Genomic DNA, 71,878 nt, shown 5'->3' on the forward strand with positions numbered 1-71,878 from the left:
GAAGGAACCAAAAGACTGCAGCTACAGCATGGTGGCCATGATTGGATTAACTGTCTGCCATGGCAAAACATGTAGCTGCCACTGGTAACGTGCATATGAGAACAGAAAGAGTTTCGGATAATTAGCAGCACTTGGGACACCTTCAATGTTGACAGTGGCAAGATGAGTCAGGGACTCATAGGTAGCAGATAGTTGAAGCCAAAGCTGGAGGCAGATGCACAAATGGGACTTCAACTACCCTAACAAGCTGGACATCTCATGGACATTGCATGGCTATCTCTCTCTGGTTAGGTTTAACTTAGTCCCAAGAGTTCCCGTCACTAATCTTCTTTGCTATGATACAATGGACTAAGAGCTACTGTCCCAGTTGGATCTTCAACGCCTGTGAGTGTGTGGGCATCTTAGGTCCTTGGGTCAAGCACAGCTGAGCCAAGAAAAGTCTACGACTCTGAAAAATCCTGCATCATTAGTACAGTGGCAAATCAAAGCTAAAGGGTTTGGACTTTATTCTCCTATTAGGGGGCAGGAGAAAAAGTCCATCTGATTAACATGGTGGAAGTGTGCAGAAATCCAAGTCTATGTCATGATTTCAGCCTTGTAGCTTAAACTAGTACAAGAACAGTGGTGAATGCAAGAGGCAATGGAAAGCCCCAGAATGCTTGGAGTTTGATTAATAGAGCTGGTGGAGTGGGAATAGCTGTCAGGAATTTTTTTTCTCATTGCCAAATGATACAATTGAAATAGAAAAGGCAAATTCTGAAAATAGCTTCATGAATAAAGTGCTGAATTTATCCTCCAACTGTTTGCATTTGGGAGGATCCTGAGTCAGGCAGGCAGGCACAGACGTTGTAACAGCTGATTCTTTCTCTTGCCCATAAGTAAGTAGGTTGTATGTTGAGACTGACAGTCTCTAAAAGCAATGTACCAATGGGCTAGGGGATTGTTTATCTGGCAAAGTGCTGGTCTTGCAAGCATGAAGACTTGAGCTTAATCACCAGAACTCACACTGAAGACCAGGTGTGGGTGCTGGGTAGATGACTCGGTAGATAAAGTACCTATTGCATAAACAAATATGAGGATCCAAGTTAAGATGCTCAGGGCCTATGTCAAAATCTGAGTGCCATGGCATGTATCTGTAACCCCAGTACTACAAGGGCAGAGGAAGGCAGATACCTGGAACTCACTGACTAGCCCATGTAGCTAATCGCTGAGTTCCATGTTCAATGAGAGATCCTGCCTCAAAATATAACATGGAGAGCAATAGAAGAAGACACCAAACATAAACCTCTGGTCTGTGTATAACACACACACACACACACACACACACACAGAGAGAGAGAGAGAGAGAGAGAGAGAGAGAGAGAGAGAGAGAGAGAGAGAGAGAAGACAGAGCACCACATGTGGTGATGTGCTTTATAGACAATAGAGAAAAGCAGATCTCTAGGGGCTTGCTGGCCAGACAGCCTAGCCTAGTAGCCTATTTGCTGACTATTTTCAGACCAGTAAGAAACCATGTCTCAAAAAAAAAAAAAAAAATGTGAACAGATCCTGAGGATCTACAAGCATGCACACACAAACTGGCATCAGGAGTTTGAACCTTTTTTACTGGTACTATGAGGGTTGGGTGTAGGCAAATTTCTAAGTGGTCTTATTAAATAAAAAACATGGAGCCAAATATAGGGGTGAAAGCCTTAAAGATCAGGTAAATAGGAATCGCCACCGCTAACCTTACCTCACCGCACCACAGTTTCCAAAGTGAGTTACTTCCTGTCTACCCACGCCTTATTGCCTTGCTGTTCTGCCCTCTCATTGGCTCTTAGCCCAGCTACCTCACTTCCTTGTCAGTGCCTGTCTGTACAGACCTCCAGGTCTCTATGGTTGGTACTGGGATTAAAGGCCTGTGTCACCATGGTTGGCTCTTCCCTAGTGTGACCTTGAACACACAGACCCTGCCTGCCAAGTGATCGGATTAAGGGCGTGTCCTCCCACTGCCTGACTTTTGTGTTTTCTTAAAATGGCTTGCTATGTCCTCTGATCTCCAGGCAAACTTTATTAACATACAAATAAAATATCACACAGTGGGGAGTGTGGAGAATGATGACATTAGTGAAGGCAGTGGACAGTGATTCCTGCAACTCCAAAGGCTCATGATTTGTTGAGTGCAGGCTGTTCCTGTGAAGGCCCAGACTTGACTTAACAGGCTCCATCTTAGGGAAAGGGCCACCACCTCAGACCACCTGCTGTACTCAGTTCCAGGAAGGACCTCAGGAATGTGCCATGACAACTGGAACGGATACAGAGCAGTATGCTCCTGCAGACATCCTGTCTGCAGTTTATGGCCCTTAAAGATATCTAGATAATGCTGCTGAGCAGTCCAGATGATCCTGTTCAATGGTTTGTGGTTTCCACCAAAAGTCTTACCCAGTGGTTTCAAATGTGGTTTTGCACCCAAAGTCTAGACCAATAGTTTCAAAAAATCACCTTGCCCCATATCCCATCTACTCAATCCCAAGTTGCCAATTCCCAGATTGTGGTTTTTCCCTATAAAAACTCTCTACACCTGGGCTCGTAGCCTCTGCCACTTTTCCTTCCATCTGCCGTGCAGTGGCTCAGCTTGAACCTGAATAAAAGGACTCTGATGTGCTTGCATCGGAAATAGGCTCCTTGGTGGTCTCTGGGGGTTTTGAGAAACTGGTACAATACTCCCTACCCTTCTCTGCAGGAAGAATGTGTTGCTTCTTATGTGTGCATGAGATAGCAGGAATAAAATGGGTCATATTTGCCCTCATTAAAGATACTTCTCATGATGATTGTAAGAAATAGGCACTTTTCAAAGAAGAAGAACCTAAAAGAAAATAACACATTTTGTAAGAGTTATTTACTATTTGTAAATGAGAAAGAAGAGATTGGTGCATCATTATGCATGCTAGGTAAGAAAGGATCTTGCAGGAAAGTAATCCTGAACAAGGAAACATGGTGGGGAGGGTGAAAGTGCCACTTGCCCCTCTCCTGACTACCAACTGCAATGGACTCTTCTCCTAGAGCTTTATTAAAAAGGTTGAGGGGGACTGGAGAGATGGCTCAGTGGTTAGGAACACTGACTGTTCTTCCAGAGGTCTCGGGTTCAATTCCCAGCATCCACATGGCAATTCATGGCTGTCTGTAACTCTAGTTCCAGGGGGACCCAACCCCTTCACTCAGACATACATTCAGGCAAAACAGCAATGTATACACATTTTTTTTAAAGTTTGAGGGTTCTTCATGAACTACAGCTAGGCCACCAAGTCTGTGTTCTCTCATACTTGTGTGCATGTCTGAGATAGCATCGAGATTTTCATGCTTTGAGCAAATACCTTTCTTACTATATATCACCTTCTTCAGGAGAGGAAGTAGGACTGAACATTTTGTAGTCTCTTATTCTTTGCACCTTTACCAGTTATGGGTCTCTGTGTTGACAATCATCTACTGCAAACAAAAGCTTCTCTGATAAGGGCTGGAAGACTCCTTAATCTACGGGTATAAGTGTAAGTCACTAGGAGTTTAGTTTAATACATTGTCCACTAAGCAGAATAATAGTACTAAATTCTCTCCTAGCAGAATAATAGTTGTAGGTTTCCTACTACAGCCTGTGACCTCTAGTGATGGTGCCGTGTGTGAGTTACATTTTGTGTAGTAGATCTTAACCCAATCAGAAAGTGGTTGGTTATTTCTGTGACATTCATGCCTCTGATGCACAATGGGCATGTCCTGCCTGGTCAGTCATTGTTGTAGTTCACAGAGTTCACATCTGGGCATGACTTTTGATTAATTTTTCTCCTCTGGTAGGTTGCATAGTGCCTTCCAGCTCTATGAAATCTAGTCAGAAGGGATGTAGCTCTTCAGATCAGTACTAGTGGAATGTTCAGCCTTAAACAGACATATATACTGTGCCCCCTCCTCTAAAGGATCAGAGATCACCGTGGAAGAGAGGTCACATAGACTGTAAGTCAGACCAGTTGATAATTACATGGTTATGTCTTTTGGACACAGCAGGGCAGCTCCCCATATGAACTCACGGCAGCTGTGACACCATGCACAAGACCTGTGCAAGTCTAAACCAGACCAATTCCTAGCATGGAGAGAGAAGCTGGGCACAGACTTCTACCCCAGCTGAGGAGCTAGTGGCAACTGGAAAAGAAGGGCCAGCTTTCTCTAAGAGCAACCCCCCCCCCCACACACACACCATGAGTTTACCATGCTCCAGGAGAAGGCCACACCGCCAAGAATATCTGGAAGCACATGGTGGCCTTGGTGGGGGTGACAGAGGAGAAAGCTGAGTAGAGAGGGAAGGAAAAGGGCTCTGGGAAGCACTGCGGGAGAGAAGGTGACTATGATCACAACACATTGCATGAAGTTCTCAAAGAACCAATAAAATCTTCAGAAAAGCAATGACCAAGAGGACAAAAGGAAAGGAATTAGTTGATGCGGCTGCTGGCCTTGCCTTCTAGCACAGAGCTTTTTACTCAATAAACACTAGTTGTGTGAATATTTTATAATATATCCAGTAAACGTGGCACCTAAAACTTAACCCATACACAGGCCACTTATCTATGATGGCCAATTATGTAATGAATCTTAACTTCCATCACAGACTACATTTCTGTGGCCAAGTTTAACTGCTTCCCACCGAGGGACAAGAAGTTTATGCATATGAAGAAAATGAAGAACTAAACTGCCTCTGAGATCATGTTTTTGATTAGACTTAATCACGATATGGTAAGAGCACCCTGCAACAGAGGCTGCGGGACTCTGAGGCAGTTTCCTGATGCAGTGCTCAGACTCACCCCTTTAACAGAGACTGACTGAGTATTCACTGAGGATAGGGGACTAACTTTGGGAATACAATGGGGGGACAAAACAGACAGACGTGCTCATGAAGCTTGTTTTCATAATGTGAAAGGTAGACAGTAAGCAACTAGTTCTGTTGTCATATCAGGAGGAGCTGGGTGTTCAAGGAAAGTCACTCTGGGAAAGAGGAAAGAGTCAGCATTAAGAAGAGGGGCCAAAGGGCCTTACTAAATCTAGACTTTTTCTCCAGTGAGTACTCTGAACAGCTTTCAGTGGAACTGAATGTAGTGGCAGTCTAAATGCAGTTCCTAAACGAGTAGGGAATACAGGCATGGAGCCCGACGACAAGACAATGTGAAAAGGTTGGTACGGTAGAAGAAAACCTTGAGCTGGGCCTTGAACACTGAGAGTTTCCTGTTAGCAGAAGACAGAAGGAAAATGCACATTTTGGGTGAGGGTCACCTGGTTTCAGGATACGGCTGAACAGGTCTTTGGGACCTGTCCCTGAGATGAGGAATATGGAGCGGGCCATAGCACAAGAGAATGGTCTACAAAGCAAGGTGGAACTGGGTCTTTGCATTTTTTTTTCCATGTGTAAAACAAAGGGCCTGTTAGGGTTTGGATCCAAAATGTCTTCCAAGGGCCATGTGCTAAAGGTTAATAATTTGGTTATCAGCCTGTGGTGCTACGGGGAGATGGGACAGTTTGTTAGAGAAATGGGTTTTGTTGGAGGAAGCAAGACAGAGCACCCAGCCTTTGAATGGGATATTAGAACCTTACCACCTCCACCTCACTCCCACTGCACCCCACCCCACTCTACCCCACCCTCACCCCTGCTTCTTAGCTCTTCTGAGTTGAGAATCTGTTCACCCTCTGTCCCAGGCCCAGGAGCAATGGAGCCAACTGACCATGAATTGCCATCTCTGAAACCACAGGCCCCCCCAATAAGTCTTTGCTCCTTTAAGTTGATATTCTTGGTTATTTTCTGATAACCACAGCTATTCTATAAAGATAAATTATTTTGTCTTTCAAGGCAATTAGAATGAAACTGTGATGATGATGGCCTTTTGTGTGGGGGAATAAACAGGTATAGACACTTTCACAGTATAGTTCACCCGCACAGAGCACATATAGCTAAAATAATACAATTTACTGGGGAGGCTGGGGCATGGCTCAGTCTGTAAAATGCTTGCCTGGGTTTTAGTTTGGTCTCTAAAACCCATGTTAAAAACAAACAAACAAAAAAACCAAAACAGCCTGGTGATGGGGATGCTGAATGTGTTGGTCTGACTGATGGATAAATAAAATGCTGATTGGCCAGTAGCCAGGCAGGAAGTATAGTATAGGCGGGATAATCAGAGAAGAGAATTCTGGGAACAGGAAGGCTAAGTCAGGAGTCACCAGCCAGAGACAGAGGAAGCATGATGTGACAGTACCGGTAAGCCACAAGCCACATGGCAACTTACAGATTGATAGAAATGGGTTAATTTAGGATATAAGAACTGGAGAGCAAGAAGCTGGAGCCATTAGGCCAAACAGTTTAAATAATATAAGCGTCTGAGTGTTTATTTGGTTCTGAGTGGCTGCAGGCCTGGGCAGGATTGGAGATAACTCCAGCAATAGCCTGGTGTGGCAGTGCATAGTAGTAAGCCTAGTGCCGGGGAGAAGGAGCAAGTAGATATCTCCAGGTTTGCTGGCCAGCCAGCTTACTTCACTGGTGTACTATAATGTAGCATGAGAGTATGTTTGAAGAAAGAGATGGGCAACATCCAAGGAACAATACCCAAAAACTGTTCCCTGGCCTCTGTATACACACTTATACATGTGTATATGCATACATGCAAGTGTATCCATACAGGGATAGGGATACACACACACACACACACACACACACACACACACACTCACACACACATTCTTACACTCACACTAATTATTGTCAAACTGAAATGCTTTTGAGAATAAAAGGTGGCTATTCCTAACAATAGCTCTGAAGTGGGAGCATTTTTGACAAATGGAGAGGTAGTCACCCCTATATCTAATTTTTTTTTAAAGTTGAAAACCAACACACACACACACACACACACACACACACACACACACACACACAAGCTTAATTTAAAAGTTATATCTGTTGGAGCTGGAGAGATGGTTCAGTGGTGAAGAGCACTTGCTGATCTTGTAAAAGATCTGGGTTGCATTCCTAGCACCCACATCAGGCAGCTCACAGCTGCCTACAACTTCAGGTCTAGGGTATCAGACACCCTCTTCTGGATTCCAGGAGCACCAGGTACCCTCAGGGTGCACAGACATACATGCAGGCAAAATACCTATAAACATAAAATTAATTATTCACCTGAAATTCACATTTAGGAAGGAAGTGAGTAAGGAATTAAAGCCCCAAAGGCAACAGAGTATAGATTAAAACATTTAACTTTATGACCTAACAGCCTGGATTGAAACCCCAACACTGACCCCTACTTAGTTAGCAGCTAACCTTTGGCATGCTTAGATATCATGTCCACACTTTTAGTTTTAAATTGCTTAACTATTCACCTAAAAATCAAGCCAGAGATGTAATTTTATTTCTGAGACTTTTTTTTTCCATTTTATGTGTATGTGTGTGGACCTGAGTAAATTTATGTGCACCACAGAATTTTTCAGTTCAAGTGTGTGTTATGTAATATTTGTGGCAAGATTTACCCTCTTTCTTAGTTGCCAAAATAACCTACACCTTGTATTCATATGACTGTGTGTGTGCACCTCTGTATCTTGGGTACACCCCTGTAGCATCTGAAGTGTCCTACCTGGTTGTGCAGCTCATGAGCTGTGCTCTCAGCAGATCCCATCATCTGCAAGCAGGGTCAACAGCTCCTCTCTTCCCAGGTATGCTGCTGCAGAAGCCCAATCATCCTTGTCTTCCATCCACCTGTGAACACCTTCTTGGATACTCATGACTGTTACGGACCTTCAGAACTGTCCTAGGAAGATTTCAAAGCAGATCTATTAACTCTAGTTGGGCTAGAATAGGGACTCCAGTGAGGTGTGGTTTTGTTTGTCCATGTTTTCGAGGAGAGAGGAAGAAAGAGAGAGAGAGAGAGAGAGAGAGAGAGAGAGAGAGAGAGAGAGAGAGATCGCTCCTGTTGTGGAACTCTGGTGCTCACAAACTCCAATAGTCCTAGAGATTTCTAAGAGAAACTGTAGAGTTATCATTAACTAAAATTATCTAAAAAAAAAAAAAAAAAGAAGAAGAAGAAAGAAGCACCCTTGAGGAATCTTCCTCATTTGCTTCACTTCTGATGTGATAAAATGCTGGTCAAAAGTAACATGGGGAGGAAAGGGTTTCTTTCAGCTTCCAGGCTATTGCTCACTTTATTTTATTTTTGTCCATTTTTCCATTGAGGAAAATGAGGCATAAACACAAGGCTCAACCTGAAGGTGGGGAATTAGAGCAAAGTCCACTGAAGAATGCTGCGTACAGGCTTGTTCACTTGCCTTCATGTTTTTGGTTGTGAGCCTAGTCTTTAACAGCAGAGCCATTTCTCCAGCCTCAGTTTCCTTTCTTACACAACCCAGGACTGACTACCTGCCCAGTGGCAGTCCTGCCCACAATGGGCTAGGCCCTCCTGCATCAATTGCTAACCAAGAAAATGCCTCACAGACAATGACCACAGACCAGTCTGTTGGAGGCAATTCTTAATTGAGGTTTCCTCTTCCCAGATGACCTTAGGTTGTGTGAATTTGACAAAAACTAACCATCACAGTAGTATTTTGTTTTATCGTTAAGTTGCAGTTCCCTGCTGATTCCCCTCATGGTCTGCTCATCTAAGAACACATTTCAGTTCCTTACCACCCAAAAAGTAAGCAAGCAGTTGGGGTATCATCTTATGAAATCTGGGTTTCAATTCCAGCTCTACTTGCAATCCTGAAGGGCTTCATTTTTATTTCATTTACAATTCTAGAATAATGCTATCTGTCAAATAAACTTCTCAAGAAGTGAAAAGTGGTAAGAAAAGCATACCATATACTGTGGTTTGAAGGTGAAATGCCCCTTATAGGCTTATATGTGTGGGCACATGTTTCTAGCTGGGGCCAGAGCTCAGGTGGTGCCTAGCTAGAGGAAGTGGGCAACTGCGGAGATGTTGTTCGAATCTTAGATGGTCTTTTAATAAAAAAACCCAGAGCCAGATACCAGGGTGAGAGCTGAAAGATCAGAGAAGCAAAGCAGCCAGCCACTAGTTCTTACCTCTATGAAATCCCCAGCCTTAAGAGAGTGAGTTCCTGTTTCTGAATGCCTTACATACCTTTCTCTGCCCAGACATCACTTCCTGGAATTAAAGGCATGTGTACTTCCCAAGCAAAGGCATGAGATCTCAAGTGCTGGGATTAAAAGTGTGTGCCACCACTGTCTATCCTCTATGTCTAATCTAGTGGCTGGCTCTGTCCTCTGATGCTCATGTGAGTTTATTAGGGTACACAGTATATCACCACAGGAGGACTTTGAGTTTCTTAGCATAATCCTACTTCCTGTCTCCTCTTGACTTCCTCATTAGGGTATATTCTCCTGTCACATGCGTCGTCTGACAAAACAGTCTAAACCCTTAAACTAGAAAACAAAATGAACCCTTTCTCTCTTAAGTTGACTCTTGTCAGGGATTTATGGTCAAAGCAACCAAAAAAGTAATGGATACATTATGTTATACATGCTATTAAAGATTGACAAGTTCAAAGCCGGGCAGCAGTGGTGCATGCCTTTAGTCCCAGCACTTGGGAGGCAGACACAGGCGGATCTCTGTGAGTTTGAGGCCAGCCTGGTCTACAGAGCAAGATCCAGGACAGACACCAAAACTACACATACAAACCTTGTCTTGAAAAACCAAAAAAAAGGTTGGGGATTTAGCTCAGTGGTAGAGTGCTTGCCTAGCAAGCACAAGGCCCTGGGTTTGGTCCTCAGCTCTGGAAAAAAAAAAACTGACAAGTTCAAAATAGATATTATAATTCAATGTATTTCATTTATTCCCGCCTCTTTGTCTATACAGTCAGTTGAATAGTGACCCCTCTCCCCCACCAAAAAAAGGTATGTGCATCTGAGACCCTATTTGTAAGCTCTCCAAGTTCCTTGAGATTTAGGCTGGGTCTTCAATACAATGAGAAATATATTTACAGAGAAATAAGGAGATTTGGGTCACAACACCATTGGAGGAATGGTGGCCCCATGAGCACAGGGACACAGACTGGAGGTAGGTTGGTACAAGCTAGGAAACACCGGGTGCCACCAAAGCTGGAAGGGACAGAAACAGTTCTTCTCTAAGTTGTAGAGAGCGGCCCTGGTGACACATTGTTCTTGGACTGCTGGCCTCTGGAAATGTGACAGAATAAAATCTGTTGTTTTGAGCCACTGCCATGGCTAAAAACAGTGACTAGGGTCCAAATTTGAGCCATCAGCAAATTAAAGCAGCTCAACGTTCAAGACACGTCTAGCCTACACACCTTCAGCCCTCGGTCTAAGCCACCACTGTCCCTCTGGGGAACATCTTTTCACCTCTCCATGTGCTGTAGGCACATGGAGATCAGGGTGTGGTTTAATACTGAAATAATATCTGTCCTTTTTTTAAATGTCAAAACATTTTATGTACAACTGCAGGAGAAATGATACAGAGATAGCTTGAACATAAAAACAGGTTATAATTTGAAAGTCCAGGGTTATTTTAAACAGTAAAATATTTTCTCGTAACCAGTGCTCTTAACCACTGAGCCATCTCTCTAGCCACCAAAATAAATTTAAAAATTTAAAGAAAATAAAAAATGTAAAAGGCTCCCTTTTGTTTCATCTGTTTGCTTTCTAGCCCCTTATTTCTTTTCCTCCTTCTCCCCAGTTTGTTTTATTATTATTATTATTATTATTATTATTATTATTGTTGTTGTTGTTGTTGTTTTTAATGGCTGGGCAGTGGTGGCGCACGCCTTTAATCTCAGCACTTGGGAGGCAGAGGCAGGTGGATCTCTGTGAGTTCGAGGCCAGCCTGGGCTACCAAGTGAGTTCCAGGAAAAGCGCAAAGCTACACAGAGAAACCCTGTCTCGAAAAACAAAACAAAACAAAAAAACCCAACCAACCAAACAAACAAAAACAAAGCAAACAAAACAACAACAAAAACAGGTTATAAGCTCTCTGTAGGTGCTTTTTCCCCCTTCCATCAACATGCCTACCTTAGAAGTTCCTGAAGAGAGGCTGAAAAAATTTAAGTACCGCGGCAAAGATGTGTCTGCGAGGCGACAAGTGAGGATTGCTGCCAACCTGCATCTCCGAAAGGCAGAGAAGAAATATCAAGCAGTTCTCCAATGACTTGTTTTCTCAAGTATCAGCGGAAGACGCCGGCTACACTCTGGAAGACATAATCGAAGGTGTTAATAGCTCGGATCCAGTCCTGTGTTTCTTGGCCACCCAGGCTGCCAGGAAATTACTCTCTCAGGAGAGGAACCCTCCTCTAAAACTGATTATTGAGGCAGGGCTCATTCCCAAGCTGGTAGAGTTCCCGAAGATGGCACCTCTCCCCAACTTGCAGTTCGAGGCAGCGTGGACACTCACCAACATTGCGTCAGGAACTACCCAGCAGACCCGAGCTGTTGTGACGGCTGGTGCCATCCAGCCCGATTGAACTCTCTTCATCCCCGCTTCTGACCGTGTGTGAGCAGGCAGTGTGGGCCCTTGGTAATATAGCCGGTGATGGCCCAGAATTCAGAGACAATATAGTTTCCAACAACGCCATCCCAAGACTGATCAATCTTAATTTGACAAACATACCAAGCAAGTTTCTTCGGAACATCACCTGCACTTTGTCTAATCTGTGCCGAAACCCCGTACCCCTGTGAGCAGGCTGTGATGCAGATCTGCCCGCTCACTTTCAGCTCCTGCAGCATCATGATAATGAGATCCTCTCAGACACCTGTTGGGCCCTGTCCTACCTCACTGAGGGCCACAATGAGTGCATCCATCGTGTGGTGGCCATGGGGGTCCTGCCCAGGCTCGTAGAGCTCATGACCAGCTCAGAACTCATTATCTTGACCCCTTCTCTTTGCACTGTGGGCAACACTGTCACAGGAACAAACCAGCAGACCCAGATGGCTATCCATGCTGGCATGCTGAAGGTATGGGGCCAGCTTCTGAGACACCCAAAGTCCTCTATCCAGAAAGAAGCTGCCTGGGCCATGAGCAATGTGGCCGATGGACAAAACACCACATCCAGCAGCTGATTGTGTATAACCTGCTGCCTCCCTTGGTAGCCCTACTAAAGAATGTAGAATTCAGAGTGCAGAAAGAAGCCGCGTAGACTGTGGCTAACTTCACAACAGGGGCCTTCCGGAGCTCGTTGACCAGGCTTTTCAACTCAAGAGTTTTGGGGCTGCTGCTGAATCTGGTCACCGCTCCAGACATGAAGATCGTTACCATCATCCTGGACATTATTTCTTTCTTCTTGCAGGAGGCCGATAGGCTGCATGAGAAGGAAAAGATGTATCTCCTGATGGAAGAAGTTGGTGGTATTGAAAAACTTGAGTCCTTACAGCTCCACCAGAATTGTCATGTTAGCCAGAGTGCTCTGAACATCATTGAGAAACACTTTGGTGAGGAAGAAGATGGTGACATCTTTCCCAGTCCTGGGTTGAGAGTGTGAATACGTGAAGCATTTAAAAGAGAGATCTCTAACAGCTTTGCCATGACCAAGCAACATAGGGCTGACGTCGTCTTTGAGAAGCACCACCCCTAACTTTGTTCATCACATGTAAAGTTTTTAAAACTTAATAAAATGTTCAACACTTTTCACTTCTTAAAAAAAACAAAAACAACAACAAAAACGGGTTATAATTCAAAAATCCAAGGTTATTTGAAACCGGAAAATATTTTCACTGTAGAAAATAGTAAAAATGATAACATTTCCCAATAAGCCCTTTTAAGCCAAATGATAACTGAATTATTCATATAAATATTGAATAGATTCTGGGGTACAGAAGAAACCTATCTTCATCTGTTAAGAGAGCTATATTTTACTTAAGTTGTGTGAGATTCCTATTCATCTTCCCTTTCACTGTTTGAATTAGAATTGTATTACATGAAACATAGAATACACAAATTCATAGAGACGTTCATTAGACATTCTCTCTCAAGATGGAGAAGAAAGGAATATAAAGCAATGATTTTCTAAGTGCAGAATCTCTGTTTTGTGTGATGGAAAAGCCCCACAAATGAACAGTAGTATCAGACATATATCATGAATGTAATAAATCAGTACAATTAATGTAATTAATGAATATCATAAAATAATTATTGAATGAATACTGCAAATGTAATCAATGAATACCACAAATGTAATTAATATCATGAGTGTAAAAAATAAATAAAAAACAACAACAAAAAAAACCCAAAACTGAAATAAAACCTTGTCAGTTCTCTACCCATGTCCATCCACATGCTTCCCATTTTATTCAGAGTTGAACCCACACCATAGGCTTTGCCATGGCCTAAGGCTGGTTTGGTCCGGCCTTCCTGCTCTCAAGTGTCCTGTTTCTTGCTGGTCTCTGCCTTCCTCTGTGACAAAGCCCACCCCCTGCCCCAACTCCCTGCATGCTCTTCCTTCTGTCTGGATAACCACAGCCTGCTTTGGGATAAGTTTCTCATCAAATTTCATTTCTTACACTAAGTCTTGCACTTCCATCCTACACCTCTAAGTGGCAAGCCTAAAGTATGGTCCATGTCACATTACTCTTGCGTTGTCTTGTTGATTTTTCTAGCTCATGGGCTTTTTTCCTATTTAAAGGAAAGCTATGAACGAAGATCTTGCCTGCCTTGTTTGTTGCAGCATAACAAGGCTCAGCACACTGCAGCCATTAATTACTATTTGCTAAATGAATGAAGAAATCAACATACCTTACAACTACTAAGGGTGTGAGCCAAAGGGATGGAGACTGTGTCTGCTTTCAGCCCCACCCCAAACAAAGCTGTTTAAAAGAGTAACCCAGCCACCTACACACATTCTGAGAGGATAAGGTAACAAAGGGAACAACCCACTGTAACTGCAGACATACCTACCGTCAGGGAACTGCTAAATACTATTAGTTTTCAGCGAAGAACTGCAGAGTGTTTAAAGCTGCCAAGTTCAAGGGATGCATCAATTTCAAATCTATGAATGGATGGAAATCTCCAGCTAAAACAAAATCTATAATTCTTCATTTTGTTGAACCCTAGACAGCTTTAAAAGTCCTTTCATTCATCTTGTTTTATTATACTTTGTTATCTACCTGAGTTAGTGCTGGGCAATATTATTCCCAGTTTATAGATGGAAATAAGGTGACTAGGTAGTTCGACGAACAAGGGGATGCTGCAGAGGAAGGAGTCTTTAGATTCAAATTAAGGTTTCTGATTGTGAAATTCTTTCTCCCCCGCCCCGTTTACATTTCATTCATTGGTTCCTTTAATATACGTCGCTGGTTATTGTACAATAATTGTTTCAGGTGCCTATAAAATAAGGCAGTTGCTCCAGAACTCTAGGTCAGTCCTTCTTTCCTTCCTTCCTTCCCCTTCCTTCCTTCCTTCCTTCCTTCTCCCTTCCTTCCTTCCTTCCTTCCTTCCTTCCTTCCTTCCTTCCTTCCTTCCTTCCTTCCTTCCTTCCTTCCTTCCTTCCTTCCTTCCTTCTTTTCTCTCCCTCCCTTTTTTTCTTTTTTAAATAAAACATCGTGCATTACTTAAGAAGCATATCGGCAAGTAACTTGCCGCCCTCCCAGTGCCCAGTACCTCTCCGGGGAGGGAACCTGTGCTACGTGGAAAGCTTTGATCCTTGCATCTCCGGGAGGCGGGACGGAACGCCCGTGGGCGGCGGTGCACCGCGGCCAGTTCTGGGTGGGTGTGGGGCGGCGCGGAGGAGGCGGGCCGAGGGGCGTGGCGGGGCGTGGCGGCGACGTGGCAGCGGGGCGGCGCGGAGGCCATCTTGGCGCGGGACGCGCGCTCCTCCGGTCTTCCTCGTCCTCGCTGAGCCGGATCCCTGCGCCGGGCACCCCGACCCCGACCCCGACCCCGACCCCGACCCCGACCCCGCGTGTGCAGCTTCCGCAGAGGCGCTCGCTCGGACCCAGGTGAGCGCCGGCCTGGCGGTGACTCGCACGGCGGCGACGGGACTGGGGCGAGCCCCGGGTGGGCGGGCCGGCCGGCGGGCTGGCGGCGGAGTGTAGGGGCTCCGGCCGGCGGGGACACTCCGTCGGGAGAGCGGGGTCCGTCCCCGCGTCGCTCGGGCCCCGACCCCGGCTCCCCGGGCCTGCACCTTCCCCCGCGTGCGCGGGTGTCCAAGCCCGCGGACCTTCGCCCGGCCCAGCCCGGCCTGCAGACGTGGCACAGGCTGCCCGGACTGCCCAGGCCACCCGCCACGGTGGGACGCCGTGCCTCCTCCTGGGATCCCCCCGAGTGCCCAGCGCCGCCCTGCAGGGCTCTTCCACCCGGACCCACTTCAGCCGGATTTGCAGGCTTGCTTATTTCCTAAACGGCAGGATCTCACGTCCAAGAGTTTTTTTTTTTTGTCACAGTAGTTGATTTGAGAGGTAGCTTTGAATCGTCCGCGATCCTGACACTTTTTGGGCACTCCCGGTGCTGTATGAGCTCTGTTGGGATCACCGAGTGTGCAGGGAAGTTTATTTTGGGCTCTGCACAGAGAGTGGCAGACCGCTGACCTCTGTTTTGTGGTATTCGAGGCAGACGTAAGGCGTCGATAAGATCAACAGGAATGGCTTCTGATGCTCTGAATTGATCGGAAGTCCACTATCCCGTTTTTCTTAAAAGTAGCCATCTATTGCAGACCTGAGTAGGTGCAAACCGATTCGAAGAGCTGTTTGATGAGGACTAATCTTCTAAGCTATTTCCATCTCTTTTTCCTGTAATGTTGATGCATTCGGACTACTTTTGTTCCTCAAAAGCTCTGTCAACAGATGCTTCTCTGTTGTTTATCCTACTAGGCTGCTTCTTTTATTCCTTTTTCTTTCTTTTTTTTTTTTTTTTTGAGGGTGTGTTCATGTCTGGGAAGTTTATTTCAGTGTTGTGTTTAAGCTATTCCTCAAACAGTAAAGCTTTTAAGGACTGAAAGAAATTGATTATGTGTCTCAGGTGAGTTCTTTTGCCCATGCACTTGCTGAGAGATGAGGTTATCTTCAAATAGGACCTAGCCATGGCAAGGATTGGACGGCTTCTGCCTCAAGAATATGAATGACAAATTAAGAGATGAAGGAACCTGGGTAGAAAGTGATGTAATCTGTGGAGGGGCCTTTCTCCCTGGTCATCTGTCTTTGTCCAGGTAGGGAATAGGCCTATATTTAGCCTCTGGACTGCCTTGTCTTGCCTCTCTTCACAGCCAGGCTTAGGTGGGGTACATACTTGTCTTTCCCTACTTCCCAGTTTGGTCCTAGCCATCCCCTAGTCCCCCCTCTTTGGAAACCTGCTCGGAGATGATCTGTAATTTAGCAAACCCATGGAACCACTCACAGCATCCCCTCTGGCTTCTCTGCCGTCTTTAGCGCTCTCATCCATCCCTACCTTGAAGTGCTGGCCACTTCTGAGTGCCAGCGTGTCCTCGTTTCTCCCTGCCATTCTGCTGGTCTTATTTTCTGCAGGTTAGTTGGCCACACAACTGAAAGAAGGTTTGGCGCTAAGCAGTAGTCCCTTTATCTTGGTGTCCTCTTCTTAGGAGAGAGAGAGAGAGCGCACAGAGCAGGGTGTCAGCAACTGTTGGTCCATCGATGCTGACACTTGCGGTTTGTGGTGTGTGAACTCCAGAGCCAGCTAGTGTCCCTTCTCAGGTGTTCCCAGGAACTTGCTCCTGCTGAGTTAGAGGGAAGCACTCTGATTTCCCCCAAAAGACACCATCAAACTCCTTGGCCTCTTACAGAGCTCTCGGTCCTCTTCCTGTTGGCACCATGGTCTGTCTGACCAAGTGTGTAACTCGTGCCAACCCCTCTTATCCTTTATGGGCACTTCTTAAGTCTGTCTCCTTTCTCACCTCCATCATCGCCTTAGTTTAGGCTTCAGAGTCGCAGCCTGGCACTGTGGATGTTTGGGGACATAAGATTCTTGTGGGTTGTGAGATGTACATCATGGGAATTTGAGCCACTACCTGATACATACCAGCAGTGCCCTGTGACAACCAGAAGTTGTCATGGAAACCCTAGGGGATATGAAGTTACGGTTATCCCCAGTTAGGGTATTGGCAGACCTTGTTTGAACTACTTCTGTTCCTGGATGCGGTCTATGCCTAATGGTCCAGTGTTCATATTTCAGCCAAAGGAACCATTTTTATTTCTCCCCTTATGGTATTTATTGGTGGTTGAATTCAGGGCCCTTGCATTTGCTAGGCAAGCGTTTCACCACTGAGTTAGGACCCCAACCCAAAGGAGTCTTCAAAACACAAATAGCAATTGTAACTGGGGTCAGCCCACGTCTTCAGTGGGTAGTGGGTGGACTGACAGCCTCTGCGCGGTGGAAATGCCATTTATCAAGAATGTAAGTAGATCAACCTTGATGAATTTCAGGCATTTTTCTGTGTGTGTTTGTGTGGGGAAAGCCAAATACGAAGAGGTTACTTGGGGTATGGTTTTATTTATTTTACCTTTGTGAAGTGAGAAAAGTGAGAGACCCAGGGAGCGTTTTGTTGCCAGTTTTATGTTTGGAGGGAAGCCGTGACAAGAATACAGGGAGGGTGTTTGGGGTGATGGTGTGCTTGTGGGTCCTAACTGTGGTGACGATGGCTGTCTCTGCACGTGGTTCAGCTTCACAGAACTGTCCACACCTCCTATACTCAGAAATAACTAAAACCAGCCAAAGTCCAGGAAGCTCTCCAGAGCGTTAGCCGTGCGGTTCCATAGTCGGTTTTCTGCCTTCGGTATTTGCGAATTTCTATGAGGGGCCGTGACTGAGATCAGCTTGCATGACGTACTCTGCTCTGTTTGCATCTTACGGCTTTAAAATCTCAGAAGAGTTAGGCTGAAAAGACAGATGCCTCCTCCAGCTCGAGTGCCTTTCTCTTCTTAAAAGGGCCAGCTCCTTACCTCTTGCAGGAAGGCTGTGCATCTGGGCCCCTGGCTGCCCCTCTTCTGTCACTTGGTTTTCATGACTGTGTCTTACTCCCTCTGCCGTGCGTAGTGTTTATACCTGCAGTATGCCCACTTTTCTTCTGGAAGCTTCCCCTTTCCCCCTTTCCCGATTTAAATTCTTTCCTTCCTTGACTTATGGAAACTGGGTTTATCCTTCAGAACTGAGCTCATCCTAGATTTGGGAACCTTCCCCCGACCTTTCGGTCAGAATCCTTTCTTCTGCCCAGCATGACTATGTTCTCAGCCTTAGCATATAGATTCCAGCCTTGCTGCGTGTTGCTGTTACTGTGTTGAATTGTACCGGCATCCTTGGATATTGGCACTGTTAATTTGGTTGTGTCCTGTACAAGTCTCTAGGTTGACCGGATTTTGCTTAGCTCAATTTAGTGCTTGGCAAACACTTTGCCTTCGCTGAACATTTGTAAAATGAGTCAAAACATCAAGAGCCACTTTGCATGTTTTTAGAGCTGGTTCTGTACTGTCTGAGTTTCTTTTCCGGTTGCTGTATAAAACATTCCAGCAAACAACAGAAGCCACTTCAGAGAGAAGGGCTTATCCGTTTCATAGTTCAAGGGCATAGCCCACCATGGCAGAGACTTCCAGCCAGGGCTTGAAGGTCACGTGGCATCCAGAATCAGGAAGCAGAGATTGATGAACGGATGCATGCTGCTGTTTGGTAGCCATGGTCACACCAGTTTGAAAGTTTCTGTAACTATAGTAACCAGTGCTCCAGATTTGCTTTTCTGCTGTGCCCCCTCCCACCCCTTCAGGCCCTTGACTGGCTGGTCAGAGGGGTAGTTATGACCATCCTTTAGTCCACAGTCTCACTCACCAGTCTTTGATTATTCTTGGCAGTGGATGCTTTTGACCCCCACCTGTGAACTGTTTTCCCAACCTAGAGACCTCCCTTCCATGGGTTTTTCTCAGATTAAATCTGTTCTGTTCTAGATGTAACCCCCCCCCCCATGTTCCCCACCCCACATTTTTTACTCTGGCCGGGCCCCAAGCAGTTCTTACAGGGACCTTATCCATTGACTTCCCACCAGCCAATGGCCGATTCAGCCTTGGGTGAGTGTTTTTAGATTTTTCCAGTTGGAGATGCCTCCTTTCTGACCCTCAGTCAGATGGACCCCTCAGAAACTCCAGGTCAGTGGAGAGCTTTCCCTCAGATCATATTGAAGAGATGTCCCAGTCCTCTTGAAGGTTCTTCATTATTAAGTAGGACCCCTCAAGGAAAGGGGTGCTTCTCCTTTGAAGCCTGCTCATTGTTTGGGAAGATGTCCTTTCATGGTCCCTAGGACCATGGTCTAACACTCCTCTAAATTGCCTAGAGCAGTGGCTCTCAACCTGGGGCTCAAACAACCCTCCCTCTTCCAGAGGTCTCCTAAGACCATTGGAAATATCAGATATTTACATTATGAATCACAGTAGTAGCAAAATTACAGTTATGAATTTGGAACGAAATAATTTTATGGTTGGGGGTCATCACAATATGAGGAACTGTATTTCCTCAGAAAGAGTTGCAGTATTAGGCAGGTTGAGAACCACTGGCCTAGAGGGTCTCCTGTCTCCTAAAAGTGACTCTCCCCTTTGGTTAGAAAGATGTCTGAGTGGTTAAGAGTACTTACTGCTCTTCCAGAGGACCTAGGTTCGATTCCCAACACCCACATCATGGCTAACAACTGACTGTAACTCCATTTCCTGGGGACCTGACATCCTTTTCTGGCTTATGTGAGTACCAGCCACGCACATGGTATACAGGATGTGAGCAAAACATTTTATAAACATAAAACTAGAATAAAATGATCTGCCCTGGGACTAAACACTTCTCTTAAGCCTAAGTGTCTTACACTTTTCTGCAGCATGGCCTGGCTGCACTGCCCTTTGACAGTGGCTGCTCCTAGATAAAGGACAGCGCACTGCACGACCACATTCAAAGACCTAACTCGACGGATTATAGTCCAAAGGTTCCTACAGTCCAGCCTTTATCTTCTTGGCCTCTGCCCTGTTCCCTGCTTATCCTGCTCTGCCTCTTGGGGACTCTTGCGTAGACACATCTGTGTGTGTGTCATCATATGGAAGGTAGCAAGAAGGAAAGACAGGCCAGGGGATGAGACCCTTCCTTAATCAGGGAGAAAAACCTGCAGAGGGGTCTCTGCAAGAATCACAGAGCACCATCAGCTTCCTCACTGGGGTAGTTAGGAGGCAGGAGGCAGAGAGTTGAAAGACTTCTGACTAGAGAATGGTGAGCAGTGACAGAAAGAACGTCAGATGATCAGTAAATGTCTTTCCTGGGGTCCACAGGGTAGAACAATCAGTACTCTATGGAACAAGTTAATTTACTTCTAGAAATCAAATTCCTGTAGTTACTGGAATTGTTACCAGTCAACCAAAATGAAATTTACAAAATGGCATGATCCTGGTGATGATAAACTCTCATTTTCCATTTTTATAGTCTAGGAGCCCAGTCAGGGAATGTCCCACCTACAGCGGGCGGATCTTCCCATTGCAGTAAACACAATCGATATAATGCCCACAGCTGTCCCCTGGGGCTGTTCCTCTCAGGTGATTCCAGAGTCTTTGAAGTTGACTATAGTTAACACTATCATACACTTAAGATGAATTCTAAGATTTGTAATTTTTTAATACAATCATATCCACCTCTACCCACGCACAACTCCTTCAAATAGTGCTGTCTGTGTGGGGGTGGGGGTGAGGTGGGGGTGTGTGTGGCAGCGCAGGCCTATTGTGGGACATGTCCCTGAAGAAAACAGACTTTCCTCTCTCCCCCAACAGCCATCAACTGTTTCAGCCCCTCAGCTAGGGGTGGGTTTGGTGACCCGCTTCTCCATCCTTACTGAACTGACTGGCTTCATCTTGTGCAGGTCTTGTGTCCCATCATATCCAGACGACTGTCTCATAGCAGTTGCCGCTCTGGCTCTTACATCTTCCCAACCCTGCTCCATGATGTTCCCTGCACCTTGATGGGAGGGGTGTTACTTAGCTGTTCCTTGTAAGGCTGAGCACTCCACAGTAACTTACTTGCGGTGCTTCCAGTACGTCCGAGTCTCTCCATTAACTGCCATCCAGTGCAAAAAGACCCTCTCTGATGAGGGCTGCGAGCTGCACAGGTTATGGGCATGAAGCGGAGTGCTGAGAAGGCACCTTGCTTTGTAAGGATGTTTTCTTGTATTTGGTGTGCATTGTCATCTGTTAGGACCTTACTTTCTCCTGGCTTCGCTTTTTACAGGCAACTTCTAACACCTGAGCCATACCATTTCACTTTACAAAGCTGCTGTGGACCAGGCTGGAGGCTAGCCTGTTTATAGAGCTGAACACATCTTGATTTTTAAAAAAATGTTAGTAGGTGTAGCCTACATGGAATGTATTGGGGAAAGAGAGTGCATTTGTAAAGCCAAGCAAATTTAACTTCTAAAAAGAAATGTTAACAGAGTAGCCCATAGAATGTTTTGTGAGGGAAGAAGAATGGCTTCAAAGATACATTTTTGTTGTTTTGTTTTTCCAGACAGGGTTTCTCTGTGTAGCTTTTCGCCTTTCCTGGATCTCACTCTAGCCCAGACTGGCCTTGAACTCATAGAGATCTGCCTGCCTCTGCCTCCCGAATGCTGGGATTAAAGGTCTGCGCCACCCCCGGCTGGCCAAGATAAATTAGGTGTTTGTATTTTAAGCATCTTGACTGGAACCTGGAACCTGCATGTGACTCTTAAAGGGATTCAGGTGGCCAAATTGGCTTGGCACTCTACCACACTCTACTATTTGAAATAAATATGTGTGTGTGTGTGTGTGTGTGTGTGTGTGTGTGTGTGTGTGCGCACACGCACGCGCGTGTGTTTTAATTTATTTAAACTTTGTTGTAAAAATTGTTGCAAATAAGAAAAATTATACACAGAAATGAACCAGACCCAAAGACTATATAGATTCTTTTTTCAGATACTAAAAATTTTTTAAAGTATTTGTGTGTGTGTGTGTGTGTGTGTGTGAGAGAGAGAGAGAGAGAGAGAGACATGTGTGGGGGTGCCTTTGGAAGCTCCAGAGGGTGTCAGATACCCCGAAGCTGCAGTGCAGGTAGTTGTGAGCTGTGCTTGGGTACTGGGATCTGGACTTGGGTCCTGTGCAGGAGCACAGGTGCTATCGCCGGGCGGGGCATCGCTGCGGCCTCTCGGGTTTTGCTGACCCCTTCCTAAGTAGTAAGGCAGGCTTGCCTCTTCGTGATCTTTCTTAGTTGTTCTCTAACTGCATGAGCTGCTGCCCCTGAGTAAAGCTTATCTCGTTTTTATCTCTGCAGTGCGCACATTGAAGCACAATGATGGAGGAAAGTGGAATAGAGACCACTCCCCCTGGGACCCCTCCCCTGAACCCTGCAGGCCTGGCCGCCATGCCCTCCACTGAGGGTCACTTAGGTGGGTGTTGGGCCTGACCTCTGGCGGGTTGGAGGCTGAGGAAGACACTGGTCTCTCTGAATCCGTTAAGAATATGTTCGTTAATGCTTCTCTAATCTTGTTGGGGTGCGAAGACATAGCCCCTTTAAATGTAAACAACATAAAGAAACAGCCTTGCTTGTCACAGGTCAGCAGGCGTGGTCGTGTTTGGCCGGCAGCAGGTTTGCTCGCCCTGTTCACACTCACCCTCACCCTCCTCCTAGCCAGCCTTCAGAGCATCGTTGTCTGTGATGTTCTGTGACTTTGTGGGCATTAATCCTTGAGGTTTTTATGTTCCAGTACGGGATGAAAAATGACCTTCTTATCTGAGGAGCGAACAAATGGGAAGGCAGGTCTGCTCTCGGACAGTGCCGCCCTGGAGTCACAGAGCCTGTACTCAGGAACAAGTGATACTTACTATGCCTTGGAAATTACACCTTTAAATTTAATTATTATGATTTGGCTTACCACATTAGGACTTTCCTAAGCAGGGGAGTTTGAAAACGAGGTAAAAAGCCTTTCCAGCTGTGTGTGTTTATCCTCTCTGCGTTTATTTTTTATTCTTCTGTTGTTGCAGCTGCATCCAGTTCCTTCTCATCTCCCAGTGTGTCCGGGATGGAGTCCTTGCCGCCACACGCCTACTCCACGCCTCAGCCGGGCCTGCCTCCTGTGCAGCCGTCGGCACCGCCTCCCTTTGTGCCGCTGTCTCCTTCGGGTCCCCTGAGCGGCACCTCTGTGCCACCCTCCATGTCTCCGTCACCTGCCACTGCCTTCAGCAGCGCCCCCAGAGCCCCCTTCCCACCCGCCGCCACTGCCTCCGCTCTCTTAGCGGCGCCGCCTTCGGGTCCTTCGGGTCCTCCTACCTCCGGATTTTCCGTTGGCGCAGCCTACGACATCACGAGGGGCCACGCCGGGAGAGCGCCACAGACGCCCTTGATGCCCTCCTTCTCCGCACCCCAGGTCCCAGGTGATCTCCCCACTGTTCCCCAGCACCCTGCTGTGTTCGGCCGTTTTTACTGTTCCAGTCCTGAGTCTGTGATTTGTGCACTGGGCAGTGATCTGGGGGGACAGTGGAGTCCTCCATGATAGACATGGCCGTCTGCTGCTTGTGGGCCTTTGCCCTCTCCACATGGGGGATCCAGTCTTCACTCTGACCTCCAGAGCTTCCCGCGCTCATCTGGTTGCCACTTAATTATTAACAGTAAATTAACTAATGTATCTTATTGTGTGGTGTTTATGTGGCATAAAAACTGGCTTAGGAATGACATTTGAGGTGTGAGAGAGAATTCCCATATTCCATGCTATCCATTGCTGATAGGCTGCCGGTTGTAATCCAAGAGTACATTATAGTTTGCTTTTTTATCAGAAGTAACTTCCCTAGGGAATAGATTTTATCTAGCTGGTCCCATGTGTCAGGAGTGGATGACAGGGCCGTTTCTTTCTTAGGCTAACTATATCCTCCCTGGTCTCCTTCTTTAGTGTGGTTTTTAGAAACAAGTTATCAGAACATAATCTTTGCTGCCATCTGTTGATCATCATTTTAGGATAAAGGAACACTTTAGTTTTGATTATTTATTATCCAAATTGACCTATCTTTACAACTAAAATTTATTATGGAACATAGGTATTACATGCTTATCTGTGTTTACATGTGTTTTTAAAAGAGATTTATTTATTTTATGTATGTGCATGTTCCCGTGTGAGTGTGTGTGTGTGTGTGTGTGTGTGTGTGTGTGTGTGTGTATGGGTACTACATGTATGCAGACACCTTAGGAGGCTGAAAAAGGAGCTTTATCTCTGCAACTGGAGTTACAGATGGCTGTGAAGCCGCCTCGTGTGGGTGTTGAACCTGCCTCGTGTGGGTGTTGCACCTGGTCCTCTGCAGGAGCAGCCAGTGCTGTTAGCTGTTGAACTCACTCTCCAGCGCCAGTGGGTGTTTTCTTTTGGAAGTACATGGAGTATGTGTAGTGATTTTTTTTTTTTAAACGATGGGTTTGAGTGCTCAATGATTTCTATGGATTAAGGATATTAGAAGTTCAACTATCATCCAAATGCTGAATAGGACAAACAGGAACATACACTGTGTGTATGTGTGTGTGTATGCTTGTGTGTGAATGCTTGTGTGTGTATGCTTGTATTTGTTGTTTTTCAGGACACTTGGTATAAACCTATGTAAAGGGGAAAATACCTTTTGAGGGATTTTTAAATTTATTTTTATTAAGGTTTGAGTTAATAACTTCATCTTTAGGTACTTAAGTAGTTCTGTGATTGAATTTGTTTTGAGCTTCTCATATGATACATCCTTTTATAGGAAAACATTTGTGGAATAAGTTACCCAACTAAATTTTTGCCATTGACTAGGTATTATGCCAGCCCCCATCACTCAGCAAGCCAGTATGACATCTCTGGTGCAGGGACCTGGAACCACATCAGCCATTACTTTCCCAGAGGAACAGGAAGATCCGAGAATTGTTAGAGGCCAGGATGATGCACCTGCTGGTGGGATCTGGGGTTTTATCAAGGTAAGGGGGTTTGTTTTTCAAATGACTGTTCTAATTCTAAAACTGACAAGTATCCATTAGAGAAACACGGTGTAGTGTAGGGAACACAGTGTTCTGGGAACACAGTATAAGGTAAGAGAACACAAGATTTTTGTGGTTGGTGATGTCTTTTGTCTATGCATGACTATACACATGTATTTATTCTCTTAAGAAGAATCCAATTGGATTAGTGACATGAACATTGTGTTTTGTGGCTTTTCTAGAAGATTCCATCAGTGTCCTCCCAGCTAGAAAACTGCCTGTCTTTGCCTCTTGTGTATTTAGAGTTTGCATATGTTGTATGGATGTATGGATGTGTACAGGTGTGTATGTGTGTGCACTTGCATGCGCTCGCAGACTATGGAGGCCACTATAAGGGTCTTTCTCTGTTCTCCACATTATTTTTTGGGACAGGGTCTGTCATTGAATTTGGGATTCACCAATTCAGCTAGGATAGCTTGCCAGTGAGCTCCAAGGATCCTCTCATTCATGCCCCATTCCAATGCTGGGGTGTGAAGACTGCTGTAGTGTTGTGCTTTTCACGTGGGTACTGGGATCTGAACTCAGGTTTTCATGTTTATATGGCATTTACTGATTGGAACATCTCTCTAAATATTCGTTCTTTAGAATATGTTTCTTAATAGCTTCTTGTTATTGATGCTGTTGCATTTATCATGTTTTATTTTACAAATCTGTTATCACTATTATCTGGTTGTAAATTTTTAAGTCATTTTACTTACTTGAGAAGGGTGTAAACACACATTTGTTGTTGTTGCTGCTGCTGCTGGTACTGCAGGCCTCACCCACACTGATAAGCACTTTATCACTAGCCTGATCCCAGCTCTCTTTCACTCTGAGAAGAAGTCACATCAGTTTGACTAGACTGGTTTGCAGCTTACTCAGTGTCCCAAGCTGGTCTGAAGCTTGCAGTCCTGCCTCAGCCTGGCTTGTAACAGGATCACAGGCCTGTACCCCTGTGCTCATTAACATGATGCAGCCAATGAGCTGTACAGTGATCCCTTCTGATTTTAATTCTTACAAATAAAACTAATGATCACTCTTGTATGTACATATTGATGGGCATCTCTGACATCATTAGTTCCTGATGAAAACCCTAGTGAATGTCCTAGAACTTCCTGTATATTGCTTTCCAGGAGCCACACCAGCATATGTTGTTCCATCATTCTTCACAGGGCAGCAAAGGATGTTAATTTGAAAGACAGTTGGGTTTTTTTTTTTCTGATTTAATAGACAAAAACATTTGAAATCTTTTTTGGTGTGCATGCATGTGTTTATGCATGTGTGTGTGTATGTGTGTGTGTGTACACGTGTACGAGTGCATGCTTGCATGTGGAGGCCCAGGGTTGATACAGAGTGTCTTTATGAATGCTCTCCACCTATCAAGGTCCGTTTTCTTCTTGTACTAGGTTTGGACTAGTCTAGCTTGCCGGCTTGCTCCAACTCTCCATCCTGAGCATTGGGATTACATAAGGCCACCACACCCACTGAGTTTTTTGTGTGGGTTCCGGGGATCCCAACTCTGGTCCTCATGTGATGCAAGTGCTTTCCCATATTAGCCGAACCCTCAACCCTGAAACCATGTTTTAATTTTCAGTTTTTTACTATTAAGTTTGGCCTCCACACCTCCCGCCATAGAATTGTTTTCTGGATTCTCTATTCATCTTTGCCCAATTTGAAGTTGGGAAGCTTGCTTTCTCTAAGTGTGTTTGTTAAGAACTCTGACTATAAAGTAAAGCTATTTTATGATGTACATATTATGGCCTTTTCCATTTTAATCTACATTTTAATTTTATTAATGCTTTTTCAACACAAAAGCTCTTAAGTGTTCAGAAGTCATTTCTGTGAATCTCTTTCCAGTTTTTAAATAAATATTTTTATTTTATAATTGATTTAATTTTACATATCAGCCATGGGTTCCCCTGTCCTCCCTCCTCCCACCCCCCATGCTTCCCCCCAATCCACCCCCTATTCCCACCTCCTCCAAGACAAGGTCTCCCCTGGGGAGTCAGCCCAGCCTGGTAGATTCAGTTGAGGCAGGTCCAGTTGCCTCCTCCCTACACCAAGGCTGAGCAGAGTGTCTCAGGATAGGCCCTGGGTTCCAAAAAGCCAGCCCATGCACTAAGGACAGGTCCCGATCCCACTGCCTGGGGGCCTCCTAAACAGTTCAAGCTAAACAACTGTCTCCCCTATCCAGAAGGCCTGATCCACTTCCATGGGGGTTCCTCAGCTATTGGTTCATAGTTCATGTGTTTCCGCTAGTTTGGCTATTTGTCCCTGTGCTTTTTCCAATCATCGTCTCAATATCTCTCTCACCGATTGGACTACTGGAGCTCCACATGGGGTTTGGCTGTGGATCTCTGCATCTGCTTCCATCAGTCACTGGATGAGGGTTCTATCATGACAGTTAGGGTGTTCGGCCATTGAATCACCGGAGCAGGTCAGCTCAGACACTCTCTCCACCATTGCCAGTAGTCTATGGTGGAGTCATCTTTGTGGATTTCTGGGGACTTCACTAGCACTCTGCTTCTTCCTATTCCCACGGTGCCTTCATTTATCATGGCATCTCTTTCCTTGTTCTCCCTTTCTATTCCTGATCCAGCTGGGACCTCCTGATCCCCTAAGCTCTCTTTACCCTGACCCTTGCCCTCCATTACCCCTCCTTCTCCACCCCCGGTTTGCTCATGTAGATCTCATCCATTTCTCTGTCGTTGGGCGATCCCTGTGTCTTTCTTAGGGTCTTCTATATGCTGAATGAATACCTTTACATTCCATCTAGTTTGTTTTTAACCATTTCAGTTTTCACCCTGAGTAGTTCAATGTAGCTGATGTGTTTCAATACACCAGGTAAGATAGAGAAATTTAAGTGTTTTCCAGCCTCTTAATGGAGTATTTTGAGGTTATCCCCTCAGGGATCCAATGTCCCCCTTATTTTATTTACTAAATTACACATTAGTGCCAGTCTCTGGGCTTTGTCTTTTGTCCCATTGACCCTGTCTCTGTAATAGTAGCACACCATTTAAACTGCAGCTGGGCTTGGTCGTTCCACTGATGCATGCTGGAGCTTGCTGTGTGCTCAGGTGGGTGGGTATGCGGATCATTCCCTGAGGAAAAGGAAAGTGTGGGTTAGAAAGGGGTAGCAGTATCCGGTGCTGGGAGCCGCTGCTTCCGGTGCTGGGAGCAGCTGGTTTCTCTTGAGGTTTGCTGTGCTGGTCTTCCCCACTTTCTTCTTAAGAAAAAAGAATCTTGAACTCATTCTGCCAACTTCCTCTCAGTGTTCTGCTGAGAAGCTGTTCAGTTTAGTTACATACATTAAACACAGTTTTAAACTAAGTGGTTAGTGTGGTCCTGTTTCATGAATCTGGTCTTCTTACACTTGCTTTTTTAGATCTCTGTACTGTGAAGTCTTTTCTCATATAGAAACTACAGCTTCCTTCCTACCTTGTGAACAGACGGCCTGTTGCTGGTTGTAATACCCAGATCAGTTTACATGATGATTTTATTGTGAGGTTGCCTGGTAGTCTCAAACTTAATTCTTTTGAACTCACCTATTTTCAGTCATCTCCTTGGTGAGTTGGAAAGAGGGATTTGCAGTCTTGGATGCCCCTTACTTTGGAAGATTTGGAGTGTAAGAAGGAAAGCTGGACCACTCTGGGGTGGAAAGCTCATGGTGCTGTTGGTCTGAAGACTAAGAAGGGAGAGCTGCCTAAGGGAGAGGGTTTGGGAGTGGGTACAAGAAAGGAGCTTGAGCAGAAGAGGTGAAGAACAAAGTTATGCATTAAGGTAATCAGGACCGATTATGAGGGATACAAGTGAGAAGTATTTTTTACTGCCTTTATCTTTTTAGGAACAAAGTATGCACTTATATAGACACATGGATTTGGAGCCCTGAGGAGCAAGTTTCTCCTGTTAATATATTTATGACTGAAACACACTTTTCAGACTATCACTTTTCAAACAGTGTTGTTCCAGAACCCTCCACAGGCTGCTGCTGGCCTGCTTTCCGTGTGTGAAGGGAAGAAGCCAAGAGGACTACTTAGATTGTAGTAGGAATTTGACATCGATTGACCTCATTTTACTTGCAGATTCCAAAAGTACCGTTGTATAGTTTTTAAAAGTGCTGGTCCACCGATGCATGGGAAACTTGAAAAGTTTCCTGTGTTGGTCATGCAGGTATCCACAGCTGTTGTGAGCTCACAGTTGCAGCAGCCCTCCATGTTCAGGAGGCACTGTTTCATAGCGCTCTTCCCCATCCTTTGCTTTCAGAATCTTCCCCCTCCTGTCTGTGATGTTCCCTAGTCCTTGGTAGTAGTGCAGTTAACACAGTTGTCCCATTTGGGGCTGACCTCATCTCTTATTCCCAGCACTGTGACCAGCTGTGGATCTCTTCATTGACACACATATAAGCATAGATGTGGTAGATGATCTCTAGGCTCTCCCCCTTAGTGAGGAGCCATTGGCAGTGAGCAGTTGCTGAGAATTGTTCTTTTTTAGGAGGTGGCCACTGGTAAGTTTCCTATGCTCCAGGGGATGTCCCCACATCCCTGTACATATGGGCAGCACTAACTGGACCTAATTGGTTATCAAAGAAAAGACACAAAGTTGAGAGTGGTGTGTTGGAACATGGGAGAAATTAGAGAGGGAAATGGGGGTGGTATGACTTCACTAAATTGTTTTCATGTATGAAATTCTCAAAATTAAGTTTAAAAAAGTTCTTTCATGCTTAAGAAAGTATTCAAGGTATTCTTTGCTTGAACTGAACATTTGCATCTTGCTTGCAGGGTGTAGCTGGGAATCCTATGGTGAGATCTGTGCTTGACAAGACCAAGCATTCTGTCGAGAGCATGATTACGACGCTGGACCCCGGCATGGCTCCATATATCAGTATGTATATAAGTGAGCCCAGCGTGGGCCACGTTTCTAGAGTCTTTATCAGTGTCAGTTCATAGTTCCAGTTCATTTCAGGTGGTCATCTAATTGATAGAAATTTCTCCTGTGCTCTTAACTCAAATTCATCCTCAAGCAGAGTGTTGGTGTAACTAATTTATCTTTTTCTTAGTCATCTTATATAAGTTTTAGGACTTCATAGTATGAACTTTGGAAGCAAGAAGGAGTAATTTGATAGTAATTTTTATATCTTTTTAGTGGTTTATGTTGATTTTTCTTTATTCATTTTTAGCTTTCAAGTAATACTTTGTTTACACTTGGTTTTGGAAATTTTCCTAATTATCTATTTTAATCAGTGTGTTTATGCTTAATCAGGAATAATGTTTTTGGAGGAAGCTAATTTAGCATTTAATAAAACTTGATCACTGAATGTGCTGGGAACATTGTTTTAGCTTCTTTTGAGTCCTCATTAGATATCCTCAGACAGTTGACATTTAATTTTTATGTACATTTCCAGTATATGAACAAATAGGGATTAGCTAGGCCAGCACTCGTCAGTAATCCTGTGGAAAGTCTTGGCAAGCTGGAGCTGTGCACTAGATAGCGGAACAGAAGTCGATAGTAACAGTAAAAAGCCAGAGCTTGTCTCGACTCCATTGGTGATTGCCTGTCTATATGTGTGCATTGGTAAGACCCTTAGAGACTAAGTACAGTTTCCAAGTTCTTGTTCTGCTAGACACTGATGCTCAGAAGAGCTCTGTGACACATGTGTTTTTATTCGGTTTGGGGTAAGGAACCTGGGTTTAGAGGGGTAAGTTACTATATGGGGTCATGCAACTTGGTGGAGCTCAGGTGAATTTACATATACATGTATCATTCATCTGTATCTGTTTATGTCTCTTTTGCTTTCCATGTAAAAGAATTTGAATCAGGAGTTAAATCAGGTAGCTATATATAGTTAGTTACACATGCCTATAATCCCAGCACTTGGGAAGTGGGATGTGGAAGGCTAGCCTCAGCTACATAGTGTATTCATGGTCTCAAAAATCAAAAAAAATGCAAACACAAAACCCCAAAGAGTTCTTCCTGTATGTAACCATCCAAAGGATTCATAAATTTGATTTTACTGCATATATTTTTATATTCATATATCCACATCATTCTAGTTGGAAATACTTACTAAATTACATATTTCTATTCTTTTCTTGTACATATTTGAAATGAAGGAATGAACATTTTTGGAGCTCTTCCTGTTCCTTTGGGCATACCAAATTAGAAGTCAGTACTTAGAAAGCAAGGCCATTGAGGTGGCAGGTATTTTTCCACAAAGAAGCCAGCTCTGTGTCTTCCTCAAGGTGATGAAGCTGGTAAACGAAAAGACGTAGGATTCAGCCTTTGACTTCTCCTCCTGGTACCCTCTCCTACAGTTGTCTGCAGCAGGCTGTGCTTCAGACAGCGCTAATGTGCTCTGGAGCTTTCGTAGAATACTGAAGAACTGTGCTGTAGTACCACAGGTGACTCGGAGCCAGTAGGCGTATGCTAGCCTTGGCTCGTGAGTAAGACTGCAGATGCTGTGCTGAGTCCCCATCCTTAGATCACAAGGGAAATTGGTAGTTTGGTTGTAAGCACATGTTGGAATAGCATGCTCTGAGGTTAGAGGGTGGGAACTGTGTGTGGTTGTATCAGATGGTATGATAAAGAGAGGATTTGTGTCTGACCTGGGTTTGAGTTCTGACAGTAGTGATTGGCAGCTGTGTCATGGTGGGTGAGGTTTTGCCAGCCTAACTCACATGTATGAGGCTGCTAACAATTAGTAAATTAAACAATTAGTAAATTCGTAAACAATTAGTGTAAGCCTATGGTGGAATGTCTAGAAAGTTACTGCTTAAATTTGGAATTGAGATTTCTTTGGGTTTCTGTAGAATCTGGAGGTGAAGTGGACATTGTTGTAACCTCAAATAAAGATGTGAAGGTGACTGCTGTCCGAGATGCCTTCCAGGAGGTCTTTGGCTTAGCCGTGGTTGTGGGGGAAGCCGGACAGTCCAATATCGCCCCACAGCCAGTAGGCTATGCAGCTGGATTAAAGGTGAGTAATAAAAGCTTTTCTGGAGGATGGGGCTTGCAGTTCATTGCCCATAATTGTGGTAACAGTCCTGTGGTCTGTGTGGAACTACTGCTGTTTATATACTGAAATACCGGCTTTGTCATTTGTCAATCAACACTGTAATGTTACAACGCTATAAAGGAGTTTTAATTGAATGAAATCTCAATTAGGTTTTGATTATTGGAGGAGGATGACAGTGGCATTAAGAATGAACAAAAAGAATAGATGATCTTGAAAGGAATCTTTACAACTTAGTATTGATTTTCCAGTCAGTTACTGAAAGTATAATATCTTTTGGGTCCCAGTACACACGCACACAACTCTGATACACTGTTACATGGACACCGTCATGCAAGAATCAATGGAGTTTATATCATCCAAACATTTTCCTATCCTAAATCAAGGGTAGGGAAATCCTAGCAAATTCTGTGTCCTCTCTTCCCTGTGTTCTATGACCTCACTTCCCCTGCGTCATTCTACCATGCTTGCTTCCTTGTGCAGTAAAACTCAGAATTCTGAGCATTTTTCCCTAATTCTCTGTGCTTTCTCAAATGCCTAGCCACACTTCTGCACTTCCCTGTCCTAAATAGAGTGCACTCGAAGCCACCTGTAATGGCTTGCTTGCCATTCATTTGGCTGATCAGGGGCTTTCCAGGCAGGTGCTCTGTTGTTTAGATAGAGTTTGGGATAGCCAGGCTGGCCTCACCCTTACTCTGGAGCCAACACTGGCTTTGAACTCCTGATCCACCTGCAGAGTTGTGGGATTATAGATGTGCAGCACCCGGGCTGACTTTCCTTTAGTCTGTTTTTCACCCTTGTGGCTTTTGTCCGAGTTCATCTGTTGCTCTCTGTCTGCTTTTGTGCTTCCGGTGCTGGTCCCTCCATTTCTCTCTGCTTCCTCTTGGTCTCTGTCTCCATGCACTCCTTTGCTGACCTCATGTCGGCCCTGGCCTTAGCTAGCGTCTTATGCTGACACTTGAGCTTCCTATTGCCACTAAGACTGCCTGTGAATTCTTAGTTTATGTAAGAGTTGCCTTTTTGACACCTGTACGTGACTGTCCCAAGCTCAGCATGTCTAGAAGGACTGTTCTTTGTCTTGTACTCAGTCCTGCTTCATCCCAGTGGACGGCAGGCAGTCCTGCCTCCCACTTCCTCAGATGAGAAAAGGACACCAGCTGCAGCCTCCTCTTGTTTCTATTCCATCACTCCATCTTGTTTGTAAGACACACTCAGATGTGCTATGGTTTTTCCTGTGAGGTTGCCACACACCATATTAGTGAGTCTGGTACTCTTGCTACCAAGGGAAGAAGGATTAGGTCCCTGTAGGCTTCTGGCCACAATGTTTTAAAAGAAGATTTTTTTTTTTTTAAATGTTTGATTCTGTTTGGATACAACTTTACATGTGCAAATAGATATTGGTATGTGTATCCATTATAGTAAAGTCATAGCCAGCAGTCCTGTAACTCCTGATGGGATGCAGTTTGGTTAGCACACACATTTTCCTCCTGAAGTATTTCAGAGCCCTCCTGTGCTTAGAGAGCACTTCAGTGTTATCCTTGGGACCCTTTGAAGAGGTGGCAACTTTTATCAACACAAATGCAAAAGGTGGCACCAAGTACAGCAGCAGCAGCAGCTACTTGTTACAAGGTGTGAGCTTAAACGAGAAGGTAGTGGCGTTTGTGTAACTCAGCTGGAGATGTGCAGGACAGACAACTTATTTTGTAGTTTTGTGCACAGCTGATGTCAAGATTACCAATAAATTTTAGTAAATAGCCGAATTCACCAGTATAGACTCTAGAATTATTGAGGATTAACTATATTTACTTTTAAAAACTTTGTAAAGGAGCATGTAATGTTTCCTTTGACTTTGACACCAGGGTGCATTTATGAAAAAGGACTTCATGCCATATAATAAAGCTAGTTGCTGCCTGTAGGGTTTGCATTCGGTCAAATCTAGAGATGAAACTGGTCAATTGGGAAATAAATCTATACCTACCATCCATGTAAACCTTAAGATACATACATACATACCTTCATAATGTATACATCATATACATATACATATATTTATATACACACATCATAAACACACACACACATACACACACACGGATGACTTTTGTTTGAAAGGTGAGGACAAATCTGTCACCTAGACTGAGTCTTTGCTTGTCAAGGTTTCAAGATTGGCTTTCCCATTGTTTGGTGTTTCACATGGCAAGTTCTTGTTGAATACTTTTTTGTTTATGTCTAATGCCAAGCCTAGGAAACATAATTGATCAAAATTAGACAGCTAGAATTCACCTGCTATAGATCACCCTGTCTCAGGAAAAAAAAAAAAAAAAGCTAGATTTTTTTCAGAAATAGATCTTTGTAGTGTGTCTGAGACTATGTCTTGCTATGTGGCCCAGCTGGTCTGGAACTCCCATTCCTTCTGTGCCCAGCTCTCAAGTGCTGGGATTGCAGCTCCCCACCCCCAACCTTTGCCCTTTGAACATCTTTATCACACCATTTGTAACCACTGTTCATGAAATGATTCAGGTAATAGCTGGATGAAGCAGCCTGCCCTCATAATCTGACTTTGGGTGCCCTATTGTCCGATATAGACCCTCAGCTCTGAGTTATGTGCAGGTTTCTCAAACCTGTTTGGATTTATGAATGACAGTTATCCTGCTGAATCAGTTTCCATGTACCATGTACACTTGTGACTTTTAATTGTAGTAGTGTTAGTGTTGCTGCATGTGTATTTAAAAGGGAATTAGAAAAACTCGGAAGACACATGTTGAGTGTAGGTGTGGTCACAAGCCCAAAGTCAAGAACCAGCCAATCAAACAGATACCAGGGCTGAAAGATTTTTATTCTAGAAGATGACCTTTTTCTAAATGAACATTTAAAAATAAGGCTGTATATGAGTAGTCAGTTAGAAATTATAATTTTAAAATAATCTCATCTAATAAATTGCAACCAACACAATACTGCATGATGGAATAATTTGGAAAATGTACCCTAAACCTAATACCAAGGGAATCCCATTGGATATTGTTACTGTAGACCTGTGGTTCTCAACCTTCTTAATGCTATGGCCCTTTAATACAGTTCCTCATAGGTGGTGACCCCCACCTGTAAAATTGTTTTTATTGCTACTTCAGAACTGTAATTTTGCTACTGTTGAGAATCATAATAGAAGAACTGTGCTTTCCAGTGGTCTTAGGTGATCCCTGTGAAAGGGTCCTTAGACCCACAAAGGGGTCGTGACCTCTGTGTTGAGAACCACTACTCTGTACCTTGGTATTGCGTGAATGTTTACAGTGAGTGTATATGTTACATATGTGCATGTGTTCTGTAACTAAGAACTGGTGTATTTAGTATTAGTACTGTTTTGAGAAACTGGTTTCCAGCCTGTCCTGCTCTTGCTCAGGGTGCCCAGGAACGCATAGACAGCCTGCGGAGAACTGGCGCCATCCACGAAAAGCAGACCGCCGTGTCGGTGGAGAACTTCATTGCTGAGCTGCTGCCCGACAAGTAAGAGGCGCTGGGGCTGGGAGTCAGCACAGCTGTGTCTGGAGTTCCCGGGGCATGCCTAGAAGAGGGGTCTCCTGCTCTAAAGCCAGAGTGCAGTGTCTGCCTGCTCTCATGGTGGGACTGTCCCATGCTCAGCTGACACTTCTCTCCTCACCTTTTGTAATGGAGCAGTGCAGAGCCATGCCTGCTTCTGAAACTGTGCCGACATCCACTGCTACACTAGGACCGAATGTAAGATATACCGCACGTCAGCGTGGGTAGGCGGGATTGAACACTGGGAGTAAGCACACTGCTTCCTGTGGGGACTCACATCCGAGATGTAGGCAAGAAGACTGGATGTGCTTAGTAGGCTAGAGTTACACAGCACTGTGTGGTTAGCTTTAAGGGGCTTCTGGAACTCACAGTTCAGGGTTGTTTGGGGGCTCTATGTCTCTGTGTTTTTAATAGATTTTTTTTAAAGGAAAAGTGTTTTTGGAAATGCTACATTATTATTATTACTTTATAGTAAACAGCCATGCTTTGGTGAATTCTACTTTCATTTATAATTGCATGGTGGTTTCATATTTGTCTTAATTTTTTTGTTTACTTGTTGCCTAGCATTTATAACCATAATTTGCAAAATCTGGCCTCTACTGAGCTGGAAAACATCTGCCAGGTAAAGCCATCACCTAAAAGGGAAATCATCTCTAAATGTGCTTGTTGGGTAAAAGGAGCAGAACCAGAGGGACGTGGCTAGTGCTCTTCACATGTTGTCATCTGTTGATGCTGAGTTGGAAAAAGTAGTCTGCTGTCTTCTTCCACATACAGAATAACACCAGGGCAAGTATTCTAAGAAGAACAGACCTGGATCTGCTGTCAGTTCTGGATTAGTGTGAAGTACACAAAAATGTTCTTACAAATGTGTTAAGCATCAACTTTTTGGGACTTGAGTGGTGTCAGTAGGTGGTCTCTTCGTGGCTTCTGAATAGTGTGAGCCTTTTTTTGCTCTGGGAAATGTATCTGCCTTAGAACCACGGTTGGTCATGTTGTCACCTTGCCTTGTACACAGAAAAGGAAGGTGGAGATCCTTAGTGATCAGAAGTGATCAGCTGAGATTCTTGCCACCCCTGGCCCCGTGGTGATTCTGTTGAAGGACTTTATGAAGGAGAGGGAAATCTGAAAGGTCCCTTGCCAGGGACTGAAAGGGAGGGCTATGGCACACGGCAGTGACTGCATGTTCACAGTGAAGGGGACATAGGATGGGAAAGCAGGTCTCAGGCTGCAGGGTCTGGTGGAGGTGGAGTTCTGTGGAACAGAGGTGGACTGGAGTTGTGTGTGTTGGTGATGAGAGAGACTGCCATGCCTTCAGGGCAGCTTCTCAGGATGCCAAGGTGCTTGCCTCAGGTTGAGTCAGTGCAGTATCCTGTTGGAGACTGCCCACAGCAGGCAAAATGAAGCAAAACAAGGTTTAACTGAGCTTAGCTACACTTTCTTGAACGAGAACATTGTTAAAACAAAATACGGAATTTTGGTGAGTAGTTAAGTAGGATAAATATTATTCAGTATTCATGAGTTAAAACATGTTTAAGATATGAATGTTGAGACATTACAAAGTACCATTTTAATATTCTACAGAGTTGCTTATGTTGCTCTGTGTCTTATTTACTCGTTTTTAAAAATGTAAGTGTTATTGCCTTATTCATTGTGTAGTTCTTTGTGCTTATTAAAGGTACTTATTTTTTAAAAGATGGAGACATTGAACATAGCCTTGTCTATATGCCCTTAGTACTTAAATTCATTTCAGGGTTGTTTGATATTTCAGGTAGCTAGAATTCTAATGCTTTCTAAGTTATCTTAAGTATGTTTATGATGTCTTGTTTTTTATAATCTATAGTAAGTATCTTTCTACAGAAAAAGTACCTTGATTTCATGAGTGTGTTTTCAAAGGCTGACCCTAGCTTTGAACATGTGATTCGAAGGGTTCATGTTCATGAGGATCAAGCACAGGGTTATTTCCTCTGAATGAGCTTATTTCTTGATTTACTAGTGACATTGTTAGATGGCTACATGCTGGTGAGAATTGGTATTGCAAATTTCCCCTTATTTTAGCAAGTACTGTTAAAAATATTATCCACAAGGAGCTCTTTGCATGTTCAAATAAATGCAATTTTTTTTATCAGCTGTGTATCTGAGTACCCCTATTCACATTATCCCTCATCTTAGCAAGAAGGAAGTTTCCCAGGATCAGTGATTTCAGTTTTCTTTTTTTTTACTCTTCCTGTCTCTTCTTGGAATTAAGACAATCGAGTACTCTTATTTTTGCATTTATGTCCGAGTACAAACTAATCGGAAAAACATTTCCTTTCTGAGAGCTGTGATAGTTAATCTGAACAGTAAGTACAACTTTTCCTTTGTTTCTTCACTCTCCTTCTATCTAGCGTGTAAACAGCGTGCTTGCTCCTGTCTGTGTTCTAGATGGTTTGACATCGGCTGCCTGGTGGTTGAAGACCCCGTGCATGGCATCCGCCTGGAGGCCTTCACTCAAGCCACGCCAGTGCCTTTGGAATTTGTGCAGCAGGTCGGTCTCTTTGCCGTTTCATGATGCTCCTTATTGATTGTGAGGATCAGTGGCTCTGTCTTTCCCTTTTGCTGTGCTTGTCAGTTTCCTGATTGTACCAGGGAAAATACCATTTTCCCTTTTTACGTTCGTGGCCCTGAAATCAGAAGAACATTGGCCTTTAACCCTGTTTCCCATGTACTTTGTGTTTTCATTTCCTTTGTCCACCTGTGGTGGTCTGGCTGTGGATGCAGGTGCAGAAGAGTGTGCATGTGTGGAGACCAGAGGACAGACAACTCAGGTGCCGCTCCTCAGGAGCTGTCCACCCTGCTTTGTGGTTTTTTGAGACAAGTCTGTCAAAGACCGGAAACTCACCAGCCAGGTGAGGCTGGCTGACTAGTAGTCCCAGGGATCCTCCTGTCTCCACTTCCCGTGCACTGGGATTTCAGCCATGTGCTTTCTTTCATGTTTGCCTTTTCGTAAGTGACTGCTGGGTCTTTGTCCTACACAGTAGTCATTGACCAGTTGAGTCATGTCCCCTGTTTATCTCCTCTTTATCCTACTGTGTTATCTCTTTCCCTTCTCTTTGATCTAGTCATTTTTAGTTGTCCATTTTAGTAACAAGTCAATATGTAAAAAGTTAAATGAAAGTCGGCGTGGTGGCACACACTTTTAACCCCAGTACTTGGGAGGCAGAGGCAGGTGGATCTCTGTGAGCTTAAGGTCAGCCTGGGCTACAGAGCAAGTTTCAAGCTAGTCAGGGCTATACAATTAAACTTTTCTCAAAAACCCCAAATAACAAACAAACAAGATTTAGATGAGTGCTGGAGAGGTGGCTCAGTGGTTAAGAGCACTAGCTGCTCTTCCTAAGGACCTGGGTTCAATTCCTACATGGCAGCTCACAACTGTCTGTAACTCCAGTTCCAGGGGATCTGATGCCTCTGCAGACACCAGGTGTGCATATGGTACACCAACATACAGGCAGGCAAAATACCCATACACATAAAATAAAAATAAAGTTTAAAAAATGTAGTTGATAGGAATTTGTCTTTAGATATGCTGGCTGAAAAATGGACCTAATGATGTGCCCATGGACAGTTTCCAAACTGATTCACATATCTGTATATATTTTATGTAAGTGTTCTCTTAATTCTCTAATGAGCAGAATGGATGTGCCTATCATTGGGGTCTCTGTACCATGAGCTGATTTGGAGTGTGTGGACATTTGACAATATGGGAAGAAAGTTGGTGTTCTCTGAGAAAATGTGTGTAGTTACATTTCAGTTTAATAAATGGCCATAAAGTTGCTAAAGGGGTTAGAGGTCCTTCCTTATGTTTGCAGTGTGGAAAGATGCTTGTTTGGAGTTTTGATGTTTTTCTGAAGCGTATTTATACCTAAGTTCTCTTCAGAAGGTCATGCAAACTCTCCTATTGCTCTCATGTGTGGAGGCTTTAAGCTGATGCTGTGCATGTTGTGCTAATAAAACTTAAAATGGACATAAGATGACAGGTCCTGGGAAGATGGAAGTTTTACCACTGTTGATTCAGAAGTATTAGATCTTTAATAGTCGAGGAGTCTCTGCCCTGTTTCATGTGACTTGGCCTAATCACTTCCATTAGCCCTACAGGGAACGAGCGCCACCCAGCAGTACATCACTGACCAATGTCTTGAGCTAGATCTGCAACACACTGCAGCTGGTTCTCGCTGCTCACTGTGGCAGTGAGACACCAGAACTCTGTGCAGCTCCTGCCGTGAGGCCTCACCCACACTGCTCAGAGCAGGTATCGGAATCACTGGTAACCCCACCAAGCCCAGAACACCCCAGAGCACTGCGTCCTGACACAATAGCTGCAGATGGGCTCACAGAGCAGCTGTATAGTTACGTGTATGCTAAAGAAGACGGGTTCAGGAGAGCTGCTGTGTAGTTACATGTATGCTCAAGAAGACGGGTTCAGGAGAGCTGCTGTGTAGTTATGTGTATGCTAAAGAAGACGGGTTCAGGACAGCTGCTGTGTAGTTACGTGTATGCTAAAGAAGACGGGTTCAGGAGAGTTAAGGGACTTGTGGAAGTAACAAGCTTGCAGTTGAGCTCATCAGGATTAGAGGTCTCTGTGTGTGCTGGAAAATCAGGCCCATCTCCAGTCTACTGATACAGCAGCAGGAGGACTGTTGGGGTTTAAGATGGCTCCTGTCACCGCATTGTAGACGCTGAGGTAGATCTGGGGTCAGCACATAGTCATCCCAGGGCAGGCTCTGGCCTATTACCTGTTTTTATGTTTATCTTGCATGGACCTGCCAATCTTACTCATAGACTGTTTATATATAGTTGCTTTTGTACCAAAAGGGCAAAATAGAGGAGTTGTGGTGAAGACTGGCTTCAGAACCTAGAATCTTCACTGTTCAGCCTATTTCAAAAGAGGTGTGTTGGCCCCTGTGCTGGATGTTTGACTGTTTTTCATTGTAGTTTAGTTTGAGGACTGATTAGTTGGACATGCTACTCTGACAGTGAAGTAGGCCCACATGTACGCATGCATCGAATTGCTGTCATACTGCCAGGTGTCAGACAGAGAGCACGTGGTTAGTGTGGGCCCTTACTAACAGGGATTCATATACTTTAGAACACATGCAGGTGAGTTGGGGAGGCCTGGGGAGGTGCGCAGCAAGCCACGGAGTTTGCTTGTTCTGTTTAATTTGTGTTGTGTGGTTTCAAAATTTCCAAGATAAACAGTTATGTGCATTGAAGTATCTTTTGTTTCTAGCTGTTCACATTTCTCTGGGTTTTTTTTCAACATAATATTTTTATTGATTATTTGTGAATTTCACACAGTGTACTCCGATCACACTCACTTCCCATCCTCCCAGGTCCACCCTTCCACCCTGTGCCCCCGCCCCCCCAAAAAAGAAAAAATATAAAGCCGGGCGGTGGTGGCGCACACCTTTAATCTCAGCACTCGGGAGGCAGAGCCAGGCGGATCTCTGTGAGTTCAAGGCCAGCCTAGTCTACAAAGTGGGTTCCAGGAAAGGCGCAAAGCTACACAGAGAAACCCTGTCTCGAAAAACCAAAAAAAAAAAAAAAAAAGAAAAGAAAATATATACCAAGTCCAACTTGTGTTGCTCATATTCCCACTGGAGCATGGTCAAACTTCTAGTGGCCATCTCCTTAAAGGTAACTGAGTCCTCCCCCACCCCACCAGAAACCATCAGCATCCCTATCACATTTTTAAGAGTTCTCTGCCATGCTTCCTGATCTGTCCTCAAACGTCTTATGTCTGTGCCTTGTCACAGTTTAGTAATTTTAAGGGCTTAAAAAACATTTCTTCAGTAAATTGTCCTTGTCGGTATGTGTCCTAGCAAAAATCTGTTAAAAGACTTTCATATAACTTATGCTTCTTTCCCATCCTCACTAAAATCTGGCTGCTCCAAGTTTTGCTTAACAGTATCAGGTCACTCAGAAGTATGATCTTTGACCCAGCATCACAGGTATCACCTACACATTTGATTTAACAAACAAACAAATAAATAAAAAGCTTCTCCACCCCCCTGTTCTGAGCTACTGAGTCAGGACCTGCCTTATAGCAAGACCCCCAGGAACTTCTGTGGTGTGTGAGGAGCAGGCTCCCCGTGGACTTGTGTGGTGTGTGGGGAGCAGGCTCCTGTGGACTTGTGTGGTGTGTGAGGAGCAGGCTCCTGTGGACTTGTGTGGTGTGTGGGGAGCAGGCTCCCGGGGACTTGTGTGGTATGTGAGGAGCAGGCTCCCGTGGACTTGTGTGGTGTGTGAGGAGCAGGCTCCCGTGGACTTGTGTGGTGTGTGGGGAGCAGGCTCCCGGGGACTTGTGTGGTGTGTGGGGAGCAGGCTCCTGTGGACTTGTGTGGTGTGTGGGGAGCAGGCTCCCGGGGACTTGTGTGGTGTGTGGGGAGCAGGCTCCCGGGGACTTGTGTGGTGTGTGGGGAGCAGGCTCCTGTGGACTTGTGTGGTGTGTGGGGAGCAGGCTCCTGTGGACTTGTGTGGTGTGTGGGGAGCAGGCTCCCGGGGACTTGTGTTGTGTGTGGGGAGCAGGCTCCCGGGGACTTTGAAGACCGGCTGTCTCTCTCTGTGACGCCCGCTTCAGTACTGGTCGTACAGCGCTGCACTGTCTCTGGCAGGATTGCTGGGAAGCTGTTTGATGTAGCTCTTGACTATTTGTGTTGGAATAAGCTGAAGTGTTTCCAATTTAGTTGTCCTAGGAAATGGTTTTTGTTTCTGTAAAGAAAGCTCCTCGGGTGATTGTGAAGCAGCTAGTGGGATCTGTGTACAGTGCAGATCCATTCTGCATGCAGATATTCTCTGGATTGTGCTAGCACTCTAAACAAACCCTTGGATCTACTTGCCTTTCACTCCTGTGTGTGAGCAAATGGTTTTCAGAGGAGCGGGTACAGGCTCTGTCAGGGTGGTGATTGACAGTGCTGCTGGGAGCTGGCCTGGTATGGCCTGGCCTGGCCTGGGTGCTGTTGGAGAGCTACCGACTCACATGAGCCATGTTTGCAGACTAGTACATCCTTTCTTAAATGGGCTAAAGACTCAATATACAGCCTCTCTCTGCTTGGAGGTTTGTGACTATAAGAATATCTTTGTACAAACGTCTTATTAACATGAAGTGACCCTGGATGTAGAAGTAGAATTTTAAGGCCTCAGAGTGAGTCATGAACAGGTAGAGTTGTTTCAAGACTTGAGCGTGCACTCAGCCCTGTGTTTCAGCCTCAAAACCACTGGAAATGTGAATTACAAGGAGACCAGATTGTATTTGAACAGTGCGTGTGGTGGGCTGTTATTAACACAGTAGGTGTGTGCTATGTGGTTTGGTTCCTTTGACCCTTATAACTTTGTACAGTTGGTGCAGCAGAGCTGAGTTTTGAAGGTTTGTCATAATCTATATTAAAATGAGCTGAGACAAGATGTTGAGGGGTCATTTCTAACAGCGAGTTCCAGTGCTGTTTGACTGTGTGACAGTACCTCACTTTCCTTTTTCCTTAGGCACAAAGCCTGACTCCCCAGGACTACAATCTGAGATGGTCAGGCCTTTTGGTGACAGTGGGCGAAGTCTTGGAAAAGAGCTTGCTAAACGTCAGCCGGACTGATTGGCACCTTGCCTTCACTGGTATGTCTCGCCGACAGATGATCTACAGCGCAGCCAAGGCTGTGGCAGGCATGTACAAGCAGCGCCTACCACCCAGGCCCATGTGAGACCAGCTGCTGGGAAATGGAGACCCACGTCACCTTGATCTGTTAGAGGAGACTGGATAGCTTCCGTGAATCCAACACTTTTTACAACTTTCCTATAGGCTGCAGTCCTTTCAAGAGAAAAAAATGTTTTTAAATAAAGGCACAGTGTCATTCCAGTAAAACAAAAGAAGTAGATCCTCTCTTTACTGTCCTGATTCATACACCCTAGTTCTCAAAATATACACACACGTATTTACAGCACAATTCATATACCAAATCTATAAAGTGGCAGTCCAAACTCACATATTGGATGATTGTTCTTGGCTCATCATTCTTAAGAATTGAGGTCTGCCTGTGTTAACTATCTTTTTAAGGCTAGCTTCCTATTGTCATCTGTGTGTGCACATGCTCAACAGTGGATCTTACACAATGCTGGGGCCTGGGTGTGTGTGTGCACAGTTCCATGTGTTTTATAGAACATGGGCCAAATTAACAGAATGGATATTTTTTGTTATGTACATGCATATTTGGAAATTATATACTTGTTTCTTTTTTGTTTTAAATTTTGGCATTTTACAGATTTATATTATGAACATCAGAAAATAACGTTTCATTTTTCTTCATTGCTATGTGAAAACTAAATGGCAGATCATCTGAGTACATTTTAGCTCAGAAATGTGTTCCTGTTATTGTTTTTTACTTTGTTTTTGTGATTTTGTATATTGGTGTTTTGCTTTTGTGTATGTCTATGCACAATGTGTCTACAGTACCCAAGGAGGCCAGAAGAGGGAATCAAACCCTTGAAACTGGAGTCACAGGTGGTTGTTAGCAACTATGTGGGTGCTGGGAATCGAACCTGGCTCTTCTAGAAGAGCAGTCAATGTTCTTAACCACTGAACCATCTCTGCATCTTCCTTGAGTTGTTTTTGCACAGTGGTGTTAGCACTTCCACAAATCAGCTCTCAAGACAGCACTTCCTCCTGCATCCATTCACATCCTCCACGCTGTAAGAGGGCATCCTCCTCTTTGGGGATGGTCTGTGTTTTCTTTAATTAAGGTTACTTTTTTATTATTATTTGAGATTTTCATTCAGTGTGTTCTAATAACACTCCCCTCTACCCCTCCCCTAACTCTTCCTTTCCCACTACATGCTCTCAATTCTTGTCCTCTTTTTATTTTAACATCCACCAAGCCCAGTTTGTACTGCCCAAATAAGTGTGAGGTTATCAACCAGTTGACCTACAAGGGACTTGAAAACTGACTGTTCCTCAGAATCCATCAACTGCCAATAACTCCCCAGTTTTTTGGGGGAAGGACAGTCATGAGCTCACCTATGCTGGGATGTTGACTGGCTGGGCCTTGTGTAGGTTTAAGGTTGTTTCCTGGTTTGCCTTAAGTACAGTTTAACTTTTCTAACTGTACCCTTCTGCCTTTATTTCTTATGGATGTTTCCAAAGGAATGATTTTATATTCAATGTAGTTTATTTAATCCACTGCATTTAGTGGATGTTTTTTCCTCCTTGAAATAATATATTTTAACATTTGGGGTTTACATAAGTCAAAATTAAGTAAAGTTTTTCTTACACAGTTGAACTTTTATGTGAAGTGTGCTGTGCCCTAATGCTTTTTAGTAATTATGTTGTTTCTGCTACTTTTACAGAAGAAGGAGAATTACTACTTTTGAGGTGCATCTTTATTAATCTCCAAGCACTGTGTGTGTTGCTTAGTTAGACAGGAAAGAAGTACTGTTTTGCCTGTGGTAATGTACCTGGCCCGGGGTAACTTAGCCACAGTACTTCTCATTGCTTCTTCATGCGTAAGAAGCAAGGGCCTGCCGGGTGGTGGTGGTGCACGCCTTTAATCCCAGCACTCAGGAAACAGAACCAGGAAGATCTCTGTGAGTTCAAGGCCAACCTGGTCTACAGAGTGAGATCCAGGACAGGAACCAAAACTACACTGAGAAACTCTGTCTCGAAAAATCAAACAAAAACAAAACAAACAAACAAACAAAAACAAGCAATGGCCTTTCTTTACCACTCACTGCTGTGCTGATTTTAAAAGCTGTCCTTTAGGTCTGGGATGTAGCTCTATGATGGAACACTAGCTAATGTCAGTCCCCAGAACATACACACACATACACACACACACACACACACACACACACACACACACACACACACACACACACACACACACAGTAGGGGGAACTGTCCTTGTCTAACAGTTTTTGATGGGGCATTGCCTGGATGATAGTGTTTTATTATATTTCGAAGGCAAGTAAATTTTACAGATCATGAAGGTACCCTACTTTTCCCTTTGCTGTTTTATTGAGTCTGCATTGTCTTAGTTACCTTTTCAAAGGGTCGTTCCAGTAGAATCACAGGATGTCACTGACATCTCATTGGGTATTGTTTTTCTTGAGTCCTAAATAATAGTGGCAGACTTATGCTATGGCTTAATAACTGGGTCATTAACTGGATAATTGTTGTTCCCTAGTCTGCCTTCTGGGAGGAGGGGCGGATGGAAGAGAGAACTCTGTGATCCATTCTGATCTCTCTGTAGACAGTTTGGTCTGGCCCAGAATTCTCTGTGGAGGATGTCAGAGCTGGCCTGGCTCCACCGGGTCATCTTCCCTAACCATGGTCATCCAGGGATTCCCCTTCTCAGTCTGCATGGGGCCTGGGCAGTGCAAAGCCCCGGTTCCCTTCCCAGCCCCTCTGTCCCTGTGCCCTTTCTCTTCCTGCCTGCTCTGTGTAAGTAACTTCCACACTGACATTTTTAGGGAGTTGGTGGGCGGCTGTTGCATTTTTTAAACCCTCTAGGAAAAAATCACCATTGTTACGGAGGTGGCTTTTGTGTTTTTTTTTTTTTTTCTACAGATTATTGAATTTTTATTTTTATCAGTAGGAAAATAAAGCAGGAAAAATAATTTAACATCAGCCTCACAAGATTGCTCAACTGTTAGTTCCAAGGTCCTCCTATTCAGTTTTTGTTGCTCTTGTTTCGCTCTGGCTTGGTTTATTTGTAGCAATGCTGGGCATGGAGCAGAGAGCCCCATTTGCTCTAGGCAAGTGCTCTACTGAAGGGCCCCAGCCTCAGGCCCCTTCTCAGTTCTTGAGACATCTCTGGACAAACCCTTCCATGGGCTTCTGAACTTGGAAAAGTTTTAGAATATGGGAGTTCTCTCTACTGATTCCCTTGCCATTATTTTCCATTCTTCCTTCCCTTAGTCTTCCAAGATAAGATACTGCTGTCTTAAGTGTAGGTATATAAGAAAAATGAAAGCACACGATGTACACCATTCCGAATTATGCAAAGTAGCAGTTACTCAGGGTCAACTAAATTACTTCAACCTGCCCTTTAGTTTACTCTTGTTATGTGACAAAAAGAAGAAAAAAAAAATAAGGACTGTGTGATTTGTGAAGCCAAATTGATAATCGGTTGTAAAAGTTGTTGAGTTAAACATAAATTATTATGAAGTGTAGATTTTTCCTAGGATATTGTATTCATTTTGTGATATTATGTAGAGTGATGTATTAGATGGAATCAATTTTGTAAGTATGTAAATATGTCATAAATAAATACTTTGACTTATTTCTCAAAAGTGCAGTGACTTAAATGTTACTTTGTATTAATATATCAGATGGTCACTTACTCCTTTTTGGCTCTAAATTGGTTACCAACTTCTACAAATTATTAGACTTCAAGCACCTTCTTTCTAGAGAATTTTACCATCCAGGTACACCAACTTCCAACATGAAGGCCTGAGAACTCAGTATAGAGCGAAGCCCCATTGGAGATACAGTTAATGATGGGAAGTCAAGGGCTCACGAAGAGAGCTCTGATGCCTGGGCATGACTTCTCTTTTCCCTCTATACCTGTCCTTTTTATCATTTATTTATTTATTTATTTATTTATTTGGAGTAGTTTTTGGATCAACAATATTAATTGTGGAGAAAGGCATGAGGTTTTGAATTTCACTCATCTCCACAAATATTTATCCTTACCCATAGTCAACATCTACTGCCATAGTAATCCACAGCAGCTTATGAAGGACACTGACATAGTGTCATCACCCATGATTCACATTTAGACGCATTGGGTTAGGTAAATGGGCATGACAGTATTACAGTGCAGTATTGCTACTGCTCTGAAAATCCAATGCTTTGCCACTTCATCCCAGCTCTCCACCCACTGGCAAGTGTGAATCTTACTGTCTCTTGAGCATTTCTTTTGCTGTGATATAGTTGAACTCTGTGATACTCTGGATTGGCTGCTGCTGTGAATACTACTCATTTAATGTTTCCTGCATGCATTTTCATGGTTTGTTTTCTCATTTCTTTTTAGCTCTGAAAAACAATGCTCTCTGGATGTACCAAAGAATGCTTTTCCATTTATCTACCACAGGGTATCTCAGTTGTCCGCTTTCGGCAGCTATGAGTAAGGTTGCTGAAAGTGTCTTCAGGTTTTCAAGTCTTGTTATGGTAACAGTTACGGTTGGTTTGGGAAAACCTCTCACCTTCTTTCGTTGAAGACCTTTGTCTTTAGTGGGCTGGGATCTCCAGCGGCACATTTTTGTTTTGTGTGTGGATCAGGTGGGGATAGGAAAGCTGGATCAGAGACCAGTGGGGAATCTTGCCAGAAGTCAGTAGACATATTGATGGGGTTTTTTTGGTTGTTGCCAAGGGTCAACACTACTATCTTTAATAAAAGACAAGAACAAGCCATATTAAATTTTACTTAATTTCAAAAGTAAGTGCTGGGAAAAGGAGATTGAGAACAGAAGTGAAACTGGCAAGACAGCATGGAAGAAGCAGAACTACAGATGAGGGGACTAAATGAGCATTCGAGTAAGCTCACTTTAGGATGTCAGTGTTTCTGTGAAACCTGAAACCAACTTCTAAAAGAAAGCAGGCAGTACCCCACAGAAAATTTACTCCAAAGTACTTCTTGATGTCACTGGAAGAGCATCCAGTTTTGAACTCAAAAGTGATGCTCCAATGTAAATTAATTTGTGCTTTCTTAGACTGCAGAACACCCAAATTTGAGGATAAGGCTCTATTCCGGATGACAACACCCATATAACTCATCGAACACAGAGAAGTTGGTCTAGTGTCTACCTAGAGCCTCCACCCCTACTAAATAGTATCCATCCATGGTATTGGAAGGTATGCTACACACTACCAAAGGAAAACAGCAAACATCTACCTACCTACAACCCCTTTAATATACAGTGGTGACTTGCCTGTATGATATTCTGGTGTAAAAGTTGTGTGAGTAACCAACCACTATCTGAGTGGATTTATGGCCCACTCCATGAGATAGAACCCATGCCTGACACAGCTTGGATGCCCAAGAACCAGAGACTAGATAGACCACAGACCTAGGAGAAAACAAAATACTAATGGAATGTAGCAGTAAAATGACTCCTAATGACACTATAATATACATAGATCAGTGTCTTGCTTAGCCATCATCAGAGACATTTCTTGTAGTAGATGGAAACAAATGTAGAGATCCACAGCTGGACAATGTACAGAGAGTGGGAGGCTGTTGGTGGAAGTTTCTGTACCACCAGCAGCTCCCAAATAAACACAGACTTATTTATACTAATTATAAATGCTTGGACATTAGCTCAGGCTTGTTAATAGCTAACTCTTACATTGAAATTAAACCATATTTCTTACCTATGCTTTGCTCTCTCTGTGACTCCTGGCAACTCCACTGACTCCACCCTTTTTCCTCCCAACATTCTCAGTTTAGCTGTCCCCGCATATACTTCCTGCCTGGCTACCGGCCAATCAGCTTTTTATTAACAATGGGAGCAACACATTTTCACAGTGTACAGGATTATTCCATAGCAGGAGGCCTTGGAAAACTCAGTCCTAAATGGGATGTCTTCATCAAACCCCTCTCCTAAGAGCTCAGCTGATGGAGTCCCGGAGCTGAGACGGGAAGTGGACATAAACTTCCATCGCTAACCTTGAAGGAGCTTTCTTACTGTTAGCTGGTTTTGAAGTGAAGTACTGGCTACTCTTTAAAATACCTTTTAGACAACTTGTTACAGACATTTAGAAAAGAAAAAGGCTGCTCATCTATGCTTTCTCCCAGAGCAAAAAAAGTTACGTTCATTTTCCCTTTGTAGAACTGGTCTTCCCCAGATTCATCCCAACACCCATAGCCAAGTGCAAAAGCCTGAAATTCTTCTAAACTTACCCTGTTTTTAATGATTTCTTTACTATGAAGAATTACAACACAGAAAAATGTTGAAGCATTTTCCCCTAATAAACACACCTAATTGGATTTTTTTAATTCTTAAATATTTTGCATAGCATAAAAACCTGAAAGAGTTGTGCAGCTGAAGCACCAATTAGAAGGCTGATCATGGAAAGAACACGGGGTTAGAGTTCACACCACATTTTTACATTTTCGCAATGGTTTGCTGGCGAGCCAGGTCATTCCCCCTGTTCTTTTACCTATATGAAATGCTCTGAAAGGGCACAGGCAGTCCTCCCATCAGCTGGAACTTCACAGCCAATGTCACCCCACCCCCCATGTTCTTTTTCATCCTCAACCAGTGAATGACTTAGGCATTGCCCTCTGAATCTGATGCTGTGGAAGAGGGCAGTGTGTATCTTGTGGGCGGACTGGTGGTTGAAGTCTATCTTTAAGCACACCACTCCACTTTGGGTAGATGAGATGTGTGCTGACCGCAGGAGCTTTGGAGACAAGATGAGAAAGGGACACTTTGCTTATACACTTTTTCCCCCCCAGCTGACTTGGCTCTGGTGCATGTATAGGAGGGAAAAAGGATGAAATGCCCGATTAATAAAACCACAGTTCCCCTTGCTTTTCACTATGAAACTCTAAGGCATAGTAGACATGTTTCTTTTTCTTTCTTTTTAAATTTTTTATTTTTGGTTTTTCGAGACAGGGTTTCTCTGTGTAGCTTTGGAGCCTGTCCTGGAACTCACGCTGCAGACCAGGCTAGCCTCCAACTCACAGAGATCCATCTGCCTCTGCCTCCCAAGTGCTGGGATTAAAGGTGTGCACCACCACCGCCTGATGGTAGACATGTTTCTATGAAGTAATACTTGACCACTGAAAAAGGCTTCTATTAGTTAAAAAGGACATCAGTTTATATCAAATGAAGATGAAAATGTACAAGTGTATAAAGGCTGTGGAGCAAAGAGCAGATCTGTTCAGTGTGAGCTCAGAGCTGGACTTTCTGAATCTCATTTTTATAGGAAGATTAAGTCCTCTTTGCCATGTACATATGTATATTGTGTATCGGATGGATAGATAAGTGGACAGATACAGGTATACAGTCAGCTAGCTAGGTGGTCCTGCCTCTTACCAGCTGCAGTACTGGGCAGAGTGGCCCCTACACCTCACCTAAGCAACACAGCAGAGTGGTGGTGTAGCTGTGAGCTAGCTGACTAGAGGGCAGGAGAGCAGGAGAAGCAGCTCTGCCCCTTGCTGCTCCCTACATAGAGTGAGCTCATCTACCTGGGGCCAGCACTGGAGAGCTCACCCCAGTGTTGAGGATGAGGGAAAGCTGGTGGGTTGACCAGCCCTGCAACTACCCAGGCCCAGAACCAGGCTTATGAGTTGGCCCACCCCGGCACCCAGCCCATCTATGAACTGTTGGAGCAATGAGGCCGGTCCTGCACATCCAAAGCCGCAGAATCTCCATGACACCGGATAACAACAGGATAAGAGGAGCCCCAATGTGGGCCCAGTATTGATGACATAGCAAAAACCAGAGGCCTGGAACCAGACCCACGACTCATGACAAAGAACACTTGCAAGTAATAATATGGACTAAAGGGTTTACTGTGTGACTCACTGTGTCACACTACAGCTTCCGTGACAAGATTTTTCTTGTCTTCTTTTTTCTCTTTTAAATTTTGTCTTGTTTTATCCTGGGGCAAGGGAGGTTGCAAGGGTAGAGGGTGGATGGGAAGGGATGGGGAGATGAGTGGGATCGAGATGCATGATATGAAATCCACAAAGAATCAATAAAAAGTTTAATTTGGAAAAAATAGCCAGCTAGAACTGTATTCAGTGGCACTATGCTATGTTTGAGGTCTGCTCTTTCATACCATATTGCACACACTCAAGAATTTTACATACAATGTCTTATTTCGTTTCACCTTACATGGGTGCTAAATGCTGCTTCATTTTGTAAGCCAAAAACCAAGACTGAGTTACTCTCTTGCCTAAAGTCACTCAACTAGGAAGAGGTGGGATAAAGATTCAAACTGTCCTGTTGGGTGCTGAATCATACACTCTTTCCAACATGTGTTTTGACTGGTGAGCTGTAGATGAAATAAACCTTAAAGGTTAGATACATATACACCTCAACCTGTATGTATGCATTTGATGCATTACCCTGTGTGTGTGCATATGGACTGCATGCCAGGAACTCTGAGATTATGCAAAAACTTAAGTCAGGTGTTTTGCTCTGGAGCAGACTGAAGCGAGACAGGCATTGGCAGGGCTCCTGTTAGTGGTACTTACAAAGAACTCTGTAGGCTCACGGGATATCCACGAGGTTGGGCGTGCTTTCTGAAGATGCCATAGGAGAGGACCGGGGACTCTACATAGAGACAAATAGTGTGCCACTGTAGGGCAGGACGGACAGTGTGCTGAAGGGGGAGGAAAGTGGAAAGAAACCAACTGGATCGTGTCTTTCCTAAGGAGGTCAGAACAGGTTGTTTGACGTTGTGAAAAAATGCTGGGAGCAGTGTAACAGATGAATGGCAGGGGAGAGAGAATCGGGATTGGAAGAGGGAAAAACAAATCATCTCTGTGGGAAGTGGCTAAAATAGATGGAGGCAATGGTGTCTAGACTGACAGCCTGGTGGTAGTGCCGCAGGGAGAGGAGGAATGGGGAGGAGAGCAAGCCTCTCCAGAGGACAGTGGCAGTCATCAGCACAGCTGCACGCTCAGGCCGAGGAGGGAGGAGGGAGTGCTGGGAGGCGGGAGGAGCTTGCACAGTGTTCCCTGTGGAGAATGCATCTGCGCGGATACTTTTTGGTCCTCTGCTGACCCGAAAGGATCTGGGCTCACAAAGGGTAAAAACTCCCTTCTGTCTGGCACTGTGCAATGTTGGAGAACTGCTCTCTAACCCCTAGTATGTAGGAGCTGAGAGGACTGGGTGATTTGGGGAGGATATCTGAGTTGCCCAAGGCAGCCTGGAAACCCTCAACTCCAAGTCAGGGAGCTCCCAGAGAGAGACACAGGCGAGAAAGTCCCCCTTCTTTTTAAGAAAAGTGAAACTTCAAAAGCATGGGGACTCCTAACCTCTAAACCCCAGGATGCAAGCTGACACCTGGCCAATTGAATTAGAAAGGGGTTCCAACACAAGCCTCTTTATCCCTGCCCACAAGAACTGGTAGAAATAACGGTTGTTTCAACTTTAATGCTGCGGAAGACCCTGCACGCTGTCACTAGAGGGCGCCAGATGCATGTAAAATATCTAGGCATCCTAGGGGTTATTGGACTATTTAGATGGTTTATCTAGTCTTGATTTAACTTAGGTATCCAGAAAATTATCCATTTCTTTTAGGTTTTCCAGTTTTGTGGAGTAGAGGTTTTTGAAGTATGACCTGATGATTCTCTGGATTTCCTCATTGTCTGTTGTTATGTCCCCCTTTTTCATTTCTGATTTTGTTAATTTGGAAGCTCTCTCTCTGTCTTTTGGTTAGTTTGGATAAGGGCTTGTCTATCTTGTTGATCTTCTCAAAGAACCAACTCTTTGTTTCATTAATCCTTTGTATTGTTCTCTTTATTTCTATTTTATTGATTTCAGCTCTCAATTTGATAATTTCCTGGCATCTGTTCCTCCTGGGAGACTTTGTTTCTTCCTGTTCAAGAGCTTTCAGGTGTGCTGTCCAGTCACTAGTGTGAGATTTCTCCAACTTCTTTATGTGGGCATTTAGTGTTATGAATTTCCCTCTTAGCACTGCTTTCATAGTGTCCCATAAGTTTGGGTATGTGGTGTATTCATTTTCATTGATCTCTAGGAATTTCTTTAATCTCTTTAATTTCTTTCTTTCTTCCTTAACCCATTGGTGATTCAGTTGAGCATTATTCAGTTTCCATGAAATTGTAGGATTTCTGCAGTTTTTTTTTTTTGTTGTTGAAATCTAACTTTAAACCATGGTAGTCCGACAGAACACAGGAGGTTATTCCAATTGTTTTGTATCTGTTGAGATTTGCTTTGTGGCCAAGTATGTGGTCGATTTTAGAGAAGGTTCCATGGGGTGCTGAGAAGAGGGTATATTCTTTTTTGTTCGGGTGGAATGTTCTGTGGATATTGATTAAGTCCATTTGAGTCATAACATCAGTTAAGTCTTTATTTCTCTGTTAAGTTTCAATTTGGCTGATCTGTCCAGAGGTGAAAGTGGGGTGTTGAAGTCTCCCACTATTAATGTGTGTGGTTTTATATGTGATTTAAGCTTTAGTAATGTTTCTTTTACATATGTGGGTGCCCTTGTGGTTTGGGGCATAAATGTTCAGAATTGAGACTTCATCTTGGTGGATCTTTCCTGTGATGAGTATGTAATGTCCTTCATCATCTCTTTTGATTGATTTTAGTTTGAAGTCTATTTTGCTGGATATTAGGATGGCTACACCAGCTTGCTTCTTCAGACCATTTGATTGGAAAGTCTTTTCCCAGCCTTTTATTCTTAGGAGGTGTCTATCTTTGAATTTGAGGTATGTTTCTTGTATGCAGCAGAAAGATGGGTCCTGTTTTCATATCCATTCTGTTAGTCTGTGTCTTTTTATAGGTGAATTAAGTCCATTGATATTAAGGGATATTAATGACCAGTGATTGTTCGTTCCTGTTGTTATTTTTATTATTTGGTGGTAGTGTGTGTGTACTTCTCTTCTTTGGGGTTTACTGCTGTGGTGTTATCTATTGCCTGTGTTTTTGAGGGTGTATCTGACTTCCTTAGGTTGGAATTTTCCTTCTAGTGCTTTCTTTAGGGCTGGGTTTGTGGATAAGTATTGTTTAAATATGGTTTTGTCTTGGAAAAAAAATAAAAGAAAGGAGGCTGAGCAAGCCATATGGGGCAAGTCAGTGAGCCATCTTCCTCCATGGTCTCTGATTCAGTTCCTGTCTTGAGTTCCTGCCCTGACTTCCCTTAATGAAGAGCTCTATGTAAGCTGTGAGGTGAAATAAACCCTTCCCTCCCATATTGCTATTTGGTCATAGTACTCATTAGAGACAGAAAGCAAACTAGGACACTGTGTAAAGCCTTCATGAATTTTTTGCAAATCTATTTCCTGTCCTGCAACAGTAGTTGGTATCATTGGCTATCCTTTATATGACAAAACTGTACAATACAGTGTGTGGAGTGTCCTTAGGGTCCTGTGAAGTCCGGAAGTTACATTCTTCTACAATGGGGAAGCTCTGGCAGGAGCTTCAGGAGTGCTGTGTGGGACTGCACAGACACAGGTGCCCTAAAGAAGCAGCAAGTGCTCCAGCTTCTGTGGCTTTGCCAGAAAGAATGGAACTCTATGCTAGCCAGGCTTGAGTTTACACACACAAACAATGGGCTCACCGTTGCCTATCTGTGATATTTTCCCAATCCCTGGTTCTTCTTTAGCAAAAGAATGAATGAATGAATGAATGAATGAATGAATGAATGAATAGAGAGGGGGAGGATGGGAAATAAAAAGAAAGAAAAGGAAGTGAGCATACACAACAGAAGAGGTGGAGGCAGCTGGACCATGGTTCAGGATCAGTGGGGGCAATCCAACTAGATTCCAGCTCAAAAAGGGAACAAAATTATGAATTTCACCTGCCTTGGAAATCTGAGAACCTCCCCTAGGACTAAGCAAATGAGTTGAGGGGAGAGGAAATGTCCCTGTCTGAGAGAAGGCTGGCGGAAGAAAGCAACTGGATATCATATCGTCCGATGCTACCATGTGCCTGCACTGGACCAAAGTTTGTAGATGAATGATCTATGGAGTAGAATTCTATTCCTGTTTTTAAAAGGAGAAAATGGGGCTCCACTCAACTCCGAGACTTAGCCAGTGTTGTGATATTTGCATTGTAAGAGGCAATGGAATAGAGAATGACAGTCACTGCTGCAGTGCACATGGCCCTCTTTACAACCAACATCGTCATCTGCCACAGCTCTTCCAGGGCGTAGCACCATACCCATACCGCAGATTGGAAGCCTGAGCTTGGGAAAGCCTAGCCTTCCCCACGAGGAAGCCCACCTTCTCCTCACTTCTTTCAGCCTCATTCCCAGAACCGCTTCTTTCTAGAACAGGGGAGCAAAATCTGGCAAAACCGTTTACTTGCATAGCATGGAAAAATGTATTAAATGGATTTACCAACCAGAGCTCTCCCAGAGAGTGCCTGGCAAAACAATGGCCCTATGCTTTCTTCTACACAAAGGGTCCCTGGTCAAGCACATTTAGGAAGTTTAAAATGGCCTATCCTCCCCAGAGAGGTTTTTATTTATTTATTTATTTGTTTATCTCTCATATATTACGTCCTGACAGCAGCTTCTCCTCCCTCTTTTCCTCCCAGTGCCTCACCTCACTTCCCCTCTCCCCCAGATCCACTCCTCTTCCCAGGGATATCCGCCAAACATGGCATATCAAGTAATAAGAAGACCAGGCACATCCCCTCAGCTGAAGGCTGGACAAAGCAACACAGTGAGAGGAAAAAGAAAGCGCCAAAAGTCTGAGGGAGCCCCCGCTCCCACTGTTAGGAGTTCTACAAGAACACCGAGCTACACAACCGTAACATATATGCAGAGGTCCTAGGACAGTCCCCTGCAGCCTCCCTGGTTGTCCGTTGAGTCTCTGTGAGCCCCTTTGAGTCCAGGTTAGTTAGTCCTGCGGGCCATTTTCTTGTGGTGTCATGGATCCCTCTGGCTCCTACAATCCTTTCTTGCCCTCTTCGGCAGAAGTCACTGAGCTATGCCTTATGTTTGGTTGTGGGTCCTCAGAAAGGTTCTTAACAAATATTGCCATATCAAAGGACTCAAGAAAGTCTGATCCAAGTGATCCAAGACTTCCCTTCTCCTTTTCATCAATATCTGTGTCCTAGCTTAGTCTGTATAATAGGTAAGTGTGTAAAACATCTAGAATACCTTTTGGTAGTTAGTAGATTCTATGTAGACAGACATTCAGTGTCACCATCCTCAGAGCATTGTGGGTTGGAATACAAGGTTGTGAGGTCCATAGGTTATGCAGACGTTCAACAGCACATCCCAATGGGCACATGAGAATTGTAGGCAAACCATAGGATTCAGGGGGAGAAAGGGACCCTCCATTACCCAGTTGTTCACATCCTAGCTCCACAGTTTACTAGTTGTGTGTCCTAGAGATGTTCCAAAAGCACTCCGGGCCCCAGCTACCTCATCATAAATGGAGGGCATAGCAGCCCCTCCCTCTTCTGTGCAGAGCCAAGAGCTCAAGAGCCAGGAGTTGTGGTTCTCAGTAGCCAGTAGGTATAGGGTGGTAGACCTAGGAGACAAGGACTGCAGACTCAGGGAGAAGTTTGACTTGGGGCTGCTCAGCTGCTTCCCTCCATGCAAGTCTGCAGGCAACATCAGATCCCCTCCGTAGGAAGTCATAGGCTGCACCTGTATGAAGGACGATTGGGAACTGGGGCTATGGATATGGGAATGGGTCCAATAAGGGACATCTATCCTGCATGTCCTGGTTTGCTTTCTATTGCTGTGCCAAACACCATGACCAAAACAACTTGGGAAGGAAAGGGTTTATTTCATGTATAGGTTATAGTCCATCATTGAGGAAAGCCAAGACAAGAGTTTAAAGCAAAAGTCACAGAGGAACACTGCCTCCTGGCTCTCTCTCTCAGGCTCACATTCTTTTTTTTTTTTTTTTTCTCCTTTTTTTATTTATTATATTTGTGTTTTAATTTTACACATCAGCCATGGGTTCCCCTGTCCTCCCCCCTTCCGCCCCCAGCCCCACCTTCCCCCCAGCCCCTGCCCTCCATTCCCATCTCCTCCAGGGCCAAGACTCCCCCCGGGGATTCAATTCAACCTGGTGGATTCAGTCCAGGCAGCTCCAGTCCCCTCCTTCCAGGCTGAGCAAAGTGTCCCCGCATAAGCCCCAGGTTCCAAACAGCCAGCTCATGCACTAAGGACAGGTCCGGATCCCACTGCCTGGGTGCCTCCCAATCAGTTGAAGCTATTCAATTGTCTCACATTCTTATACAGCCCAAGCCTAACTGTCTAGGGGAGAGTGCCACCTACAATGGGCTGATGCCTTCTACATCAGTTAGCAATCAAGATGTCTCGCAGGCATGTCCACAGGCCAGTCTGATGGAGGTAATTCTTCAGTTGAGGGTCCATCTTCCCAGGTGTGTCAAATTGACAGCCAAGATTTGCCATTGCATCTTCTAAATAAATCTGACCTATTTCCATCAGAGTAGCTGTCTCATTCTGCAGATGTTTAAGCGGAAGGAATTATGCCTTCCTTTGAAAAACACTGAGCAGTGAGAGGACTCTTCATTGCTCCTTTCCTCAGCAACGGTTGCCAGGTAACTATTCAGATATTAGTTGTCTAGAGATGTGGGGTTGGTTGGGGATTTAGCTTAGTGGTAGAGCGCTTGCCTAACAAGCGCAAGGCCCTGGGTTCAATCCTCAGCTCAAAAAAAAAAAAGAGAGAGAGATGTGGGGTTATTGGGGAGGATGCCCCCATAATCAGCATATGGTAAAACCAGGAACTGAAGCTTCGGGAATCTTGACTACTGGTCAAAAGAATAGGATCTGACTCATGTCTTTGGCCTAAGGTAGAGATAGAACATATTGAAATGCCCCCCCCCCACACACACACACAAAGAACACAGGATTAGTATCTAGCAGTAAGCTTTTTGGTTGATAAAGCCTTTTATGTCCCCTCACATTAGAGTTTATTCAAACGGGCCTGTCTACCACCCAGACAGGAAAACACTCCCCAGGAAAGCTATCTATTCCAGGGACTTGGAGAGATAGTAAAAAGCCTACTGAAGCATGTGAATTGGCAAAATGGTCCCCTTGGCCACCGTCCATTCTTACCTCTTGAGGCAGTGCCCTGTACAATGCTTTCTCTGGCCATTGTCAAGTCTTTCCTCTGCGGTGGTCCCTTTGGCCATTGCCACAATCACCTCTCCAGGATGCCCCCACCTACTCTGGATTATACCCTGTCTTTTAATTTTTTTCTGCCCAAGTGTGACTGGATTCATTCTATGGAGATTAAAAGGACAGGTGGGGCTGAGGGGAGATCAGAGTAGATCTTGATAACACTACTCCATGCAAGCCTAGGGCCAGGAAGAACTGACCTAGGCAGAAGGAGGGTGGTGAGGAGGTGACAGAGGGGACGGGGGAACCATTAGTTAGGGAAGGCTGGAATTCAGAATGTCATTTGGAAGGGTGCTAGGTGTCTTTTCTCCAGCCATAGCTGCACTTGGCACTTAGGCGGTCAAGGCCTTGGAGGTGGGAGGGAAGTGTTAGGCCAGCTCTGGTGTCCATGTCACAGGATGAAAAGAAAGGATGTGTCTCTGAGATTTGTATGTGTGGATTAAAGACAGAAACTGTATGCTCTACAGAGCACACAGGGAGGGCAGATTTTAATATATTAGACATATTGAGGACTTTGATGTCCTAGAATAGAGTACTTAATAAATTGCCTTTGCTACTTAAAAAAAAAAAAGTTTATTAAAAATGCTCCATTGGGAGCATGCCAAGATTCTTTTCCAGATTAAATCAATGGAAGGAATGAGTAAATAATACTTGGAAACTCCTTGTCTCAGAAGTGGGTGCTTAATAAATGTTACTTCCCCTTCCTTCTCTTTTCTTTGATTTAAGAACATGAGATGAAATCAAACAGCAGCAGGCAAAAATCACCACAAAATGGGGGGAATGGGAGAAAAAACAGAAAGCAAAGAAGTAAAAGAAGAAAACTCCCTTCCCCCAGTTTTTATGCCAGTGAAGGAGGAGGGGCTTCTCGGCTTTTCCCTAGTGGCCACTTCAGTGGACTTTCCCAGTTCTCCACAGTATCTTGTCCAGGGAGTGTGGTCCAGCAGTGTGGGAGGCCATCTGAGTAGATTATTTAGTCAGTTCTCTAGATAACACAAATGGTCTATCGTAAAGAGAGAGAAGCGCCAGTCACATCTGACATTTCCTCTTGTGCTGCTTTCTTATCTCCCAGTGTTTGTTTAAATGGACAAAAATGTATCTTTAGCTGCAGTGGTGAAATGTCCTTTTAAAAATCAGGCTGTAATTACACAGTTGGACCACAGGCTTCTCTGGAAGCACTGAGAATTGAGTAGTTCTGTTTGTCGGCTCCATCCTAATCCTCAGCCAGCCTGGGCTGATTGGTGGGGTCTTTCTGAAGCCAAAGGCAAGTAGGTTTCGATTACAGATACACATAAGTAGATATGGTTTCCTTTTCAGGAAAAAGAGCACTGGGGATAAGGAACTTTAATTCTTCTGCACACTAGGCTCCTGGAAGCTTGAAGCTAGCTGGTAGCCTGGCTCCCAAAGGCCTACTGTGGGTAGAGTGGCTGGGAAAGAACACTTCATGGCCTGTAGGTGGCAGTGAGCATTTGGGCAGAAGAGTTTCTGGAGCAAGACTAGACTACTGAAAAGATTTTGTAAATCTCAGCGTATTTGCATTTTATTTTTCTGACTGTTGTGTTAACTTTTTCTTGTTTTAGTTACTTCCCATTTTTGGAAGGGCATGAGTGGTTCTTTTGCCTAGAAATACCAATTACTGGGATATCAGACATGTGAGGCTTTTGTTTTTCTTGTCAAGATTGTATTGTAAATGGGGTTGCTTGGGTCCATTCCAGTGGGGAGATATTTTCATTTTATCTCAGAAGCAAGACCTATGCTTAACTATCTTACAGGCACAGTCCTTAGAGGGCTGCCTTGGCAAAGGTTAACGAGTCTGGCATAGCTGGTAAGAAGTGTTTAAGCTCTAGCCCCCCAACGCCAGGCAGCCTCTGGGCTGTTTTGATGATGGTAGTGAGGCCCTCAAGGCTACAGCATCCCTCAGAACAGCTCAGGAAAAATTACTGCACAGCCTTGAGCAGCAACCCTGGGACCAGGGACGTGTCTGCTGCTCTGAGTGGCCATAGGAGAACCCTACACATTTGTCCATTGTTCCCTCACAGCTCCAGGACAGACAGACACAGAGAGTGCGCTGTTCTTTGTTCGTGGGCCTCTGTGGAGATTTCTGCTCTCATCTTTTCCTAAGACCACTCCTGTGACCGGAAGGGGCTGAAAGAAACACCGAGTTCCAAGTAGTAAAAACAAGTGTCCAGGAAGGAGCTTTTGTCAGCTTCTAACAAATGAGAGACTCCCGTGTCTTCACCTGCATCTGGAATGGACAGCAGTGAGCTGTGTGTGGCTGTCAGCAGGTGCCCTGGGCCCAGGAACCCTGCTCTGAGCAACACTAGTAGCTGCTGGATGCCCATTATTGGGGCTTTTGTTGTCCCCCCACAACCGTCTGTTACATGTCCCTTCCTCAGCCTTCCCTCTCTCTGTCACTTCCTTCCCTTTCCTTCTCTTCCCTTCCTTCCTTTTCTGTTATCTTTTCGGTTTTTGTTTTTCACACAGGATCTCATGGAGCCCAGACTGGCCTTGATTGAACCACATAGGTGAGGATACCCTTGAGTTTCTGATCCTTCTGTCTGTCTCTCCTGAGTGCTGAGGTCCCAGCTGTGAGCCACCAAGCCCAGTTTTTTTCTGTGCTGGGGATCAGACCCAGAGTTTTTCCATGTAGGCAAACACTTGCCCAACTGAGCCACATCCCCAGTCCCCATTCTTTTCTTTTCTTAAAACTCTGTTTTAGACAGAGTCTTGCTATGAAGACCCTATTGGCTTTCAGTTCATGATCTTCCCGGCTCAGCCTCCCTTGGGCTAAGGTCACCAGTATGTACCACAACACCAGGCTAGCTTCCTTTCTTTGCTGTTCTTCCCCAAGTCTGCTCAAAATTCCTACGACTCCTGTTGTTGTGAGTCTTGTTCTCATCTATTGAGTCAGCAAATCCCCTTTAGTTCTACTTATGTGTGTGTTCACTTTTTGGTATCATGGCAATGATGGCTGTTGTTCATTGGGAGGGTTTTGTGATCTCATTACATCTCCCATCAGCCTTTGAGGTTGAGGTATATCAATTAGGATAGGCTGATGTTGCATAAAGGAGTTTCAGAGTTGCTGTGAGACTGTTTTGCATTCTCATTTGGGGACACTCCCTTGGGCAGCTTGTCAATGTAGGTTTCTAAGAGCCCTTCACAGCATGGCTGAAGCATCTAAGTGGTGGTGGTTTGGATGAGAATGGTCCCCATAGGCTCCTATATTTGAATGTTTGGTTTCCAGTGAGTGGAACTTTTTGGGAAAGATTAGGAGGTGTGGCCTTGTTGGAGGCATATCAGATATCAAAATTTTCCCAGGGGCCTGCCCTGAGAAGATTTCTCTCAGAGTCCTGGGGAAGACACTATGGCCAGAGTGGGGTAATCTGAGGGAAAAGGATCTAAGTTCACTGGGCTCTTTTGTCCATTTACTTTATTCCTCTGAGATTAAATTCTATCTACATAGCTTTATTTCTATTCTTATAAATTGTTCCTCTCTGTCCTTTCTTTTCCTGTCCTCTAATGGTTCTAGTAATAACTAAGCTGTTATGCTCTTGATCTCATCCTTGACCTCCAATCCTCCATCTCCCATCTTAACTTCCTCTCCTCCTCTCTCAACCTGATTCAAATCCACCTACAATCTACAAAATTTTTTGCTTGTTCCTCACTCCTTGGCCTGAGCCACTATCGTCCTACCATCTACAGAAACTCTCTGCCTTGTTCTCTTTTCCCCAGTGACAAGACTCAGCCCAGACCAGGAATTCTGCCCCAGCCTTCACTCACACCTGGATATGCAAAAAACCCTTTTGTCCTGAGTCAATAGCTCTGGGATGCCACTAGGCCTGAGGGAAAGGGATGGTCTGAGCTTAATTTGCACAAGAAGCAAAGCTATGCTTCTACATTCTGCCTGTCTCCTAGGCTCTGTAGGGGTGTTACCGAGTTCAGATAAAATTAACAGTAAGTCTGAGAGGCTTATACTGTTTCCTGTTAAGGCCTAGAAGTATATGAGTGCACAAGAAATTCATAGCAGAAGACAGCTGATATATTAAAAGCCAAATAGCATCAAATATTCCTTGATATTTGATTTCCCTCTAGAAGAATTCCTTGATCCTTCTAGGTTTAGCTTTATCATATACAGCTGAATCTCTATTTCATGTACTTGTGGCCCACAGCAGAGGAGATGTGTCACTGGGGACTTTTGAGGATTCAAAAACCCACACCAGGCCCAGTCTCTGTCTGTTTGTCTGTCTCTGTCTCTCTGTGTGTGTATACCTGCTGCCTTTGGATGAGGATGTGGCACTCAGCTACTTCTCTTGTGCCATGCATGCCCGCCTGCCTTTCTGTCTATCTTCCACCACTTTTCCTGCCATGATGACATTAGACTAATCCTCTGAAGCTGTAAGCAAGCCCCCATTAATTTTTTTTCTTTTTATAAGAGTTGCCCTGATCATGGTGTCTCTTCATAACAATAGAGCAGTGACTGAGACATCAGTCTTTTGCATAGAGAAAACAAAGCATGTAGACTACCTGGTGTTCGAGGATGGAGCCTATGACTGGTATCACAACACTTTACCCACATTTTTATGGTCTATCGTATCATACATGGTACCTCCTACTTGCAAAGGAACCAGGAAATGTGTTCAAGATGAAAACAAAATTGTGTGGTGCATATAGCATGGTATATACTATACTTTGGCCTTGAAAGGCCATTGTAAGGGAAACAAGGCCCCCCCACTAGCTCTGCTAATTGTAGATTCAGTGGAAAATACTGCACTCTGCCCCCACGCCCCATACCAGAAAGTTAGCCCATCATGCTGTGCTAACAGGATGCTTGCAGGATAACTGCCTGCGGTTGTGCTTGCAAGATAAATTGCTTGAGAAGAATGCTTGCCAAATAACCCCTTGCTAGATAAGCTTGGAATTCATTTACCCACCCAGATAAGCTTGGAATTCGTTTACCCACCCAGATTCTAAGAAAGACCACGAAGACATCTGGCCCCCAGATGTCTGCACTCTGGATGACCCCGCTCCCCTGCCCTGATAGAACTGCCTCATAAAAGGCCTGTGAGCCTTAGACTCAGGGTCACCAGTTATTTCTCGCACTGGTGGCCCACGAGCTCGTGCTAATAAAGCTTCTTTTGTGACCCGATATCGGAGTGAAGCTCTCTGTTTTGGACACCGACCCTAACAGCCTGATTATCATTTCAAGATGAGGGAATTAATGTGCAAATATTCTGTCACTGGCTAGAATTCCAGATCTATAAATATAACTCTAGAACCACACTCTTAACTTTGTATCCTGCCTTCTCTGTCTACTAATGAGAATAGTGATTTCCTCTTTTGCATCAATACTCGAACAACCTTTTACAGACATTTCTCCCAAGTTCACTACATACCTTGCATTTGTTAAGACTGTTACACCTGTATGCCCAAGGGGAAGAGAAAACTCTTCTTATCTGCATCATCAGCATAGTGCCTGGGACACAGTGAGACTCATAAAACTTTATGAATGAAGATTATCTCTGGTGGTTCACTAAGGGTACCCTGAGGTGTTTTGTAATAGTTATCTCATTGAAAATGTTTTTCAGAGTAAAGATAAGGAGTTTGGGTCATTTCAGCAATGACCCCCATATAGCTCTTCAACCAAGCAAAAAGCCTGATCCTTTGAAATTATAAGTTAGAAGTGATGGCAAGATGATGCAATATGAACTTTTTATCATCATCTTTCTGCATAAGGGCTGTGCACTGGGCCAGCTACCCACAGATGAGACTTCCCACATGGGAGACAATGAATCTGTTGAGAGGTTGTAGGACACTGCAGAAGGAAAGTTGCCCTCAGCCCTGGTAGCAGAAGCACTAAAGAAGGTCAAAGCACTTTCATTTCTAGTACCAGGAAATCCATCCCCAGCCAGTGTCCCCACTCATGGAGGGAAGTGAGAGGACAGAGAGTGAGCAACAAGTCCATGTCTTCCTTATCCCACCCAGATGTTATGGGTAATGACTTGAATGGATGAATGGCTGCCACAGGTTGGAGCAGGCAAGAGGATCTATGGACTTCACATGAAGGCCCTGACACCAACTCTGTATGCTACCAACCGATGTGGGGGTTTGATTCATGACCTTCATGCCTCAGCCCTGCCCACAGGCTAGTTTCCTGAGCACACACCCGTGGACGTCAATATCAGTGTAAACATGTCGTGTGCACAGCTGGCTTTACTTGAATGAACACTTCAGGGTACCACCCTTGGGAAAACAAATGGGAGGCTCCCAGCACCCAGCTTGGCTTTGTAAAGTCAAGAGAAAGCATACACTGCTAGGAACTATTACCATGGGGAACAAGATGTATGGAAGGAAATGTGTGAAAAAAATTTCCAGAATCCCTCCCACACACACTGGATTCCTTAGTGACCATGCCTCTCCTGAAGTCAGTGGAAGCCAGAAGAGGTGATAAAAAGTCTTATCACTGAAGAAATAAAATAATATTCTAGTAACTGATCTTAAGGAACTAGATAGCTATGACTTGCCTAACAAAGAATTCAAAATGATGATTTTTAAGGATGTCCTGTGCTACAAGAGAATATAGACCATTTAAAGACATCACAAAATAAATGAACAAAGATAGAAGTTCAATAAAAAGTTAAATTTTCAAATATAAGTAAATTTCCTAATCTTGACATGAAAAAACATAATAAAAACTGTCAACAGCAGACTTGGTCAAGTGGGAAGAAATGACCTGTGAAAATATCTCATCAGAGAAGAAAAAAGAAGAGAATAATCAAGAAAACTAATGTAAACATTGTAGAGATTTGTGAAGAGAAGATACAGGAGGAGGGAAAGAGGTTTCTCAGGAGAAATAGGGTCTAAAATTCAAATCTAAGGAAAGCTATGGATATTAAGATACATGAAGTTCAAAAGTTCCTGAAGAATTTTAGCCTAAAAGTTCACTGATGAGAAGGTGTGGTGGTATACACCAGAAATCTGTGCTACCTGTGTAGCAGGAGCATTATGAGTTCTAGGCCAGCTGAGGCAACACAGCTAGTCTAACTCCAAAACTGCAACAAAGGTCTCAGCAGGACATTTTAGAATGAAGCTGTCAAAAATCAAGGACAAACAGATTTTTTTAGAAGCAAAAGGAAGGAGGCTTGTCCTGTAAAAGTAGTAAAAGAAAAAAAAAAAATAGTTAAAAGAAAAAGAAAGAAACAAGCCAGAATAGTTTACCCACCCAAAAGTTTAATCAGAAAGGATGGACAAACAAAAGATAAGAGAGTTCATTGCTACTTGACTTTTTACAGGAAATAATGAAGAGTGCTCTTCAAACAGAAGTGAAAGGAAAGAAGTTAGATATAGAAACAAGTGACCAAATAAAGCTCACTGGTGAAGTTCACAGCCATGTTCAGAATACTCTAATCCTGTGACAGTCTATGTGGAGAGTAGAATTTTTACTTATGATCAGGGTTAATTTGCTATCTATTTTAAAAAGGTGATTACTGGGCTGGAGAGGCATAACGTTCAGTAAAGCTCTTGCCATGCAAGTACCAGTGTCTAAGAGTGATCCCTAGAACCTGTATAAAAAAGTTGGGTGTGGTGGCATGCATTTGCAATGCTAGCCCTTCAGAGGCAGAGACAGGTGGCTTCCCAGGGCCTGCTGGCCAGCCAGTCTATTATACTTGGCAAGTTCCAGGCCAGTGAGAGATCCTTTCTCGAAACAAACAAAGAAAAAGGTAGACAACACTTGTTTCAGTTGGCATTAACTATCAATTTGGCACAGCCTCCAGTGACTTGAGACTGAAGCCCATGCTGAGGGGTTGTCTAGGTCAGGTTTGTCTGTGGCCATGTCTGGGCTATGTGGTGAGCTCTAGGCCCCTTTGGGCTACATAGTGAGGGTCTGTCTCAAAAACAAACAAACAAACAAACAAAAACAGAAAAACAAACCAAAAAACAAGGCTAGAAAGAGACATAAATGATTCAGTCTAGATCCAAAGGCTGACTTCCACAGTAGCAATGTCAGCCATTGGCTTCATATTTTGAACCACCCAGAGACAACTATTGCATAAGCAACTGCATGGAACCCATTGTTAAACAAACCATGGCATAGTTAGAGAGAAGATTTATTTGCTTTCTTTTAAAATAGCAAGTGCACACCAAGGGACTCTACCTACCTGGTAATCACTCTGCACAACACACCTGAAATCAGATGTGTGTTGTTTTTCCACACCAAACACTTCTCCAGCTCTCCAAACACCAGCTGGGTATCCTATACTTTAGTCAGTTCTGGCTCCACATGGAATTAGTGTTGATCCCACAGGTAAAGCACCCAGCTGCACAAGACTGCCCTCTCTTCAGATGACACTGGTAAGCCTGAGGCGCTGGTGTTTCTGATTGGCCAGTTCCTTTTTTTTTTCCTTTTTTTAAAAAATTGTTATTATTATTATATTTGTGTTATAATTTTACACATCAGCCATGGGTTCCCCTGTCCTCCCCCCTCCCCGCTCCCGCCCCCACCCCCACCCTCCCCAAGGTTCCAAACAGCCAGCTCATGCACTAAGGGCAGGTCCCGGTCACACAGCCTGGATGCCTCCCAAACAGTTCAAGCTATTCAATTGTCTCACTTATCCAGAAGGCCTGATCCAGCTGGGGGCTCCTCAGCCGTTGGTTCATAATTCATGTGCTCCCATTTGTTTGGCTATTTGTCCCTGTGCTTTTTCCAATCTCGGGCTCAACAATTCATGCTCTTACAGTCCCTCCTCTTTCTCAACTATTGGACACCCGGAGCTCCACCTGGACTGATTGGCCAGTTCTTAACTAGGGCTTCTCATGACTCACGCTTGCCCTGTTCAGGAATGATTTGCTGGAATGATTCACAAAACTTAGGGAAACCCTTCCGTGGCTTGGCTTATTGTGAAGGACACAGCTGAGGGACAATCTGAGAGAGAAGTAGCAAGGGGAGAGGTGTGTACCCGGGGAAGCTGGAGCTTCTGTGTCTTTTCAGTGAAGCCTCTCTCCCCATATCTCCATAATTCGGCATCTCCAAGTTCATCAGGTCATGTCATCCCGTGGCCTCTATGGAGACTTGTCTCCCCATCCCTTTGCCTGTATCCTGCTTGGAACAGTCCTGGAACATGCTGATGTCGCCAGCTCTGTGCCATTGTTTTTCAAGTGACCCGCCCCATCTGGAGGTTTGCTAAGTGATACCTAGGTTACTCCAGCCTCCTCAAGAGGATGAACTAAGATGTGATCGAAATAAGGCTCCTAATGAATAATAATGACATTCATCTGTTCACGATATTCTTTCAGGGTTTTAACAGTTCTGTGACAAGAACCCGGCAATATCAAATATATTTTTTATTTCTACAGTCATGCACATGGTTCCCTTATTACAGCATATTTGAGAAATACAGAAGTATCTAAGGAAGACCATGGCCCACAGATGATTTCAGAGATGGTGATATTGGGGACTATGTCCCCCTGGAATTAATATGGTGAGAGTATGTGCAACATGGGGGTGACAGCAGATGTAGCAGTGCTCAGAGACCATGCCTGGTAGAAGCACTGGACTCCCACTAAAGGGAGAGAATAGAGAGGTTGGAGTGTATGGTTAGTAGAAATCCAGTGGTCCTGCTGGTGAGCATGCGCTGTTGGCATTACAGGGCCTTGTCAACTTTTGGGCCATGGCAGTGACTTCTCTTTCTCAGACATAGCCTGTAATGATGTCACCTCCTCATGTAAGTTTTCAAATGCCACTCAAGTCCTTGAAGATCACTTTATTGTCCAGGTGAAGACAAAAGCATGTAAGAAAGAACCAATTCTTCCATTGTGTTTCCTTTGAGCATAATGCTTAGTCTTCATTGACATTGTTGAAAGTGGAGCTGCATCCTGCATCCCAGGACATATAGCCCAGCAGCTCAGAAGCTCCCCAGCAGCTCCTGTTGCCTCCCCTGCCCAGATCATTGCCAGAGGCTCTGAATTTCCAGGAGCCACTGCCTTCTCTCCACTGTTCTTGACTCATCCTCTCCATTTCATGTCAGCGGTAGGTAAACTTAATTGTCAACTGGATGGGTCATGACAGAAACACACTTTCTGGCTTGTGGGAATGCTTCTAGATTGGGCTAATGGAGGTGTGAAGACTCCCTCTCACTGTGAGCAACACCAGTGCTTGGGGTGGGGTCCTGGACTGAATAAGAGTTCTACTGTTCACTCCTCTCTACACCCCTCAGTGTGACTCCTCTCTGTGTCACACTGGGGACACAATATGACCAGCTACCTCAAGTTCAGGCAACCATGCCTTCTCCCCCATGATGGGTTGTATCTTCAAACTGTGGACCAAAGTAAACATTTCTTTAATGAAGGTGCTTTTCTCGGGTACTTTGTAACAAGAAAAGTCCCTAACATTGTGGAGTCTGAAGTTTTCCCTTTCAGAGAACTCAGGCTTTTACTCAGGTGAACAAATACTAACTGGACATGACGATACGCTCATGCAATCCCAGCGTGTGGGAAACTGAGGCAGGGGAATCATGAGTTGAAGGCCAGCTGAGTTACATTGTCAGACCATGTCTCAACACACTCCAATCACTAGGCATAAATAAACAGACATCATATTTCTGTGGATTTCCAACTTACTTCCTCACTCTGCTTGATAGCCATCCATGTGAGACTGGGGAGGCCCTGCCCTCCTAGGAAAAGTGTTCTGTGCCTGGGGGAGGTAAAAAAAAAAAAAAAGGCAAATCACTGTGTTCTTTTAAGCTTATAAGTGGGGTGAGCCATATTAAGAGGTTGGAAGTCCTTAATTCCAGTTATAGGCAGATTAGCTCCAGCTAAAATGATCTCTGAAAGGAGAGAGCTGACTGTGGCCAGTAAACCAATAGGCTCTGAACTCAAATACCACTTATTTCACGGGCCTTAGCTCCTGCTGGCATCCCCTTCCCAAATCAGTGACTGTTAGTACATACTGACTGACAAGCTGACATGGTCCTGATGTTGAGCAGAGCCACTCTGCTTCACATGCTTCTCATGTTATTAAAAAAAAAAATGGTAATACTTAGGTATTATCTCATGGCTGAAATGATGGCTTTTCAGCCTCATTCCCAGAATAGCAATTGTAACCAGTCACAAAGTACTTACTCCATCCCAGGCACCATGTAGGTCCCTGCATTAGTAGTAAGATGTAACTACTGGCTGATAGTAACAAATGGCTTGGTGTGGGTTTCACTCTTTATAACGTCTGTGATTTTTCCAAAGCCTTTATTTCTATTGTTGAACTTTGTTCAGCTTGACCATATGGTTTTTTCAGGGACCCATGAACCTGGAATATAGCACCATGTCCTGATGTGTGAAGCTGGCCATGGAACTTTGAGAAAGGATTTTGGCAGCTTGTGATGAAGTACTTCTGAAACAAAAATCAGTCAGAGGTGGGGGCTTTGCTAGATATCAAATTGTCCCTGGACAACAGAAGGATTAGGCTGAGAATATACATTACATTGAATAGTCAAGAGTAAGTGGAAATTATTAGGTACCCTCTTCATAGTTCCAATTAAGTATTAAAATAAATTTAATGTGTTTGTTGGGTTCAGAGTCTCACAATAATGTGGGAAAGACCATCAAAGTCTATTAAACCAGAAGCAAATTTTATTCCAGAAAAAAAAAAAAGAAAGAAAGAAAGAAAGGAAGAAAGAAAGAAAGAAAAAAAGCATCACTGCAGGGCGCAAAACCTTGTCAGCTAGCTGAGAGCACAGCCAGAGTTGGATTTTAAGGCTGTGGAGTTGGAGGGGGTTTATGAACCCCTTTTTATAGTAAGGAGTAAGGCATTAGGCACAGAGTGCATGCTAGGAATCACGTAGAAACATTAGGCATGGGATGCATGCTAGAAGTCACGTAGAAACAACTATTAAAAGTTAACTTTGGTCCAGGCAGTTATTGGCTATAAGGGAAGAGGGGGTTAAAAGTTCAGCCCTGGCTGTTGACAGAGGAGCTGGCTGTAAAGCACAGAGCCATTGTTAGCAGTTAACCTTTGGAGCTGATGACTGTCAGTTTTCATCTCTGAAGCTTATAATTTTATATTTCTATGTTCTGGACCCTTCAATATTAATAATTGATTGTGGTCATATAACTTAGAAAATATGAACTACTTAAATGATAAAAAACACTTCAATGTATTTTAGTACATTAAATCTATTAAACATCAGTTTATGGAAAGGTAAAACTATACAAATACTAATAGTTAATATTAACATTGGGGTAGTAATACCATGAAGGGTGGTGGTCTCTTGTAGTCAAATGGAACTCTAGTGATGTCTATGGGATGAGAAGTTGTATAAGAGTTCTATAGTGAAAGGCTGGAACTTGATTTATTAAGTTTCTGTTATGTACCATATCTTATTCTATCTAGGTTTATAAATAAGGCCACTCCCTTAGGGTTTAAGCATCAATGTAGAGGTAGAGAACAAATACCAAACAAATAAGAACACTTTAAAATGTATTTGCTATTCTATTTTAGTTATGTATATGGGGTATGTGTATGTGAACATTGGTGGCACCTTGAAGCCAGAAAAGAACATTGGATCTTGTGAAGCTGGAGTTATGTTCAGTTGTGGAAACCAAACTCAGCTCTTAACAGATGAGCCATCTCAGTCCCAAGATAATTTTAAAAACTCATGCATACTTTGATGTTCATAAATAAGGAAACATGACTGGAGATGGAAGAGGGTTCTTGAAAGGGACCTCTGTGGAGGTTTCTGTCGTGAAAGCCAGTGCTATAACTCTGTGTGACCTGAACCCCTGGGAGCACCACAGTCCTCCAAACTGTCTACAGAGGAGGTGCTTATGGCCTCTTTGTCTGCTCCATGAACAACCCACCATCTTGGCATGCTTTTGAAAAGAGAAATGAGCACATTTTAGTGGTATTCTACAAACAAGCTCCATTTGCAGGAACACTTCCAGGTAATTTCTTATCCCAAACATACCCCTATGGCAGAAGGTGTTGAAGTTGTTCAAGGTGAGGATAAAAAGTAGAAGATTCCTTAAAAAGGATGAGACAGTAAAAGATGAACATGTGGAAAAGAGGAGCTTCGCTGAGTACAAGATGAATACAGGAGTTACAAACTGTAAATGCCTGAGATTGTCCTTGACTGCTCTGTCTTCTCTGCTGGCTGGTTAATACCCATTTCTGCTCAATCAGCACACTGCTACTCTCTACAAATCTGCCAGGTGCTAAAATGGGTGAAAAGAGGTCAAACAGAAATGAACATTCATGTTCTTTAATTTAGAACTGGCATTTGGAGGTGTTTGTAGGGACTTAAGTTTAATTAATCGACTCCTCAGGAATAAAACCAGCAGGTTCTCTTCCATGGACTTTAGAAAGTTGATGGGTTTTTTTTCCTTTAGAAACTTGCAGTTTTTAAATCCCCTGGCCTGTGGACGAGGCCATCTTTAAATGGGTGACTTGTTTCCTAGGAAATCTCTTCCCTCAGACGGCATGTTGTATAGCCTATTTACTTTGCAGGGGGATGTACAAAAGAAGCCACAAAGGGTTATTTTGTGGTGAAATAGGATGGAACTAGAAATTTTATAACTGA

General features: G+C 44.1%; 1 protein-coding gene and 1 pseudogene across 1 annotated transcript; both read left to right on the forward strand.

The window, feature by feature from the left end:
* Positions 1–11,027: 11,027 nt before the first annotated feature.
* LOC118594889 lies at positions 11,028–12,498 on the forward strand (annotated as a pseudogene).
* Positions 12,499–14,805: 2,307 nt separating this feature from the next.
* On the forward strand, positions 14,806–43,917 carry Prrc1 (proline rich coiled-coil 1). Its single transcript, XM_036205279.1, has 9 exons — positions 14,806–14,950; positions 22,254–22,368; positions 22,964–23,353; positions 24,748–24,908; positions 29,726–29,828; positions 31,754–31,917; positions 35,351–35,454; positions 37,909–38,011; positions 43,003–43,917. The coding sequence occupies exons 2-9, from the start codon at positions 22,272–22,274 to the stop codon at positions 43,210–43,212; spliced, it is 1,332 nt and encodes a 443-aa protein (XP_036061172.1). The 5' UTR covers positions 14,806–14,950; positions 22,254–22,271; the 3' UTR covers positions 43,213–43,917.
* Positions 43,918–71,878: the final 27,961 nt, after the last annotated feature.

Source organism: Onychomys torridus, chromosome 13 (assembly GCF_903995425.1).
Source record: "Onychomys torridus chromosome 13, mOncTor1.1, whole genome shotgun sequence".
Lineage (NCBI taxonomy): Eukaryota > Metazoa > Chordata > Mammalia > Rodentia > Cricetidae > Onychomys > Onychomys torridus.

Excerpts from the sequence above, each read along its gene's own strand:
- Prrc1 (XM_036205279.1), top strand. The coding sequence starts at position 22,272 with ATGATGGAGGAAAGTGGAATAGAGACCACTCCCCCTGGGACCCCTCCC. Across the intron at positions 31,918-35,350 it reads GCTATGCAGCTGGATTAAAG|GGTGCCCAGGAACGCATAGA; the intron begins GTGAGTAATAAA and ends GCTCTTGCTCAG. Across the intron at positions 38,012-43,002 it reads CTTTGGAATTTGTGCAGCAG|GCACAAAGCCTGACTCCCCA; the intron begins GTCGGTCTCTTT and ends CTTTTTCCTTAG.